Source organism: Hyperoodon ampullatus (genome assembly GCF_949752795.1).
Source record: "Hyperoodon ampullatus genome assembly, chromosome: 10".
NCBI lineage: Eukaryota > Metazoa > Chordata > Mammalia > Artiodactyla > Ziphiidae > Hyperoodon > Hyperoodon ampullatus.
In genome coordinates, this window is record NC_136923.1 from 72,555,717 (window position 1) to 72,626,341 (window position 70,625).

Here is a 70,625-nt window from a genome sequence, read left to right on the forward strand (position 1 = left end):
GGGCCCTTTTACACAAGCCTAACCTCCATGGCCACTTCTGAATCCCAGGCCAACTGTTTTGGGACCCAGCCTGCTGCTTCTTCTGCTGACAGCTGTTCCTCCTTCTTTGTTCCCTGTCATCTCCCTCCTTGAGAGCCTGACTAAAAAGTTCTCAGTCATCTTCCTTGGCCCATACTTCCAATCTTTTTGCTTTTATTCCTGAGGGCAGAGCTCATGAAATTGCTCCCTTCCATCACTTTGAGAGGAGACCCATGTGCCCTGCCCTCAGGAAGCACTCACTCTTGCAAGGTTGGCCCCCAGGCAATTGTCTTTAGGGTCCTCTGAATGTTTGAGACTCTCTAGCCTGAGTGACCCCCTGGTTCCCAGCTTCTGCCTTACGTGTTCCCCCATTTCCTACTACTATTTTTCCTTCCATTTTTGTACTAGTCTCTTTTAACCTAGACACTAAGAGATTCACCTAGTTCTTTAGCTAAAGTCCCCTTTTCCTCTTCAGCTGGATCATTGCTATTTTAAAACAACAATGCCAGGAAGAGAAAATGAGAATCTAATGAAAACAGTTATCTGCAGGAAGTGGGTAGAAATGTAGTGGGAGTGGTAAGGATGAGACTTCGCCACATTTACACTTCTTTATGTATTTTTGAGTTTTCAATTATTTAAATGTTTTACATGTTTCAAAAATAAAATTAAAAATCAACAACTAACTATATTAAGTCATATAGGAACAAAACATGATTCAAGTAATTTTGGACACAGTATTCTGACTATACATCCTTAGTGGGATATATTCTAAAGAGAAAAAGAACTACACAGGAGCCTCAAACCTAGGCTGATTTGGTAGGTTTGTTGTTAGTAGTATTTCTGTGGTAGTGATTCTAAAATGACTTTGTGTGTATTTTAGAATAGAGAAAATTAGTAAATAAATATATTGATATTGCTGAGAAGCAGGTTCTCACTGTGAGAGAAAGGAAACCTCAGTATGGAATGCAGGAAGGGGAGGAAGAGCCTGTGGTGTTGGATTTGATTGGAAATATCAAAGTTAATTCAAGATTTGTTTTAGAAAGAAAAGAGTATTTCCTAGCATGGAGAAGGCCTAGAGATAACAACACCCCGAACGATAATGAGCATACCAAGTCCCCAGATCTTGGTTTTTAAATACCATTCTCCATTAAAAGAAAGCAGGCAGGGCTCTTTGGAGAAATGACTAATTCAATTCTGCAGCAGAGTACAAGGTGAGCCTAGAACATCAGGTTATACTAAAAATCAAGAAAGTGCTTAAATTCTAATTTAAGACATGTCACAGGAACACAGGAACCAATCTGAAAGGGACTCCCATTGGCCAAATTTGGGACAATTTGAGCTTTAATATTTGTAATGAATTATGACACACTGAATTTTTTTTAAGTCCTTGAGTTCATGGTGATATTCAAAAGAGTGGAGAAACTCTACAGAAGAAATTCTGTTAATGAAGTAGAAGGAGTAATCAAATTAGGAAAATTACCATTTACCCTATCCCAGTGTACTAATCTACTCCACTAACAGTCATCAGTGTACTATCTTACAACTGGGTAAGAGGTTGGTAGGATATTCAGACAATCCAAGTACAAGCCCCTCAGATTAATTATTAATCAGAAAGGTACAATGGAGAAATATGATGGACACCACTTGACCAAAGGATCATCTAAGCATGACTAAGGGCAGGACCAACTGACATGAAGTGGCCCCCAATGTGCTACAGTGGGAAGCACACCCCATCCTTGTAGTGTTCTTACGCAAGTTTTCACCTGAATTCAATCAGAGGAAACATCAGAGAAACCCATACTGAGGGACGCTCCACAATAGAAATTACGTGGATTCTTCAAAAATGTCAATGTCAAGAAGGACCAGAGGGCTTCCAGGGCTTCCCTGGTGGCGCAGTGGTTGAGAGTCCTCCTGCCGATGCAGAGGACATGGGTTCGTGCCCCGGTCCAGGAGGATCCCACATGCCACGGAGCGGCTGGGCCCGTGAGCCATGGCCTCTGAGCCTGTGCGTCCGGAGCCTGTGCTCCGCAATGGGAGAGGCCACAGCAGTGAGAGGCCCACGTACCGCAAAAAAAAAAAAAAAAAAAGAAGGACCTGAAAGTTGGAGGAAACTATTCTCTATTCAAGAATAATTTAAAAAACCCATGATCCTTTCTTTGGCAGGAAAAGGCTATAGAGGACACTCTGGGGACAATAGGGGAAACATGAATATTGATGATATATTAAATAATGTTGTATCAATATTACATTTCTTGGGTGTAATATGGTATTGTGGTTTAGAGTATCTTTAGGAGACATGCTGAAGTATTTAAGAGGAAGTATTATGATGTCTACAACTTATACTCAAATGATTCAGATTTTTTTTCAGTACATATATAGGAAGTATATATGTAGATAAATGTATATAAAAATATATGTGCAGGGCTTCCCTGGTGGCGCAGTGGTTGAGAGTCCGCCTGCCAATGCAGGCGATACGGGTTCGTGCCCCGGTCTGGGAAGATCCCACATGCCGCGGAGAGGCTGGGCCCGTGAGCCATGGCCTCTGGGCCTGTGCGTCCGGAGCCTGTGCTCCGCAATGGGGGAGGCCACAACAGTGAGAGGCCCGCGTACAGCAAAAAAATATATATATATATATATATATGTGCATATAAGTGAAAGGTACTAAGTGTTCATTGTACTCGTCTTTCAACTTATCTACAGATTTGAAGTTTTTGAAAGTTACAAGTTGAAGTAGGGGTTGCCTGGGTCCCACCTCAAACCGTTTAAATCACAATCTGTAGTTCTGCAGAAGCTTTTACTGTGTGGCCATTGTTGAGGACCTGCTGACCTACATGATTCATGATGGCATCTTTACCTCCACCATCTGCCCTCAGCCTCCAAGGACTCTAGAAATAAGGTCACAGGGGCATCTTAAGGAACTTAAAGGTCACAGGGGCATCTCAGTCTCCAGCTGGCCTCTGCAGCTCTGACTCAGAAGCTCAGTCGGAGGAGGAGAGAGTGAAGAAGTAGAACTTCCTTCAATTTTGTTGAAGTTTCCACTTAACACAGGAACCCTGACCACTTTTAGGTCCTTCTGGTTCCCTCTAGCAGGACGGCCTCTCCCCTCTACGGCCCCCTCCCCAGCACCTCTGCCCTCTGAGGCACTGGCTCACGCTGCCCCTCAGCTCTGCCTTTGAGAACCCCTAGGCCAGAGGCCGTGTCTTCCTACGCTGTGCTCCCATGGCCTCCAGCAAGGGCTTTGCCTCCTGGTCACAGTTTCAGCCAACATCTGCCAGGTGGGCTCACTCACACTGCGTCCCCCACAGTCACCCTCAGTGGGAGAGATGAAAAAGCACATGATCTCAAAGAAAGGATTTCCCTTTGCCAAGAACAGCACAGAGGCAGAAGATCAAAGAAGAAAAGAGTGGAAGGGGGAAGGAAGACAGTCTTTCACAGAGAGCAGGGTCTCACTAGCTCACACTGGGCCTTTCTAGGTGCAGGCGCTGCAGTCGTGCTGCACCCACTGTATCTCATGAAATCCACCCAACAGCCCAGCCTCATGAGGCAGGTGCTACTGTTGTCCTCATTTTATGCCATGACATATGAGGCCCAGAAAGGTTGATTAACTTGTCCAGTATCACACAGCTTGAACCCTAGTAATCTGGGACCAAAGCCCACAGTCTTAACCACTATGCTGTACCTTACTGCCTACATGGGGGATGGAAGGAAAGGGAAGGGAAGCAAGAGCTGATATTTATCAAGCACCTACAGAGATATTATCTTGTTGAATTCTCTCTGCAGCCCCATGAAGTAGATCTTATCTTCTCCTCTAGAGGAAGCTCAGCAAATGGGCTCTGAGATAAAGTGATTCTGTTCCATCATGTTGTCCAAGGCTAAAAGGCACACCATCTGCATTGTGTTCTGTGTGAATGGCACCCAGAGTCTGTTGAGACCCAGACACACACCGCCCCCAGAGTTATGCAATATAGGACCCGGAGTGACGTGCCCAGGGTTATACTGTCAGGACTTGATGGTCCCAGGATTTGAAACTGGAGACTCTCAGACCAGAGCCCCTTTCCACTGCACTGCCTCCCCGGGAAAGCCCTACTGCCCCTCAGCCTCCAAGGAGGCCAGACAGCTCCTGGCAAGAAACAGAGCCTCCCTTTGTGCAAGGAGAACAGTACGCGCCCCCCAGGGTGGTGTCAGCTGCCCGAGCTCTTCTACACAGATCTCTGCTACAGAGGCAGAGGCTTCCTGAACTAACACCTGATTGTGTCAGTAGCCTCTCAGCCAAGCTTCTCACAGTGGCAGCTGCTCAGTGTGATTTAAGAGGACAGAAAACACACACACACACACACACACACACACACACACAATCACAAAAACGACCTCTCCCCACCCCACTGGCTCATCTCAGCACCTGAAATTCCCCAGGCTTAGGTCCAGTGGAGACCTACGTAGTTGTTATTATTTGTATCGATATAAACATGGCCCCTCTGGGAAACTGGGGGCTGGGACAAAGAAGAGATCAATTGTGCTGGGGAAGGGAGAGAGAGGTGGGAAGCTGAGTCTTGCCAGAGAAGAGGCAGCCTTGGGGAGGGTGGGGTGTCTCTTGAAAACATGGAAACTAAGCATGGAAGAGGGGAGGATTCAGAAAGGTCATCCTCTGCTCTCCTGAGCTGTGCTTTGGGGCAGTGATTGAGAGTGAAATCAAACAACCAGGGCTCAAACCCCAGCGGTGTCATCGCTCACTATGTGGTCTTGGGAAACGTACTCAATCCCATTATCTCCATTTAGTTATCCTTAAAACAGGGATAATGCCAGTACCATCTTGCAGTGTTATCTGGAGGCTTCAACGAGGTAGTCCATGTAAGGTGTTGAGCACAGTTCCCAGCCCTGAATTAAGGCACAGTAAATGTTTAATATTATTATTAATATTTAAATTAAGCCTGTAGCCTACCTCCACCACCAGCGTCTCTAGCCGTGAGCTTCCTTTGGAGTTGGCCAAGGGTCTTAGGGTTCACTGATGCTCTGGGTGTGAATCGCTTGTAAACTGCAACTGTAGAAAAATAAGAAGAAATTTCTATAAATTGATTGCAAAAAGGTCTCAAGATCGATTGTCAAGTGAAAAAAAAAAGCAGAGTATGGAAGAATATGGGAAAAGCGAGAAAAAGTAATATAATCCCATATCTAGTTAACATGCTTAGAATCACTCTGGAAGAAAACTCAAGAAATGGTAATATTTTCTCTGAGGAAGCAAACCAAGGGTCCAAAAGACAAGACAGTCACTGAGTTCCCTTTTATACATTTTGAATGTTAAACTGTTAAAAATATATAGACTTTTGCTTAAGAGCACTGGACTTGGAGTCAGACAGACCTGCGTTCAAAACCCAAATCCACTGGTTGTGTGATGTTGGGCAGGTCGCTTCAATCTCTGAGCCTTGGTTTCCCCGTATGTAAAGCAAGGGTGAGAATAACATCTATATGGCAGGGTTATTGTTAGCACTCATTTAGAATGTGTTAAAAAAAAAAAAAGCAGTGTGGAAGTGGCTACAACAAAGACGGCTTTCAATCATGTACGGTGAATCTGAATGTATTTCTTCCTATGTGCCTAGGAGAGCATTGCAGGTGAGGTTAGGGACAGGAGGCGGAATAAAAGGGATGTAAAAGTAGGAAGTGTCTCCCCTACAAGTAGTGGAGGATGGCAGGTCCCTTCATGCATGCATCCTGTTCACTGTGCCATGGTTTGCAGTGGGCCGTTCCCAACACCCGTCATTGGATCCTCACTAAGGGTCCCGTGACATAAACAAGACAGAGACGCATAGCACCATTTCACAGACGTCACTAACCAAAGAAGCTGCATAAGGAGTTTCACGTTATTAATCAAGCAGACATGGAGGAAGAGGCAGCTTGTCAAAGTGGAGAGTGCATCGGTTCTGGGGAGAAAACAGAACAAGCTCTGGCTGGTCATTGAATCATGCTGAGCCTCAGTTTCTGCGTCCACAGAATGGAGATCATCCCAATACCTACTTTGCAGGATGTTAAATGAATTAGAGCTTTAAGCACCATGACAAGGACGTGGTAGGGGTTCAATCAATGGAAGTGACCATTATTTGTGTGGGATTTTTATTTGGAAGGTTAGTGTTCATGGGTGCCCGATATGTGCCTGAACAACTCAAAGGATCTTTGCCTTCAAAGAGTTCACAGTCTAATGAGAGAGAGAGAGAGATATCCATATGGGTATCGTAATCTCTCTCCAACCAAATTCCCCTTAAATAAAATCCTGGTTTGCACATGTGTATTTCTATATGTGATGTCTCATAAGTGCAATGTAAGTTGCTCCCATTGGCCATGATTTAAAAATCAGGAGGTGAGGGTAAGGAGGGGGAAAAGGTGGTAAGGCAGATGCAATGCAGAGGAGGGGTTTTGCAAAGATACTTGGAAAGATAAAGGAAGATGGGGAAGAGTCAAACAGGGCTTCTGGGCTTCCCTGGTGGCGCAGTGGTTGAGAGTCTGCCTGCCGAGGCTAGGGGACACGGGTTCGTGCCCCGGTCCGGGAAGATCCCACATGTCGCGGAGAGGCTGGGCCCGTGAGCCATGGCCGCTGAGCCTGCGCGTCCGGAGACTGTGCTCAGCAATGAGAGAGGCCACAACAGTGAGAGGCCCGCGTACCGCAAAAAAAAAAAACAAAAACAAAAACACAGGGCTTCTGAGGAGCTTCCCTTATGGGGCATCTGTGAGGAGGGGGTAGAGTGGGATGTGTGACAGTGAGGCTGGTGCCAGGGACCCTGGCATAGGGTTGTCACAGGCAAGAGTCTTAAGGATGGGATTTGAGAAGAGTAGCCCCAGTGGGCTGAGTATGTCACATGCAGCTTCTATTTTTTTTTTTTTTTGTCTTATGAACTAAATTATTCTAGAAGCTGAGTCAACAACCCTGAGTCGTAAAGTCAAAAGACATTGACACCAGGATACTGATAATAGAAGAACATATACATGTGCTCTGCTGGGAATGATCTCATTTCACCTTTAAGACGATCCAGAGAGCAGGTACTATTTTTATCATCCCCATTCTACAGATGGGGAAACAGGCTCAGGAAGATTGAGTTACCACCCCTGCCCAAGGTCCCACAGCTGCCCAGTGGAGAAGCCAGGATTCGAAATCACGTCTGTCTGTTGACAAAACTCCTGCTATTCCTCACTGCATGGTAGGTTTTTAACACACTTGTTGCTGCTATGAAGCAAAAGGTATTTAGATGTGGCAGTGGTGCTCTAGGAATCTATACATGTGATAAACTAGGATAGAATTATGCCCAAAGACATACCCAAAAAATGCGTACTTGCAAAAACTGGTGAAATCTGGGTAAGGTCTGTTATCTAATACATCTGTGGATTGTACTGTGCCAATGTTAATTTTCTAATTTTAATGATGCCTGATAATTAGTAACATGCCACCATTGGGGGGAGTGGGTGATGACTTTATTGGAGTTTTCTGGACTCTTTATGCAACTTCTGATAAGTCTATAATTTGTTAAAAGTGAAAATCTAAAAAAATATGTATACATATGTAGAAACATCCTCCTGAAGATATAGGGCCAGGGGTGGGGGTAGGGAAATTCTAAATAGCTCCTAGCAAGTAAAAACCAGCCCAAGAATATTAAGAGTGCAGTACTGGCCCTCATTGTAAACACAAGTATAAAACATGATAGCTTCCCCTTTACTTAGCAGACTCTTTTATTTTAGGATAATTTTATTTTAGGGTAACCCAAGTTTTCCAGTCTTACCTGTCTACCCAGGGACTCACAATTACATATGTTGCCCATGTTTCACCAGTTTTTGCCCCTACTTACTATTACAGAGTTTCTACCCCAAGCCAAATCTCACCCGGTTATTGCTGGGAACCTCTGGAGGTTCCCACACGAGCCCACCAGTCTTCCACTGTCTTCTGCTGCTCACTCCCATCCCATCTGCAGCTGTGCCTCATTGGGGCCCCTCTAGCAGGCATGGAGGTCACCAGGGCCTGGGTTCAAGAAGCTACCTCCTGATATCAGCAAACCCAACTAAGTTCACTGCACTCCCCTTGCCTGAAGCCTCTCAATGTTCCATGTGGTATGAGGGCAGATGCCACTCCAGGCCACACTTGGTCACCTGGGCACTAGCGCAGGGCAGCCCAGGTCCAACAGAGCCCTTGTGAAAACCGCTCCTGAAGTCTCCACTCAGAGACTCAGAGATGAATGCAAAGTTCTGAAACCCAAATAGCATCATAGGCAGAGCTAACATTTACTATGTTCCAGGCCCCATGCCAAGTATTTCTTGTGGGTAAACACATCTAATTCTGACAGATAGGTAGGCTGCTGTAACAAAGAGATCCAACAATAACCCAGTGGCTTTAAAAAGTTAGAAGTTTATTTCTCTTTCACGTAATATCTGAGGGAGTCTTCCTGGTCAGTGGGATGTTCTACTTCAGGCAGAGTCAGGGACCCTGGTTCTTTCTGTCTTATTTCTCTGCCATCCCTCAAGACATGGTCCTCATCCTCCCAGTGGAGGTTGGCTCATTGCCAGGTCTGTCTGCAGCCAGTGGGGAGGAGAAAGGGGGCATGGAGGAGGCATGCTGATTGCCCTAAGGCACCGGGCCTGGGAGTCTCATGCCCCACCCCACTCACATTCTGCTGGTGAGAACTTTGTCACCCGGCCTCACCTAACTGCAGGGAGGCTGGGAAATGTGTGCCCAGTGCAATTCTTTTACAGTGAAGAAGAGGGAAACGTGTTCTGAGAGACAGCTGTCAGCCTCCACTCAGTTATGCTCAGAGATGCTCATATGCATAAATGTTCACTCTAGGTAACAGCTATCCAATCTGACAAACTAATTTTAGCCATCGAGGTAGAGCTGGGTCCCCTGCAGATAAAATGTGTGTTTTGCATGTTTCACTAACAGGGATCTAATGCAGATGCAAAACTTAACCCAGAAGTATAGCTCTAACGGGGGTGGGGATTTGGGCAGATCTTTTTGAGCAGCATTATAATCCAGATTTTAGAATGAGGAGGCTTGGGTTTGAGTCCAGGGCCTTCACTTAGGAAAAATCACTAAACCTCTCAGCCTTCAGTCCTCTGTAGAAGACAATCCAGGAAGACAATGGATGTCACATGGCCTATTAAGCTGAGAGTTGCTGTCACATGTCTGGGGTTATTTTTGGTCTGAGGGGACCTGTGCATTCTACCACCAAAGCTGCCTTTGGAAACCCTGTCCAAGGTCTGGGCTTCAGATGAGTAGATTTCCAAAGGTGAGCCTGGAGGAGCATGGCAGGAACACCTCTGCCTCTATGTGGGTGTGTGGGTGTGTGGGTGTGTGGGTGTGTTTGTGCAGGCAAGTGTGTGCAGGCGAGCGTGTGTGCTGCTTCAGCCAGCTGGACAACTAGTCATTTATCCACATGGATGACTTGATTTTTGATTGAGTTAACAAGTACTTATTGAACACAGTTTCCTGAAAGCCTGCAGTAAATTGGATGCTATACAGGAACCCTATAAATTTTTACAACCCTGCATTCTTCAAATATTGGAACAGTACAAAAGATAGCTGAGGAGGAAGGGGAAGAAAAAGCAAACACTGGAGAAGGGAGAGCCTTCTTGTTTCCAAGCGCCAATGGGTGTGCTCACAGTGAGACGAACCAATCCATTGTGCAAGTTACTAAAATATAGAATCTGTCTAGATGAAGCTGATACTCATTACAACAGCTCACGTTTGGTGAGGGTTTATTGAGTGCCAGGCACAAAGCTAAGTGTTTTCTATATGCTATCTCATTTAACCCTGAAAACCCTGTAGACTGGCACTATTACTGTGGCACTGCTGTTAGTCCCATTTCACAGATGAGGAAATGGAATCAGATAGATGTTAATCCACTCACTCAAGGTCACACAGCTAGTAAACAGCAGAGTCAGGCCATATTTCCAGTCTTCCAAGATTTGGCCTCAAGGGAATGGAACCACATTATGCTTTGATAAAAATCTAATAACACTAAAAGTTCATTAAGGGAGAGAAACGAAGGCTGAAGTAAAAAGGTCACCTGATCTTCTCCCCAGGATGGAATGTACCTTAGTCATATCTGACCAGCTTGGCCCAGAAAGAAGAGGGTAGTCATCCGCAGAAAGGACAGCACAGACACACAAAGAAGACTTTCCAGAAATTGAAACTTCCCAAGGGCTCAGGTTGTGTGCACTGAAAGTGGTCCGCTTCTGCCACAGATGGCCCCTTCAGCCAGAGCTCAAGAGCCCCAACTTTGGGGAAGCCCCGTGGATGGGCACAAACAAGATGTGAAGGTTTTCCTAGTAGATCTCCAAGATGACCAATGCCACTGGGTCCCCTTATGTGTCACACACTCTCCTTATGTTTTTCTGGGATTCCCAGGGACAGGATGGCCAGCTCCTCCCTGAATCAAGTGTTAGACTCTTCCCTATTCCCATCTCTACTCTCTACCCAACTAAGGAATTTTCTACAATCCCATCTTCACCCACTTCAGCATTTCATAAATATTATTCTCATTTTTGGAGTGCATCTTTCCTAGTTTATTTGGAAAACAAATCTATTCCCACCTGAGGGTTGATAGCTAGTATAAAGCATATTCCTGTCCTCAGGCTAATGTCTATATGACATGATACTAACCAGCTAGTATTGATGATAGCTTTTTGCTGGCCAGGAGCCATAACATCTCTACCAATAAGAAACTAGCATAGATTAGAACAAAGCCAGTGTGAGAAAGATTACCTGAAGATAAGGAAATAAATGAGGGATTCTAAGCACATAATAAATGGTCAAAAATGTGCTGAGTAGGTGAACAAACATACCTGTGTAAGGCTCTAAAAAGGATGAATAAGGATGACAGTTCTCATAAAAGAATATTCCCAGGCTTTTGAATTTCAAAGACCAATAAATTTATTTGTTTTGTTTTTTAACTTGGGAAGAGCAAAATAAACACAGGATCACTACCTTCTTATTTTGACAAGTAAGGGCATTTTAATAAAACTATCATCTCCATTACTATTCTTTCATAAGCTAATAGGCCCTTTTACACCAGCAAAGAAGAAAGGATATGATCACAGAACAAAGGACAGTCTTTCCAGAGAAAGACTCATGGGCACATTGGATAGGGGTCTTAGCTGTACATGATAGATCCTCCCTCGAGCTAGTTTAAGCAGAAAGCAATATATTATGGAGTCTAGATAGTTCACAGAATCATTGGAAGGGCTAAAGGAATAGACTCTAAGTAGGACTTCCAGTATTGAGTCCCCAAACCACACCACGGAACCACGCCACTGAGAAAGCTGCCACGTCAGGAAGGTGTAGCCACAGCTGCTGGTTCCTGGACCGCTTCCATCCACTCCTCAAAACAGGCACCAGCCTCTTGCCCTGTTCAACTCCCCCCATTATTCAATGCCAAGTCAGAGTCCGACCTGAGTTCAGCTGACTGGCAGAACCTAAACACATCTAGATCCCCATCTGCCAGGGAGTCTGGGAAATGTAGGTTTAGTTTTCAGCCTCTGCAGTACAGGAAGGCAAGTGGGGCTGGAGAAGGCATTGAGTAAATCAGTTCACTACTGCTGGTGAGCTTTTGCTGTGTGCTCATGAAACGTGTCCAAGTCTGATCCTGGATTGTGCAGGGATCAGAGGGATGTGTGCAGTTGTGCTTTATTGAGAAGATTCTGCAAGTCAGGGAATAAGGCTGACACCTGCTGAGAGCATGACTATTTTCGTGAAGAGAGTTTGCTCCCTGGAACCACAGCATTAACCACACCTTGGCTATGGTGGACATCTATCATATTCACAGCTGTCTGTCACCTTTTGAGTAGTTTTTTCCATATTTGGGGATATCTGCAGGTAATGAGTCCCATCTTCCCAGTTTTAAAGTCAGAATTCAAATTTCCAGACTCCTTTGCAGCTAGGATTCACCATGTGATCTGGGCTCTGACTCTCTGATGTTCTCCCCCTCCACTTGAGGTTTGATTCAGAAATGGGTAGTATGAAAATGTGGGCAGTGCCTGGAGCTTCCATTTCGGCCGACATGGATGACAGCAGAGGCCTCAGCTTTCAGAGGTGGTGGTGAGGTCTGGTTCCCAACTCAGAAGTGGCAGAGGTGGTGGTAGGAGGGGCTGCAGTAAAGCTGAGGTCCTGCTCTCCAGATCCTGGTAGCAGCAGCCACAGTAATACCAGTTTCCCCCCTTGGGCTGATGCTACCACACAGTTTAGGGCATCATTCTGGAAACTTTACCTCATTCCTGTTTCTCAGCCCTCCAAGTGATTCTTTATGCTTCAGGGTAAGATCTCCTGTCTGTAATCCCCAGCAAGAGTGGATTCTGTTGTCAGCAACTGAGAACCCACCTGATGTGCTGGGTGAGGCAGGAACACCTGACTCTAAATCCATGCCTCAGTACCACGCTGCCGTCTGAGACATTCCTGCAGCACAGAGGGTCTGCCTGGGCCTCATCCCCTATCTCCTTCTTAAGTCAGGTGCAGGGAGGGATGGAAGGCAAGTGCTCTTCTCTGACTCCCACCATCCCAGGAGCTTCTAACAGAACAAGAATGTTCTTCTTCATTGAAGTTTTATAACCAACACGTTGTGCAGGGCAGGCGTTCAGCAAATGTTTGATGAATGAATAGGCGAGTACACTATAGTTATACCCAACTGGGTCCATAATCCTGACTTGCACTGTCCATCACGGTACCCACTAGCCAGACATGCCTACTGACCACTTAAAATGTGGCTAGTGCCACTGAGGAACTGAATTTTTATTTTATTTCAATTGATTTAAATTTTTAAATTCATACCTCATTTCATTTTTGGAAAACTTTCAGCTTGCTTAACTTGTGTATGTAAATGTACTTTTTCAGCTATAAATTTTATGAAAGCTAAGTACAGATCAAATATTTCCAATGAAAATTTAGCACATTTTTGATATAAATCGAGATGTGTTGTGATTGTAAAACACACACCAGATTCCAAATACTTTATGAAAAAAGAATGTAAAATATGCTATTAATAAGTTTTACATTGATTACATGTGGAAATTATAATATTCTGGATATATTAGGTTAAGTAAAATATATTATTATAACCTGACTTCACCTGTTTCTTTTTACCTTTTTTGATGTGACTACTAGAAACTGTAGGCTTCACTATGTGGCTTTCACTGTATTCTGATGGACAGCTTGGATCTTACATTGGCTTGAATGTCACTCGCAGGCAGATGACGTCCCAAGGACATGTGTTACCTCTGGGCACTGGAGCCTCTAACCTTGCAGACCTGGACACAACCTTTACTGTTCATTCTCCTCCCGGCTCTAAACACAACAGGTGGAAGTTTAGGTATGGGCTTCTGCAACATGCATAAGAGGAGTCACAAATTTGGTGTCTTTAGGGACCAGGGAGGTAACCTACTGGGGAAAGAGCTGGAGGTAAGGCCACAAGCAGTGACCAATTGCTCTATTTAAAGGCAATACACAAAGAAAAATCCCCAAGTGGATGTTCCCTGGATCATCTGTGTGCCATCTCTGCACAGGCCCACAAGATCAAAAGAGGCCCTTGAGCTTCCCTGGTGGCGCAGTTGTTAAGAGTCCACTTGCCGATGCAGGGGACATGGGTTCGTGCCCCGGTCCGGGAACGGTCCCACACGCTGCGGAGCGGCTGGGCCCGTGAGCTATGGCCGCTGAGCCTGCGCGTCCGGAGCCTGTGCTCCGCAATGGGAGAGGCCACAACAGTGAGAGGCCCGCATACTGAAAAAACAAAACAAAACAAAACAAAAAAACAAAAAAAAGAGGCCCTTGGAGAGCCTTGAACATGGTCCCTTCATCCCAAAGTAGAGACTGAAGCCAGAAGGGAAGAGCCAGGCTAATTAGCACTAGAGTCAGGGCTGACCACTAAGTGTCCCAATGCCCCTGGAACACGCCATCTCTTGGCTTTAGGTGCTGGCAAATGTGTGCCAATCAGGTTTGATTTGAGAAAGGAAAGATCCACCTTACAGGCATCAGGGAGCTTGCCACCTACCTCAAGATATCCAGGACTTCCTTTCCCTGCACTGTGAGCCCATTCTCACGGATTATGTTGGGGGCCAGAAGGTAGTCCCTCCCATCCTAGAAACCCCCTTCCTCCATGGCTTTTTTTGGCTGCGTTGGGTCTTCGCTGCTGCTTGCGGGCTTTCTCTAGTTGCAGCGAGCAGGGGCTACTCTTCATTGCAGTGCGCAGGTTTCTCACTGCAGTGGCTTCTCTTGTTGCAGAGCACGGGCTCTAGGCACACGGGCTTCAGAAGTTGTGGCACGCGGGCTCAGTAGTTGTGGCGCACAGGCTAGTTGCTCCGCGGCATGTGGGATCTTCCCAGACTGGGGATCGAACCCACGTCCCCTACGTGGGCAGGCAGATTCTTAACCACTGCCCCACCAGGGAAGTCCCTCCTTCGTGGCTTTTATTTACAATTCCAAAAGACTTGAAACTCTTAAAGTGATTTGTTCCAGGGTAGGGAGTAACACAAAATAAAGATGACTCTCGCTGGCATGGAAAGCAAAGAAGAGACAATAGGAGAAAAGGGGAAAACTGTACCAGACTCCAGGGGAGAAAGATGCTCTTAGTAGTTCAATCCTGAGCCAAATGAAGAGGGAGGCCAAGGTACCAGCCTGGAGTGACTGGCAACCCCCGATGCGGTGGGAGGACTAACAGAGAATGGATGGGGTTAGGGGAAGAGGGGGAGGGTGAGAGGGCCCCACCCTGAAGGCTTGCTTCTAACAGAAAGGGAAGAGACCCTCCCTGACTTACCACGCTGGAAGCACAATCTACAAAATGCTTCTCTCCAGCCGGCCCCCATCGGTACAATTTTACCACATAAAACCATTCATACCCACACTCAAATTTATCAGTCTGAGCAAAACACAGCTAGTAACAAAGAAAGGCAGTTTTCATATTTTATTATACAATGTTGTTCATCATAGAAAAAGCTTTAATATTTTTTAATTAAATACAGAAGAAATTGTTAGTGTTGCCAGAGGGATCATTTGTCTGCCCTTGAAAAAACTAACAACACCTGTTTGCAAACAAAAGCATTGCTTAAATTGAGTCAAATCCTTTGTTCTCTTTTCAGGACCCAGCCTACTGATTTATTTTCTATACAGTGTCTAACACGCAGTAGGTGCTGAATAAAGAGTTGACTGAATGGGATGTTCTTTAATCCCTATCCTCTATTTCCTGACCCTAAAGTGGATCTTGACTCATGGGGTAAAATCCCCACCCATCCATTCCTGGGGCAGACCGGTGTCTTTCAATAGCCTTTGATACTTAACCGTGGTTTAGAGACACTTACCTGAGGGAAATGACTGAGGATTTCAGAGAAAGAAAGAAACACACAAGGGCAGGTACAGTAAGTAGGTAGAGACAAAAAGATGCTAAGACCAGTAGTAAAAGAGAGACAGATTCGGGGATGGAGCCACTGCAGGGGCCAGCGACAGCAAAATGAAGTCAGAGAGACTTAAAACTCACACAGTTCAAGACAAAGAGATTAAAAGCTTGGACAACAATAATAATCTTGAAGTTTCTTTTCAGCTTCGACGTTTTATGACAGAGATAATGGCACAGAGAGAGGAAGACAAGGCAAGGATGGGAGGATAAAGAGACAAAGGAAGTCAAAGGAGACAGGTGGACAGCCAGCTATGACTGTCCATCTTTAGATCTGGCCTTGAACCCCTGTCCTGCTCTCACCTCACACCCAGCATGCTGGGCTCCTTGATGACTCAGCACCCCATGCTCACCGGGCTCCTACCGTAAGTCCAGTCACATCCCCGCCTTCCCCCACCTTAAGATCTCACTCTTTGTAAATCATCTCTCCTACATCCTCCATGATGCTTTCTCACTGCTCCAGCCCATACTCAGCTCCTTCCCTTCCCAACTTCTAATGCAGGTACAATTCATACCACATCCACATCCCCTAACCACAGGGCATGTGCTGCTGGTTCAGCGTTTGCCCTCAGCTCCTACGAGGGCATCTTGGTTCCCACAAGAGAACTGTGGTTTCCACAAGGCTCCAAACCCGACCTCATATATTCCAGGAGTCCCCATGATACCCAGTCCAGTGCCGGGTATCACTAAGTGCTCAGTGAATACTTGTGGACTAACCAGTCCCCAAGGAGTGCCAATAGGGCAGCCTAACAGTCCATTGGTCTATTAAATAGCTTCCCGGAGGCTGGCCACGCTGGGGCCATCTCCTGGGCTCCTGCGCCCCCTGCCGGCCAAGAAGGGATCTGCACGCAGGACAACGTGGGTCGAAAGGGTGGTCCTGACCCGAGGAGGCGTCTGGACTTGCGGTGCCCCAGGCACCGTCCAAGGGTCCTGATGAGGTCGGTGGGCACAGCAAGGAACTGCAGCTGTTTTCTTCCTAGGTGTAGGGGTACATCCCGGTGGACAGAGCTCCACCCTGCCCTATAGCAGGGCTCTCAGAGCTTCTCATCCAGCTCCAGGCTCTGGTTCTCCTGGGCGACCCAGCAGACCCGGGCTGGGCTGCCGCTTTGCGTCCCCTTCAGGTAGTTCTGGATGACGGAGGCGCAGTCCAGCCGTTCCATGATGGTCATGAGGTAGTGCAACTCCTGCAGGCTGCCGTTCTGCTCCTCAAACAGCTCCAGGATGGCTGCCGCGGGGCTGCGCTGGCAGGACAGGAACCTGGCCGGGAGGGTGCGGGGAGGAGGTGAGGGGCGGGGAGAGGGGCACTGCAGGGACATCCACCCCCTCCCCCAGCTCTGGTCCTCATCCTGCTCTTAACTGCCTTCCAGGGCACTCGGGATGGTGGGAGGGCCCAGGACTTGAAATCGGAGAGAGCCCTGGCTCAAAGCCTACTCCCCTCTAGGCCTCAGTTTCCTCTTCTTACACGAGGGCTTGGGCGAGAGGACCTCTAAGGTCACTTCCAGCTCTGATGTTCTGTATTTGCCTTCTCAACCCCTCACCCCCAGCCCAAACACACTCTCCCCTACCCCCCATCCCAGGCCCCATCCTGCCCACCGCTAAGGAAACAGTTGCTCCCAGGCATGACCCTCCCCTGCTCAAAAACCTTCCAGAGACTCTTTCACCAACTAACCAAGCCCCCTCCCCTGACTTTCTGGCTTACCCACCACTTGGCCTTGCCCTGTTTTTTCTGACCTTTTCTCCCTGCTCCCATCGTGAAGCTTCCTTCTCACCTGAAACACACCAGACCCACCACCTCCTCTGCTCCTCCCCCAAAACAGGAAGGTGGATCCCCTACTTCCCCAACACCTGTTTCTGAAGCCCTCATTGCCACCTCCCAGGTGGAGGAGACCATTCTGCATCCCTCAGTTCAGACTTCTGGTCATAGCTCCCACCAATTCTTTATTATTCTTCTTTATTTAATTGAGATATATAGTTAACCCTTGAACACCACCACTTTGAACTGTGTGGGTCCACTTATATGCAGATTTTTTCAACAGTAAATACTACAGTGCTACATGGTCCCTGGTTGGTTGAATCTGTGGAGGCCCAACCGTGGATATGGAGGGCCGACTATAAGTTATACTACGATTTTCGACTGCATGGAGGGTCACACCTCTAACTCCCACATTGTTCAGGGGTCAACTGTAATTGACATAAGTCTTCATTATTCTTGCTTCAGCCATTTTGTGTCTCTGTTTTCAACTTGCTATGCAATATGGGATACATACCGTAAGGTCAAAGGAGCACTTGCCTTGATTTTTTTTTAAGCTCTCTGTATCCCTTACTAGAGGGTGACCTCCTTGGTTCTGGGACCACGTCTCATTCATCCTGTATCCCAATGCTTAGCATAGTTTTTCCAGGACTTAGAAGGTACTTGATAAAGGTTTAATAAACGGGTGATTTTAAAATCTACCCTATTTTCCAGATCCAATTCTAGTCCCATCTCCTGGGCAAAGTCTTCCCTGACCACCCGTCATCATCTTCCAGGTGCTGGGGCTTAGCTCAGAATTGGCTTACTGATCTCTCTTGAGACCATGGCTGCGCTGTCCCCACTAGTGCCAGGCACTCAGCTACATGCTTTATACACATTATCCTATAGTCTGCCGTTCTGCCCCTCAGGGCACAGCATGTCAAGCACTTAGTATGTACCAATGACTTACATGTCAACCGATCCATTTTTGAATATTTATTGAACCAATATTTATGTATTGAACACCAGCCATGAGCCAGGCATCATTCTAGGTACCAAGAACACAGTGATAAAATAGAAAGATGTCCAAAGCCTTCCTGTGGAGCCCCTTTCACTTCCCCTGCTCCTCTCCCCTGGCCTTTTCCTCTCTCACCTGCCGTGTCCTCTCCTCTTTGTAGCCATGAGAACGAGGGCTGCTTGGCCCAAACCAATGAGATCATTGTCAATGAAATCAACCCTGTTCTGAGAAATAGGGTGGGGACTAGCCGTTCCCCGACTTTTAAGTCACTCTTTTGTGAATGGTCCAGTCTCCAAGGGGTCCTGAGAACACCCCACCCACCCCCCCCACCCCGTGCACACCTCATCCCTCTTACCGGATTTTCATACCACAGAGCCCCAGGTGGGAGGCCAGTCGTCGCCAGTCATTGCCAGTGATGCTGTTTGGCTCCAACAACATCTGCAGCCGCTCGAAGAGCTCTGGGGGCAGCCTGAGGCAGGGGGAAAGGGTGTCCTTGGAGGGGAGGATCAAGAGACCCAGCCTGGTTCCACAGACACCTCAATGCCATGCTCGCCCTGCAAGCCCAGGGGCAGGAATCCCAAACATCCCCCAGGCAGCAGCTCAAGCAATCACCACCTCACCTGTTGCATGGGGGTGGCTGGGTCACAGGGGGTGGCGCTGTCCAGGATTCTTCCTCCGAAGCCTGGAATCTGAGGATTTCCATGTACTTGGTCTCCAAGCCCTGAGCCAACAGAGGGGCAGGGAACATTCTTAGGGATCATGAGACACCCCTCTGAACAAGAAGCTGGGGCACCCATCTCCATGCCTCATGTCTCTCCTTCAGCCCGTCACCGGAGACACTTAACCAGGAGACACAGCCCCACCCCAATCAACACCCTCTACCCTCTGCTTCCCCAACCCCACAGCCTTCAGCCTTAAGTTTGCTCAGAGCTCTTTGGGACCTGGGACATGAAGACCAAACAAGGTACATCCTAAGACACCAGGAGAAGTCCTGGGTGGGGTCAAGGGCAGGGGAGGTCATCTAACAATAGAGACACTGAACTTGGGCATACGTGCCCCCTTCCTCCATTCCTCCTCTCCTTGGTTCCTCCTCCCCAAGTGATACCCTGAGGGGTATCTGCCTACTCTCCAGTAAGATGCCACATGGTTCCCCAAAGACTCTCCAATCCTGATTTCTTCATGTCTTCCCTCGGGAGAGTGGGATCTCTAACTCCCATCCCACCTACTCAAGACCGCCTTCCTGGGTCACTCTCCACCTGAAGATACACAGCACCCTCTCTCAGATGTAGACAATCTGTCCAGAAAGAAACCACTTCTCTTTGATGCCCAAGTTCCTCCAGGTTGGAAGAAAGGGTTCATGTAGGGTTTGGTTCTTTTACCCCCCTGCTAGATTCATCCAGGGATAGACAGGAGAGTCAAAGATGGAGGGTAACTTGGAGGCCAGGCAGTCCCTGCCCCTGGAAGAATGCCCTCTTCACCTGCCTGATTATGTGATTAGAGCCATACTTCCTAGGCACCAGACCCTCACCCACTTTGCCCAGGACTCCCCCAGGCCCTGCCCTTCCTCCGCCCCTCAGCTCCAACTCACATCCTGGAAGGTGTGCATGGTGACAATGATCTCATTGGTCAGTGCTGAGCAGTCCTCGTTCTCACTGGCTACAAAGAGGAGACGTAGCAGGTGAGAGAGGAAAAGGCCCAGGAGAAGACAGCAGGAAAGCAAAAGGGACTCCAATGTAAGGCTTTGGAAATCTGAAGCAGCTGCGTAGCCCCCCATCTTTCTCTCTGTAGAGATCTGCTGCGGCCCCTAACCTTTAAGAGAGGGTCTGCAGGCATGGCCGAATGAGGAGCTGTAGGGCTCCAGGGTGACCAGGAGGGGAGAGGAGAGGGCAGGAGGTAGACACAGGGCTCCTGGGCTACCTGCTTTTCTCCGGAAGCAGAAGGAGCGGAAGGGGCACTTTCCATGCCAGATGTGCAGATGGGGAACCAGCTGGCAACTGCTGTCGTCCACGTTCTCCCAACCTGGGGAGGGGGCAGAGAGACAGAGGGCCTCAAGAAGGGAGACTTCCACAAGGGTTTAAGGAGGTCACCCTGTGGCAGGCACTGTGCAGGGCGCTGAGGGGAGGGATGGGGAGGGAGCAAAGGCGGGAGGGTGACTCAAGTGGATGGGAGGCCTCAGAGCCTGGGTGGGGACCCCGGGAGCGGTCTTACTTCTACCGGCCCACAGACTCCTCCCCCCACCTCTCCTCCGTCCCCTTCAACCCCCTCCCTCCCATCCACCAGCCCAGATGCAGCCACGCATGCGCGCCCTGTCCACGACCCCACAAACACCCTTAGCCCCACTGTCAACTCCCGCAGCTGACCCACATAAGGACGAGGGAAGAGAAGACTGGGCCTCCCCCTCCGACACCGGCTCCATCCAGGTGGGACCAGAGAAGCCTCCCGCTCCCTCCCTGCCCCTGCGGGTGCAACACCTCTCCTCTCACCACCCACCTGACTCGGCTGGCCTCCCACGGAAGGACCGGGGCTCCGTGGGCAGCAGAGGGAGGAAGTGGGAAAGCCGGGGTCTCCAAAAGGCAGCAGCAAGAGCCAGAAGGCCCCCTTGAAGCTGCTGCCTGCCCAGGAATCTCAAAAAGAAACTCAAGGCCCCAGGTTTCCACCACAGGGAAGGCGCAGACCCTTCCCTCCAACGGGCTCCCCGACGCGCCGTCGCCTGGCCCTGTCCCCCTCACCCTCGGAGATGTATTTGAGTTTCAGGCACTGGTCCCCTCGGGCCCCGGTGAAGTCGAAGAGCTGGCAGGGCCCACGCAAGCGCCCACCGTGCGGCTGCTCATTGGTCACAGCCCACCGCAGGGCACAGGGTGTGTTGTTGAGGAAGTAGACGCGCAGCTGCAGGTGAGACTGCCCGGGGGCCAGCGGCGAGCAGAACACGGCCAGCTGCAGCCACTTCCGGGCTTCCCTGCGCACAGCTGCCTCCAGCACACACGTGTAGAGGCTGCGGGGAGAGACGGTGGCAGGGACCGTGCACAGTGGGGCAAGGGAGGCTGGGAGAACAGCCCACCTTCCCCCGGGCTCCCACCCCACCAGGGGCCTCTGTGCGGGCTCCCAAGGAGGCGAGGAGAACATTCCAGGGCATGTAGGGAAGAACTGGGGTGGAGGAGTCAGCTAGGGGGAAGGAACGTGAGTCATGGCACAGTGACTGTCACTGGGTCTGGAGAAGAGCCAGCATGGGAAATAAAGACGCTGGGCTCAGGGCCACCATGCATGGCCCTGCCCTGGTCAGTGGGTGGCAAGGAGACTGGGAGGCAGAGGGACCTAAGACCCTAGAGAGACATAGCTAAGGACAGGCGTGCCATGGGCTAGAGTCTCAGAGAACTGGAGGGGCAAAGTGCCCTAGACAGCTTGGGGACAGTCCTGAACTGGGACACAGGGAAGAGATACACAATTTTAGACACAGAGGTGGAGATGGGACAGGCCCCATCTAGACACAGGACCAGGGTTGGGCCAGACCCTTCTAGACAGGCAGAGGGACCACGGTGGGACACACGGTCCTGGATGGGGTTGGAGCAAGATAAGCTGCCATAGGCACCAGGACAGAGGGACTGGGGAAGGACAGGGGGATACGGGGTTTGCAGGCCATCTTGGACAGATAAAGGGGCAGTCCCCTACAGAGAGGTGAGGATCAGGCAGACAGAGAAAGGGGGCAGGAAGTACAGGCTGACGGGCTGGTGCCTACCTGAAGTGCGAGAGGTGGATGCGACATTCATCCCGGGAGGTGTGGTCTCCCGGCAGCCCCAGCGGCTTCCAGACCTTGGCGTCCAGCAGGGTCGTGTTGCTGCTGTAGGTACGGGCTTGGCTGGGCTGCTGGGCACAGTGCTTGAAGGTGAGGGTGCAGGGCTTCAGGAAGGAGGCCCCATGGGGGCTACACGCCACCACGGGGCTCACCAGCCCCTGGGCTCGGGACAGCGACGGGGCGTCTGACAGATCCCACACCAGGATCAGTGCCACCCGCTCCTGGCGGCCCACAGACACAGCACCTGGGGAGAGGGAGAGCTGAGATGGGCCCAGCAGGCAGGCACAGCCCTGCGGCAGAGGAGGCCAGGCCAGAGTGGGAGAGGAGGCGGGGCGGGAGGCCAGGAGCAGGCGTGCAGCAGGGCATGTGGAGAGGCAGTGTAGATGGAGAACAAGGTGACCGTGACTGACTTGGGATGTGACCCTGAGCAAGTCGCCCCCTCCTCCAAGGGCTGCTGCCAGCTCACTCAGGGCCTTGTGTGAATTTGCAAAAAGTGCTCTTCCTCCAGACATTTTACTTCCCTTTATGGGAGAATCGTCATAACACACTGTTCACTAAAGCAAGGCCCTTTGCCTCCACCTGCCACAAAACTGTCATAAAAAATATGTCATATATCCATCTTTGGAGTCAAAAATGTCATACTAAACATATAAGCAATTTTCAAAATTATGAAGATGTCTCTGAATGGTGCTCCCTTGGAGTTGGTGCCCTTGTCCAATGTGCAATGTGAACAACTGTACGCTGAGAAGGAAGCTGGGTGCTGTTACCTGGCGGGATGAGCAGGGAAATGCCCGTATCCTGGAGCATCAGGCATCCACCACGGTGGTCCACCTCTCGAGCTGAAAACACCAACAGCTTGTGCATCAGCTGTCGGATGACGGTCTGGCCTTGGGTGGGCGTGTGCAGTTCCTGGTAGAAGGCAGCCATCTCCTGCAGCGAGGCTGGAGGGCCCTCCCCGGAGGACTCACTTTCAGGTAGGGGAGTGGGATGGGACGCTGGCTCCTCTTGGCTCTCCAGCTTCCAGCAGGTGCCCAGCAGCCGGCGAGGACAGCGCCATTGAAGGCACTGGGCCAGAAGGACAGCACTTGCCACTGGAACCCCCACCAGCAGTAGGAACTGGGCGGGTTGGAAGGAACTCTCATAGGAGCACATCCGCCTGGTCACTTGATGCTGCCAGTTCCCCTGCACCCCTGTGCCAGCCGAGGCCAAGGGCCTGGGGGGAAAAGAGGTCAGTGTCAGGTAAGCCTGTTCAAGGTCGTGGAGGCTAAGACTTGACTTCTAAGCGGCTGCAATGAGGGATCAAATTGTCTTCATCCCAGTGCACCCATGCACCCCGGTCAGATCAATTTCTTTAACAGAAATTAAAGAAATTAATTTCTTTATTAATTTCTCTCCCTCTCTCCCTCTCTCTCTTCCTTAAGAGACTGCCATGGCTCCCCATGACCTAGTACATCAAATTTCTCTCTCATGAGACAGAAAGAGCTTGGGTTTGGAATTAGAGAATGTGAGTTCAAATGCCACCTTGGTCACTGCCTGAGTGAGCTTGTCCTATTGTTTAATGTGCCTCAGTTTCCTCATCTGTCAAAATAGCTCCCTTGATCTACATGGGCTGACATAGGAAAATCTTAAAGTAGAAAAGCAAGTCACAAAGAGCTAGATATCCTCTGATCTCATTAGTGTAAACAACAAAACTATATACAACTGTAGATACATATTTATGGGTGTATAGATGTAAACGATAGAGAAAGGTCTGGAGCAGTGCTCGGTAATAAAAATATAACGTGAGCCACAGATGCGGCTTTCTTTTTAAACTTTCTAGGGGCCACATTAAAAAAGTAAAAAGAAACAGGAAAAATTAATTTTGATAATATATTTTATGTTACCCAGTATATTCAAAATCTTATCATGTCAACAGGTAATCAATATAAAATTACTGGGATATTTCACATTCTTTTTTCATACTAAGTCTTCGAAATCCATGTGTATTTTACACTCACAGCACATCGCAATTGGGATTCTCTCTACTTCAAGGACTCAGTAGCCGCATGTGCTAGTGATTCCTGCCTTGGACGTGCAGGTCTGGGAGGACACACCCCAAACTAATCCCATTGGTCATTACTGAAAGATGAAAAATTGGGGGGCTGGAAGGTGTGAAAGAGGACATTCTATTTTCTTAAACTCTTTGAATCCCCCCACCAAGCATGTCTGTATATTAACTTTGTAATTCTTTTTAAAAACGAAAAAAGGTGAAAAAAAAAAAAACAGCCTCTCAGAGTGATGGTGAAGATGGCATGAGATCTTGTGGAAATCATTCTGTCGATGATAAACCCTGTCCAAATATGTTTGTTTATTTATGCCCCTCCTTCTGCCAGAAAGGTTGGAGCGTAGTTCACAGGGATATGTAAAATACAAGAGTAACAAAAGTTAAAAGTGGAAGCAAAAAGAGAAAGAAAACCAAAGGTGGGGGTCTCCGGTGAGGCTCACCCGGTTCCCAGCATCAGACTGGGGCCTTCCAGCAACTTTCCCGTGAAGACGTCAGCTCTTCCCCAGGCCCTCCGGAATCCACTGCCTCCCCCTCCTACTTTCCCTCTTCCTCCCTTAATTTCCAACATCCCCACCCTCGGGCAAGACCAGGCTCCTCACAGCTCATTAATTCTAGCCTCTGGCCTTTGGTCCTGCTGTTCTCTGTTTCATGCTCTCCTCACCTGCCTCATCTACCTGCCTGGACCCCTCCTGCTCAGGAGTAACTGCCACCCACCAGCCCTTGACAGTCTCGCCCTCTGAAATCTCTCACCGCTGCCTCCCACCACACTAAGTAACTTTTTTTTGCGGTACACGGGCCTCTCACTGTTGTGGCCTCTCCCATTGCGGAGCACAGGCTCCGGACGCGCAGGCTCAGCAGCCACGGCTCACGGGCCCAGCCGCTCCGCGGCATGTGGGATCCTCCCGGACCAGGGCACGAACCTGTGTCCCCCGCGTCGGCAGGCGGACTCTCAACCACTGAGCCACCAGGGAAGCCCCTAAGTAACTCTTGACCATATGCTGTCTCGTGTGGCTTTCCCACTCAAATGAACAATTTCTGAGCACCAGCTGTGGACCAGGAACTGTGGGAAGTTCAGTCCTGCCAACAATGATGTCTTATGAGGCTCTCACGGAGCTTCTGAGGGCATGGGGTTCATTTACTCCGAGGCTGAGTTCTGTGAGACACCATATCCTCCTTCAAAGTCCCCAGGGTACCCATGGTTGATTCACTAGGATCTGCACTAGTGAATCATCCCTTCACTTATGCCACCCACCCGGAGCTGAGGCTTTGCCCCAAGCCCCCTGCTCCTTCCTTGCCCAATTTCTTCCTTCCTTCTCAGGACCCATGAAACCTAAGCCCCCTTCTCATCTCCCCCGCCAATCCCCAATAGGGGTCACAGCTCCTCTGTATCGTCAGGATGGAGCACTGGGGCGGGATCTGTTTCCCCCGTGCCCTCACTGAAAATGTAGACAAGAAGGGAAGGCGTGGCATTCCTCCCTTGGCCTTAACATGCAACCCTGCAGACCGTGCCCCTGGCTGGGGACACAAGTGAAGTAAGTGAGCTGGCGACGCCTGAATCTGGTGGGGATGGGTGTCGGAGCCGCACACTTCCCTTCATGTCCCATCCAATCCTTTCGGTCCTTCCATAGTAAAGATAATTGGAATTATAACTGTAATAATAATAGCTAACATTCACGGAGATTTGCTGAGCCAGTGTGTTAAAGCGCTCTACGTGGCCTAGCTCATTTGATTCTCACAACAGCTTTATGAGCTAGCTTTTATTTTTATCTCCATTTCGCAGATAAGGAAACCAAGTTTTCTCCCCCTGGGAGGACAGAGGGTAGATTATTAAGCTACAACTGAAAGCAGAAGGGAAGGATGAGCAAAGATGACAAGAGCTTCCAGAAACACTCCCTTTCTCTCCCTGCCCCTTCTTTTTCCCCAGGGTCTCTTCATTTCCACTTCTAGAGGAAATGAAGTTAGAAGAGAAAGAAACAAAAATAAATACAAGGAAAAATAAACATAAGGAACTAAAAGCAGATCCTTGGTGTTACAACGAGTGATGCTGCCCCCCACCCCTGCCCACCAAGGCACCAGCAGCAGGGGATGGGCCAGCTATTGGGAAAGAAAGGAGGGGCTTGCCCTATTTCTATAGCAACAACCTTTCCAGGGCTTCCAAAGACCGGAGTCCAAACCCCTTCATGCCATTGGGTGGCGCAGAAGAGGAGTCCCCTTGCCCAACATTCCAACCTGGAGGGCCTCTCACAGGGGCCCATTTATTACCTGGCCGGAAGCAGGTTAACTCCTCCCCCAGCTCAGCCCCGCTTCTCCCAGGCTGACAGCTCTCCATTCTCCCCTTTGCCCCAGGAAGGGGAAGGGTCCCAAATCTATTAGCACAGCAACCAGGTAAATGCATACTGAAGCCTCCCAACCCCATGGCTGACCCTTTATTACCCAGGCCTCTGGTTTGTCTTGCCCCAGACCCTTGATCATGCTGGGTAGCACTTCCCCAAGATGAGGGTCCTTTAGGATGCTGCCATCACTTGTCCCTAGGGAGTTGCCTCCTCCAGCACAAGGATCCAGGCTCCTGCTGCAAAGCTCTGCTCATATCCTTTAAGGAAACTCTCAACCTTTCTCCCACGTCACTGGTTCTTATTGTGTCTACTCCCTGAAAGATCTCCAGTTACTGAAGTACATAAAAGGTATCAGGATGGATTAGTCCAAACCTAAGTCACGGGCAGCATTCATGAGCATAGTTTATATTTCCATAGTGCCTCCCCTTGGTCCTCACACCCACTGGGCAGTGGCCCTCTCCCGAGTCCCTTCCGCCTCTCCTCCTCCAGCACAGGGTCTCCACACTCCGCCAGGCCCAGCCGAGCTGGCCTGGCTCCTCCCCTGAGCCCCAGGTGGCCCCATCACAACGCTCACCCCACCCCCAGCTGCCCCAGGCGGTGTTCACATTACCGTGTAGGTGCTCCCAGAGGCTGCCGGCTTGTCCAGGAACAGTAGTTCCTTCTCTGAGAAACAGAGAGGTCAGCCAGACCCCGTCGCCAAGCCAGCGGACAAGTGGAGGTGGGCGGGGAATCCAGGCAGGAGTGGCCTGGCACTTCCCGCTTCCCGGCAAAGTCCTGCCTCTCAGCTGCCCTAAGGAGGGGTGGGGAGTCTGTCCGTCTATTGGCAAAGTCCAGCCAAGGTGAGGGAGGATCGCAGGAGTCAGTGGACTAGGTCTAGGACTAGTAGTCTAGGTCTGGAAGGGAGGGGACAGAGGGGGACACCCTGGGTACAGGTGAGACCTCTCTAGAGTGCCCTCTGCTGGTCAGTGGCTGTCCCCACCAGAGATTATTAAAATGGAACAAGGCGGGCTTCCCTGGGGGCACAGTGGTTGAGAGTCTGCCTGCCGATGCGGGGGACACGGTTTCGTGCCCCGGTCCGGGAAGATCCCACATGCCGCGGAGCAGCTGGGCCCGTGAGCCATGGCCGCTGAGCCTGCGTGTCCGGAGCCTGTGCTCCGCGACGGGAGAGGCCACAACAGTGAGAGGCCCGCATACCGCAAAAAAAAAAAAAAAAAAAAAAAAAAAAAAACGGAACAAGGTAAGAGGAACCCTAACCAGGGCTCCTCAAACTATAATGCGCACGAACCGCCTGAGCGACCTTGTTAGAATGCAGGTTCTGATTCCGTTGGTCTGGGGTGGGGCCTAAGGTTCTACATCTTAGAAGCCCCCAGGTGATGCCATTGCAGCCTGTCCAGAGGGCTTAGACAATACCTAGTTCTACACCCTTCCTGCACAGATAGGATGGTGGAGGCACCGAGTCAATGACCCACAGCTGCTGGCGGCATTGGGGCACAGCCATGTCTGCTCCCTACCCAGTGCTCTTTGCACTGCCCACAGGGATGCTGCCACTTGGGGGAGAGTTGAGCTTCAGGCCGTTTGCCAGCCTGGTCCTTCCTTTGACACTCTGCCACTGGAATGCAAGCTCCCTGTGCAGAGGGATGTTTTTCCAGCCATTTGCTCTGTATCCTCAGCTCTCAGTACAGCCCGATCCAAAGTAGGTGTTCAATAAAGACTTGAATGAATGAATGGGCCAGCTGAGAGAAAAGGGGAGGCATTTTGAATCCAGACTGCCAACACTGAACCCAGTGACCCACCTGCTGGCTGTGTAATCGTAGGCTAGTTGCTCAACCCCTCTGAGCCTCACTTCCCTGGCCTGTCAAGTGCACATAATAATATTTACTTTGCAAGGGATAATGATGGTCATTACTGAGCTAATAAATATAAAGTGCAGGCCACGAAATGGTTACTCAGTAAGTGGTAACTTGTCACTGTGGTCTGGCCTCCTGCAGCGGAGGTCACTCCCCCAGCCCCGAAGTGATCGTCTCCCATGGAAAATAAGTAACTGCTGCTGATTTCGTCTTAGTTAATGATTCTCTAGCCTCTTGTCCCGGACTGCACCCCCCTCCCCTGGGCTGCCTTCCCCAGGAGGAGGGGATCAACACCTCCCAGGGGTGCCCAGGTCCCCAAAGTGGAGAGACGGGGCAAAGGAATGGTGGTGAGCAGCCAGCCTGGGGAGAGGACCTCATGTCTAAAGGACAAGCAAGGAAGAGGTACTCAGAACTTTGATAGGAATGAAAGGCAGACGTGTTGGACTTCGCTGGACAAAGCTCTGTCTGAGTCACACAGGAGCCTGGCTGCCTTTTCCTATGAGTCATGAGGTTCTAGGGGTTTGTGAAACAACTGTCAAGCTCAACTCCAAGCCAACTAGCAGGCAATAACCAGGGGCTGTGTCCATGTCTCATGAGATCATTTCCGAAGCTGGTGCTTACCCCACTGGGGACAGCCCCAGTTACAGCCCCAGTTCCAGGGAAATCTGAGGGTCCCCACCACCACCGCGCACACAAAGCTGGTTCATGGGATGCAGTGACTACAGGCATGAGTAGCCTGGCAGCCTGGGGCTCAGCTGTCGCAAGAGGTCTGGGTCTCACAGCACCAACGCTTCAACAGTTCCATCAAGGGGACTGCTCCAGAGGCCGGGTCTAGCAGACCATCCCCTGCTGAGAGGAAGGCTTCCGGGCCATGCAGGCAGCAGCCTGGACTCCCCAGTCAGTGTCACCACCCTTGTCACTGGAGAAGGGCAGGCCAGCTAGGAGCCCCCCTCCACCCTCCTCCCATCCCCAGCCCTCCTCTGCCCTCCACACATCTTACATCCCCGGCACTCAGTATGCGAGGTATGCTGCCTGAGGTAAGGAGAACACGGGCCTGGGAGTAAATAAAGGGTCGCCAGGAGTGGGGAGGACAGGAAAAAGGGAAGGGGGGTCAGGGGAGACCTCCAACACTGGATAGAAAAGTAGAAAACACAGACAGAGAGACACAGGAAGGCAGAAGGTGAAGCAATGGACGGTGAGAAGCAGAGAAAGATAAATAGAAAGATGCACAGGCAGACAGGGTGGTTCTCCCTGTCTCCAGAACCTCCAGGACATGTTCATGGACCCTTGACAGGAAAGGATGGAGCAGGCAGTCACTCCGGACACTAAGAATAACCACATTTTTTTTCCTTCTAATCCTGTCAATCATGGGGAGGAGGCTGAAATATCGCGGGCGAATGAGAAGTATGGTATTGGGTGGGGGCCTTGGTTGGAGGAGGGTCTGTGCATCATCCCACATGCGAAGGACATGCAAAGCAACATGCAAATGAGTATGGCAGTGTTTTAATCAAAGACCAAGCGTGGTTTCCTTGAGAAGTCAGGCCACAAAAAAATCTGGGTGGTTGTGTTTGTGGCCCCGACCCTCTGGAAGCAGAGGGATGGAGGGGGAACCTCCCCCAGCTCCTGAGGGGAAGATGAGAACTTTGGAGAAAGGAATCTACAGTGTCACTCGGCTGAGTTTGCATTTGGGCGGGAGCTCGGGCAGGGTGGGCCCCTGGGGTTTGCTGGTCTGGTATAGCAAGATAAGCCCGGGGCAGTTGGGCAGGCCAGTTCTGGACTAGAAAAGACCCCCAAGGATCTCTGGCTCCTGCCTTCCAAATGTGGTTCTTCCAGGTTGGTTATGTCAGCTTGGTTGAGTTCAGTCTGAGACACTGTCCCCATCGAGGGCCTGCTATGTACCTGGCCAAGTGCCACCCACTGAGAGAGGCAGAAAAGACGGGCCTACCTGGACCTGAGATCCAGGAGCCAGACACACGCTAGGGGAGAGGAGTCCTTCACTAAGAAGCAGTTGTCGATACTAGACAGTACACTTCCAGTGCCAAATAAGCAGTGTGGAGACAGGAAGTCCATGGAGGGTGGAAAAGGGGGAAGGCAGTGTGGGCTCAGAGAAGGAGGATGTTTGCTCACCCAGTGGGGCTTCTGTGAAAGATAAATAGAAAGATGCACAGGCAGATGGGCTGGTCAGCCCTGTCTCCAGCGCCTCCAGGACATGTTCATGGACACTTGACAGGAAAGGATGGAGTAGGCAGTCACTCCGGACTCTGAGAATAACCACATTTTTTTTTCCTTCTAATCCTGTCAATCATGGGGAGGAGGCCCAGGCCAGGCCTATGAGGGGCCCAGGCCTGGGAAGAGTGGCAGGTAGGAGGAGACAGATGGGCAGACACGGGGGAAGGACTAGGAGAAGGCTACCATCAGTGTGTTCTCTTCCTCCCCAGACTCTACCTCCTCAAGGAGAATGTGGCCTCAAGGGGCCGCCTTTGTGGCCCTGCCCCTCCTGGGGCCCACCCTGGTCTGGCTGCTCACCCATCATTGGATGTCTGGTTGGTGTGACAGCCTGAGAAAGCTGCCCTGGTGCCCATCCCACAGAGTCTTGTTGCTGGTGTGGACAGCCATCTACTCTGTCACGGGGTGAGTGTCTGTTTCTCATGCTCTGGGGTGGGAACAAGTCTCCTATCCCTGAATTGCTGCCGTACACTGATCTCTAAAGGGATGGTACGTCATCCTGCCTCTTCTGGGGTGTCCCCTCTGTGCCTGCCTCGGATTCCAACCCCTCCCTTTTCCTCTACCCTCTCCCAGTATCCCCATCCCTTCCCCCACCTCCCCCCCGGCCCTCAAATGATGCCTAGACTCACTTACCCCGATTTCAGCCCACAAGGATTCCCTCTTGGTAACCAAAAGGCCCTAAGCCAGAGGGCTTTCTCCTTTTACCATAGAACACCTTCCTCTGAGAGTTTTTGCCACCATCTCTCCACAGATATGCCTCCTACCTTGTGTGGAAGGACCTGGGAGGGGGCTTTGGGCGGCCCCTGGCCCTGCCCCTCGGCCTCTATGCTGTGCAGCTCGCCATCAGCTGGACTGTCCTGATTCTCTTGTTCACAGCCCACACCCCCGGTCTGGTAAGGCGCCAGTGCTCAGCAGTGGAATAGGGTAGGGGAAGATGAGGCCACCAGGCCCCAGAAGCTGATAGCAGAGCAGGTCAATCAGGTGTGGGCAGGTAACGGTTGGGCAGACTTCTCTGAGCTTCCGTGGCATGCACAGAGCGCTGGGAACTTGGCTCGCTAGGTCCAGGGTGCTGCAGAAAGGTCGAGGGCCGGTTCCCAGGGCAGCCTGCCTGACCGCCCTGCCCCTGCCCAGGCCCTGCTGCACCTGCTGCTGCTCTTCGGGCTGGTGGTGAGCACGGCGCTGATCTGGCACCCCATCAACAAGCTGGCTGCCCTGCTCCTGCTGCCCTACCTGGCCTGGCTCACCGTGGTTTCTTCCATCACCTATCGCCTGTGGAGGGACAGCCTTTGTCCAGAGCACCAGCCCCAGCCCACGTGGGAGAAGAGTGACTGAGGCAGGGGGCAGGGGAGAGGAGGGAGGGCCAGGGTGGGGATAGAGGAGACCTCAGGCAGGGCTGTGGAGCTAGGGTGGGGACGGGGTGGGGGGGAGGTGGCAGGGCTTGATGAGTCCCTGAAGGTGACTCGCTCCAATGTGGCCACTGTCCTAGGTCCCCTGGTGCCACTTTCCATTAGGATTCAGAGACATGGGAAAGGAAGGAAACTTATTTCACACTTAATATAAAATAATAAATTCTGTATTAATAAGAATTAATTGAGTAGTATCAATAAATAAAATCCTAACTATCTGTGAGGGTATGATGTGAAATGTATACTTGAGTGTATGAGGTCCAGGGCTGCAGGGTGGGAATAGACGTGTCTGTACATCTGTGTGCATGTGCACACGTGAATGAAGGTGTGAGCGCACGTGTGGGAAGAGTGGGCACACCATTTCCGCTCACATGCCCTCACAAACCTGACCCCAAAATTTAGGACTCGGATTTTTTTAACAGATTTTTTGGGGGGGGTCACACTGCAAGGCTTGTGGGATCTTCGATCCCCAACCAGGGATCGAAACCTAGGCCCCTGGCACAGAAAGTGGCAAGTCCTAACCACTAGACCGCCAGGGATTTCCCAGGACTTAAATTTTTAATTACCTGAAAAGTAAAGTGTTTTTGAAAAGTTACAGAAAATCAAAACCAAAAAGTAGATAAAGTAAAAAAGGATACCAATTATACTTGTCAAGCATATATTATATTGATTATATATTTTGTATTATGTATCATATATAAATATATATATTATGTATCACATATAAAATATAGTCTACATTATATTAATTTTATTTAATTAATTTATTTTAATTACTATATTATATTAATTTCACTAATAACAATATCATAGTATATATTATGGTTCTATGATATATTATACATTATATTTGTCGTATTAAGACCTTCTGTCATTATCTCTGATAAGATTATAGATATTTTTTATTTTTGTTTTCATATACTCTTATACTATTAGTTTTTTACATCAATTAATTGTTATTGTAATAAGAAAAAATGTTGAAAAAGAAGAGATGTAAGCCTCGGTGCTGGCTAGTGAATTCAGAAGGAGCTTCTTGTCCAGCCTTCTCTCTTACTTCTCTTTCTTATTGGTTTTTTTATTTTCCTCTCTTCCCTCCTCTTGTTTTCCTCTCCTCTTGTCTCAAAGCCCTGATGGTGGCAAGAAGTGACTGCCCCGGGGCTGGTTCCCCAAATCTTAAACAAGGCCAGTAGGAAGACCCAGGCGCCTTGCAGAAGGAGCTTTTAAAAATACCAACCACACTCTCTAGGGAGGGGCTTGGGCATCAGTGTTTTTAAAACGGCCAGGACCCCCTCATGTGCAGCCCACCTGAGAAACACTGCTGAGGGTGCCCCAGAGCCATCTGGGACCTTATTAAAAATACGTATTCCACAGACCCCACCAAGACCTAGGAACCAGAACTTTGGGGGTGGGCTCCAGGCATCTTTAGATTTAACAAGCTCCCAGCACTTCAGTCAGCTGCTCACTGAAATTTGAGAGCTCCAGGCATGGATGGTCTTTCAGGGCCATTTTTGCTTTGACAACCTTTGGTTCTGTGAGCTGAGTTCTGGGTCTGGAACCAAGGACCACACAGGGGGAATAGACAGAGGACATCATCATTTGAGAAGGAGATTGGCTGTTCCTGGAGCTCACCAAGTGAGGACAAGCGAGAAGGAATCTGCAATCTCCCCGCCTCCACTAAGGGCGTGTTCTGCCCAGCTGGGCACATCGGTCACCGGCGTTCCTGGAGGGCAGGCACAGTGTCCCACCCACCTCTGTGTCCCCAGCCCCAGAGCAGCACAGAGCACAGAGAGGGTGTTCATACACCTTTGTTGATTGGTTGATTGAATAAAAGAACACATGATCCCATTAAAAGACAATGCTGACCAGCACCCCACCAACACCTACACCCCACTCTGGACCAATTGAAAAAGCTTCTCCCTTGGGGGAGGGAAAGGCATTAATAGTTGTTGGAATTTCTCAGGTGGTTCTAATGTGCGGGCAGACTGAGAACAGCTGCCGTGGGGCGTTGCTTCTCAAAGTGCGGCCCAGTGACCTCCTGGGACCCTTGTTGATGGCCTGGACTCCAGCCTGGCTCCAGACTCACAGAATCAGATCAACTTGAGGAATGCGGGCCATAAGGTACGGTGGTTTGCAGTTCCAGCCTTGGAGACAGACCAACTTGGGCTTGGATATTGACCCTGTCATTAACTGGTAACCGGGTACAATTTACTTCACTGTGCTTCATTTTCCTCATCTGTAAAATCGGGACCTCAGAGAATTTGGGGTAAGAGTAAATGTGTCTGGCACAGAGGAGGTGCTCAATAAATGTTAGCTGTCCTAGGAGGGGACCCCGGGAGGCCACCTGTTTAATGAGCACCCATGGTTCTGATTCACACTGCAATGGGGACCCACCCTGCTCTGAGACCCCAGAAGTACTTCTCAGACTTCCTAAGGGCCAGGAGAGCGAGTGACCTTCCCCGCACGTCTGTGGGCCAGCCTGACCAGTGTTACACACACAAAATGATGGGCTCTTTTTCTTATACATTCATATGGATTTTGACTTCCCCTCAATCAGATTTTTTAAAGCTTTCAGTTAAATTGGTAACTCCATTGATCCAGGTAACTGTTTTAAATTTATAAATGTAATCTATAAATACTGATCGAGGACAGGCTCAGGAGCCACACTGCATGGATTCTTAACCTAGTTCCACTTAAACAAGTCTACACCCCAGAAGTATTTGTCATTGTCATTACCATCACCATCTCATGTAGGCATTGCAGATACTTGCTACCACATTTTATTCATGTTGCCAACTAATTCTAGAAATTAAACTGGCCCTCCGAGAGGATGCACCATGCCTGTCACGTGACTGTGACCTCTGCAGGGCAAGCCGATACCACAAGTCCAGGGGTCCAGATGCCTCTAGTTTTGGATATTGGCCCTAGAAGGAAGCTTGATTTGGGAAGTGTCCCAAGCCCTGACTGCCTGGCACAGCTTCCTGGCTTTGTGCAAAAACAGCTAGAAAGGGCAGGATCTCCAACCCCAAACTCGTATCCTCTGACCCCAAAGTCATCCTTAAAATCCCCCTCAGCACCAGCTCCTTGGTTCCTGAGTGGGAGCCTCTAATCCTCCAGCCTCCCCACCTGCCTGCCCTCTTGCCCTTCCTCTACCCCGCCTCCCAGTTCTGAGCCCGGTCTGGAGCACACACTGCCCTCGGCCCCTCCTCTCTTGTTACCTAGAGTTGTCCCCAAATCGAATCGGAGCTGCCTTCTCTCTTTGCCAGATGTGTCCTGGGATTCCACCATCCAAGTCACGTGTGTGTGCTTCTGTGTCCTTGGGCAGTGTTTTTCCATTTGCCTCTGAGTGGGCACCTGGTGTCTGAATATGATTCACTCGGTGGGTAGGGGACAGACAAGGCCTTCACCAGTGTCTGGAGAGGTGGGGAGCAGCTCCCGGTGAAACAGCAACCCCAGGAGGCAGTGTGATGTCTCATTCTACTGTATCCTAGTTTCCTCTTTTCTCCCCTGATCCCTTCATTCTTCTTCCTTTTGCCAATGTCTGCAGAATGGGGATACATAGGGGCAGGTGAGGTGGGCAGAACGGTAGGTGTATGTCCAGTGGATAAACATTGGTCGGCTGGGCTGGGAGGCGGGCAGAGTGCAGGAAGTGTTTTCTCTGTGCATCTCTGGTCCCTCCTACCTACGGGCAGGTAGAGGTGATGCCCTAGTGGAGGCGTAAGGCCCCCGAGTACTGTCAGGCCCGGGCCAGGGCCTCAAAGTCTTGCTTCCCTTGTGGTGGCCACCATCCATTCTATCTCCTGGGGTTTCCCTGCACTCCAAACCCAGTTTCAGAGTCTTCCCAGAGATCCCTTTTCCTGTTGTTCCAGAAAACAAGCACAAGACCCTTTTGTTTTAAAGACTTATTGCTGATCCTCATCAGTGACGAACTAGTTACCCATCCAAACAAAGCCTGACTTTGGGGGGATCCACTCAGATCTGGACCACCCCTGCCACTTCCATCCTCAAGCAGAGTCCACCGAGGCCCCTTCCCCCTACCTAGGTTTCAAGGACCCTTCATAACAGAGGTCCCCTCTTCTGGCGTGGGAGTTAAGAGAAGCCCTCTCTGTCACGCCAGGAGCCTCAGTGGTATCTAATCAACCCCGTTTGTCCCTCTAGTGTCTATATCTCTGAGGTCCCCCAGCCTGCCCAGAAATGATCTGCTCAGAGGAGCACCCGAAAAAGCCCCTCCCCCCTCCACCTTCACCTATTCCAACATACTTCTAAGGGCTGAAAGTCTCCTCTCAAAAGGTGATTGTTAAGTTTATCGCTTTCTCCCAGTAGGTTCTTAGGCCCTGCAAACACCCTTTCAAAGGGGAACACTATTAGTCACCTTAATGGGCATGATTCTTATCAGATCGCTCGCCTCAAAAACTCAAGGCACCAGGAGCCAGGCGGTGCCAGGAGTGGCCACTGGAATGGAAGACCGCGGTGACCAGGAATAAAGTCCCAGGTGTCACCATTTTCCCCAGGGCGTTGTGTCCTGCATGGCCAGCCAACCGTGATGTCCTGCACAGGAGGAGATTGGAAACTCCCGCCTGCCCTGTGACTCTAGAGCTTCCTCCCTTCCTGGCCTCAGACTCTGGAGACCCTTGGCCCCCATCCCACACCCTGCCAAGGCTCTTGGACACCCCTGTGTTTATGTCAACAGAGCGGTTGCTAGCGGGGGCAGGCTCCTGCCCGCCAGGGTGGTGCCTGGTGCCCGTGGCCCGTTGTTTGTGTACCTCGTCTTGGTAGTGACCGAGGGGCGGGCACGCCAGGGCTGGGTCTCTGGGGCAACGCATTGTTGCGGTCCCAGCTGTCCCTGCACATAAAGCACCCACTCTGTCAACGGGCTCCCAAGGTATCTTCCTTCGCAGAGTGAGAATGTAAACCTTCCCCTGGTGAGGCTGCTCTTTTCCTCCAGCCCACCACCCCACCCCGGCCTCTCTACTCCCTTCCCAGTGACGGCAGCTCGGCAGCCCGCCGAGACCCAAGGAATAGCCGTGCCTGACCCTGTCTCCTCCTCTCAGCCACCTCCTAGAACCTTGGAATATTTTCTGAAATGACCATGGGAAATGGGGCAGTCCGCAGCCTACCCTGGGCCTAACCCAGCTCCTCCCAGACACAGAGAGGGGCTGGGGCCTACAGAGACAGATTGGGAGAATTCCCTTTTGGGTTTCCATCCCCACTCACCCGCTGTCTGGTGTCTCTATACCTATACCCCCTACACACACACACACACACGCACACACACCTCATATGCTAACTCCTTCCAGAGCCCAATCTCCCTGCAAGAACTCCTTCTGCCCCTGTCCCCTTCTTGCCCCTCCTCCCTCAGAGCCTGGCCTCAGGGGTCCTGGTAGCATTAGGGACTCAATGGTAAAGGAATTAAGACTCTGGAAGCACAAAGCTCTGCTCTCACTAGCTGTGTGACTTTGGGGGCAAGTCACTTAACCTCTCTGATCTCAATTTCTCCACCAATAAAATGAGGATAATAATAGTACCTACCCCGACATCCTTATGAGGAGTAAGTGAGTTCATTTACGTGACCTGCTTAGAGCCACGTCAAGCCCCAGGGAGGGATGGGCCCGTGTCAGCTCTCATGTTACTGAATTCCAGGCAGCATAACCCAGTGGGAAAAGCATGGAACTCGGAGGCTGACAGACTTGGGTTCAAATCCCAGCACTCCACTGACCCCACTGAAATAAATAGATACCTTATTTCCCAGTTTCCTCTTCTACAAAAGGGGTGTATTGATAGAAACGTACACAGCAGTGTTAACACGGGGGGTTGGGGAATGCCTGCACTAAAAAGAGTATAGTGGCAGCTGCAGGAGCAGGAATCCGGCTCCTGGCACCTGATCCCCCAGATTAGCTACTGCGCTCTGGGCCCAGCAGGGGAGACTGGACTGACTTGGAAAGGAGAGCCATGGACCAGGCAGGAATGTGTGCCCCCAGGAGGTGCCATAAATAGCCAGAGTGAGTCAGAGGGCCTCCAGGGAAGGAGGGCTGGAAAGGAGCAGTGGAAAAGGAAACTGTCCGTCTTCAGTCCAGGGAGCATCCAGGGCACTCTCCCAAATGTCAAAGGTAAAAGTGTAGGGATGTGGTAGGAGTGAGGGGTCACACCTTCAGCGAGGACCAGCTTGGGGACCATCTCCCAACATCACTCAGAGTCAGAAAATTTCCACACTGTTCATCTCCACCCTGCAGGTCTTCAGGAGCCAGCCCTGCTTCCTCATTTTCATCCCTTTACCATCCTGGAATAGAGAACAATCACTCAGCCTGCATCGCAGGTGGGAACACTGAGGCCCACCCAGAGAGGCTAAGTGATTTGGCCAAGATCACACAGTGAATCAAGGATTGAGATGTGGATATGAACACGGATTTTTTTTTTTTTTTTTTTTTTTTTTTTTTACTCCCAATCCAGGGTATACACTACAGCCAAAATATAAGAACCTATCCTCAGGGAGGAAGTCTTCCCCACAAGGGAACAGTGAGCTGAAAGGATCCCTTCTCCCCACTTTCCTCCCTGCAAGACATTTTACTCTTCCTTAATCAATCCAAGCACATCACTGTAGCTGCGACCGGAATGCTTTAAAGATGTATTCATCAGAACTAGCTGGGTGCAGCCCTAGAAATAAGAATGTAGGCTCAGAAGACCTGAACTTAAATCTTTGTGTGATCTCACACAAATCACCTTTCTGAGCTGCAGGGCCCTGACCTGCAAAATGAACACAATAATACACACCCACGTGAGACTGGCATGAGGACCAAAGGCGATAATGAGAGCCTGAGTGCCTGAATGACCCCAAATGCTATAAAAACTGGGAGCTGCTCCTGGTGAGGCAGCGCCTTATTCCTCTCTGGATTCTTGGTATTTACTACAGTAGTGCCTGGCATGTAGGAGCCCTAGATAAATGTTGATAAAATAAAAGAACGAAGTAAATTCTTTGCATTTAAATGTTGTATGTTTGTGTGATGATAATAATAATGTGTGTGTTTGCTATTTATCACTTAATCACTGCCTTCCTTTGTGGACACAGGCACTACTACCGCTACCCTGTGCTTTACATCCCTGGAAAAATGACTGAATAAAAAAAAATAACTTCTGGGGCTTCCCTGGTGGCGCAGTGGTTGAGAGTCCACATGCCGATGAAGGGGACACGGGTTTGTGCCCTGGTCTGGGAGGATCCCACATGCCACGGAGCAGCTGGGCCCGTGAGCCATGGCCGCTGAGCCTGCGCGTCCGGAGCCTGTGCTCCACAACGGGAGAGGCCACAACAGTGAGAGGCCTGCGTACCGCAAAAAAATAATAATAATGATAATAACTTCTGGATAAGAATGCTTTTAGTAATAAGCCTAATAGGTAGGGTGACCATATAGTTCGTCTATACTAGGGCACTTTGAGAGTGAAAGGGAAGGCAGTAGCAATTATGCCTGGACAACAGATATAAACTATGATTATCCTGGGCAAATCAAAATGCTTGGACATCTTACTCATAGGATGCAATGCTGCTCAGAACTCTCTGGAGGGGAGAGCCCCAAATCCTCCAAATCATCCTAACTCCTATCCTGTACCCCGACCATGGAAGGGGTCCCCTACCTTCTCATTCCCACCACTCACCTGCACTGGGAGCTGTGTTCAGATCAGGTCCCCAGCGTTCTTAGGTTCCTCACTTTCAACATCTAGGTGACTCTGACCCACACTTCTGTTGCCCTGAGAATGTCCTAGAATGTTTGCACTGCCCCAGACATGAAAACCCATGGCCCTGGCTAAGCACCCACCATGTCAACTGCAAAAATCATCCAGCCCCTCCCGATGCTGTCCCAGCTCAGGGATTATTCCAGGGGCCCCACTCATCTCTCATTAGTTTTAATAGTCTTAAAACCAGTCCTTCTGCTTCTGCTCTTTCTCACCTTTGCTCTGTTCTCAACAAAGCAGCCTGGGTGATCCTACAAAAATATGTCGGACCATGTGTCCCATCTTTTCAAAGATAATGGCTTCCTATCTCACTCAGAGAAAAAGCCAAGGCCCTTATAACAGCCCCTAAGGCCCCAGATAAAGGCCTACTTAGCCTTTATCTCTCTGACCTCATCTCCTAGGACTCTCCAGCCATGTGTATGTCCTTACTTGTTCCTCAAACACACCAGGAAAGCTCCCACCTCAGGACCTTTGCACCTGCTTTTCCCCTCCTTGGAACATTTTCCCCTTAGATGACCCTATGACTATTTCCTTCACCTTCTTCAGATCTTTTCTCAATTATTTCCTTTTTCAAAGTTCTTCTCTGGCCACCCTATAAAAACATGTCACTCTGACCCCTTCCCTGCCTTTTCTCCTTAGCACCACCAAATAGACCATATATATTACTTATCCTGTATATTATTCAACCCCCTCAAGCTCCGTGAGGGCAAGGATTTTCATTTGTTTTGTTCTTTGCCATACCCCAGTACCTGAAACAGCCCCTGGCATATAGTAGATGCTCAATAAATATTTGTTAAATGAATAAAGGACCAACTGAGAGGGAACATACATGGCAGTTGGACATTTGGCCTCAGGAGTGAAACGGCCTGGTTTTAATCCTGGCCCTGCCATTTTGGGGCTTATGGCCGTAAAAAAGGCCCTTAACCCTTCTGTGCATCTTAGTTTCCTCATGTGTAACGTGGGATAATCCACAATGCCTCCCAGGACTATTGAGAGCATTAAGTCCAATTTCACATAAAAAACACTAAACTCACTGCCTGGCCTATTTCCAAAACTAAGCTTAGTAAATGGCAATAGTGTTACTTCTGGAGGCTCCCCGTCGATGTGACATTGCTTATGCATCATAACAGGTAAATCAGCATCCACTCCCTTTGAGTAACAACTCACAGTTTCTTTCCCAATTTGCACTACTCATCGCCCCCTGTCTCAGGACCCTCTTTCCCTGAACCCAAGTGTCCCCAACCAAGCTGGCCTGGGTCTCTTTGCAAATGCCCCGTTCAACACAAGCCTTGTCCTGCTTAAACCTCTGAGAGAGCTTCCCTCCGAAAACACACCCACCCTAGGTCCCTTCCACAATCTCCCCAGGCGAGCTGGGTGGGAAAGAAAGGTGAGGGATACATGGTGAGGGAGGGGGAGAAGAAAGAGAATAGGAATACATGTGTGACCTGGTGTGGGGAGGGAGAGCAGGCCAAGCCATCCCCACCTGCCAGCTTCCTGTCTGTTTCTGATAAATAGGGGATACCGATGGCCAGATTTTCCATTCCCCCCATCCCGGCACCCGCCGCCACTCAATTAAAAAAAGACAGAGCGAGAGAGCCTGGGGGAGGGGCCTCTGGTTATAAAGCCTGTGGGCCAGCGGGTGAGCACACTCCTGGACTGCCAGATCCTTTTCCTGTCACCCCCAGGCAGATTTAGCTGCTGACAGCTGCTTGGGACTCTGCCGCCAGGCTTTGGCCCAGACCCTCCGGCTCTCCTCTCTCTCAGAGACTCCCAAGCCTCAGCCCCTCCATGGCCCAGAAAGAAGAGACCGCTGCGGCCGCGGCGCCTACCTCGCAGGATGGCGAGGATCTGGAGAACCTGGAGGACCCCAAGAAGCTGACGGAACTGGTGGAGCTGCCACCCTTTGAGATCGTCACAGGGTGAGAGCTGGGTGTGGACTGGGCTCCTCCTCCCTAGAAGAGCACCGGCTGGGGACAGGCTGGGGGGACTTAGGATGGTAACAGTAGGAATTGGGGTCACCATGCTGCAGCCATGAGAGTGCACAGGTGTGCACAGCAGGGGCTGCAGGGGACGCAGCAGCAAATCTCTCTTGGCTTCTCAGACACCTCCAGTCAGGGAAGGTGGGGGAACTCCGTGGAGGCCAGGGCCCAGAGGAGGAAACTACCCCTGAGGCATCACTTGCCTCTCTGGGTAGAGGTTGTTTAGTCCCAGGGAATTTGGTAAAAACATGGGATGCCACCGGTACATTTCAATATGGTCCCAAAGTAGCCCCTCCCTCAGCGTCTGTCTCTGCTTCTGAGTGGGCCTCTCCTCTACCTGTATGTCTCTCACTTTCTTTAGAAGATCCTAAGACAGGAAAGACAGATCCATCCTTTCCCAAGCTAGACTGAGAAGCGATTTTTTTTTTTTTTTTTCTTGCTGAATCATTTCTGAGTCTCCCCAGGGGCTGCCTACATCCGCGCCCCCAGGGAAACAGAGCAGTTACAGGCCAGGCCCAGAGCTTCTGGGCAGAGGAGGGGTTCCAACACCGTCAGCCACAGGCTGGAGGAAGCAGGATCTAGAGCAAAGAGTGTTGAGGCTCCAAAGAGGGGGCTGCACACAGGGTCCCCCTGTCTTCTCCAGATTATGCCACTTCCAGGAATGAAACCAAGCTGTCTTCCTCCTCTTCCCTCTCTGTCCCTTTGGCAGAAGATTCTGCTAAGTTCCTAATCAAAGAATAAGAAGGGAGTACGTGGGGCCACTAGGATTCCTTCACGGGAGTCTCCAACAATGCCCACAGCAGACGAAGGGCCACAGGAAGAGAAACTTCAGGAAGAACGGAGGCCTGATGCCTTCAAGGGGCAGGAGGGGCCCTGGGAGGCAATTTGGACTTGCTGTTTGGAGCTGAGCAAGTGCTTTTCCAGTCCTGGCTGCAGTGTTTTCATTTGTAACATGAGGAAGTTATGCTAGTTGATTCCCAAGGTCCCTTCCAACTCAGATGTTTTCCGATTTCTAAGAGAACCTGAGGGAAATGCATCCTAGTTCCTGAGGCAAGGCTTCAGGAAAGAGCCCCGGAACTTGCACTCGCCCATGGCCAACCAAGTAATGTCACCTTCAACCCAGGATTAAAGGAGCAATGGGGCACAGATTAATACATTCACAGGGAGAGCCTAGGGCCACCAGCACAGGAGAATCCTTGATTCCAGTGGCTCTCTGTGGAAGGAGATCCTTTTTCTAACACTTAAACATGCTGGTCCATGCTGGCCTTGGTCACATACACACACACACGGGCACGTGCACACCCACTCTGGGCAGTGTTGTGATCTTGTGATCTCCCCAGCACAGGGGCAGGGTTGCTTCAGAACAGAATTAGAGTATGTTTGTTGAATTGAACATGCTTTGAGGTCTCAGGGTGGTTGGTTTTGAAAGCTTAAATCCTCTGATGTCACTTTCATGTGTCTGGAGCTTTATAATCTCAGCACACTGTCAAAGGCCTGAGTGCATTCAAGCCTTGGCACAAGGCCAGGAGAGGAGCTATATCATTGCCGCTCTGCAGATGGGGAAGCTGAGCGTAGGGGAGATCCAGTCACTGCTCCAAGACCACAGAACCAATAAGTGGCAAGTTTTCTGACTCCACCCAGCATCCTTTCCACTGGTCTCCCAAACAGAGCTCCACCTCCCTCCATCCTCGAGATGGTGAGGCTCAGAGGCTTCCCTGACCCCAGGCTCAGAAAAAAAGGCACAGTAGGGCAGCTTTCTGGGCGCTCTGAGAGCAGTTCAGGAGGGAGGTGGAGGCCTTCGTGTTTCCCAGCCACAAGGAACAGCTGTGGAGATCTGTCTCCTAGGCCCCTCCAAGTAAACAGACAGCTTAAAATAGCCTAGAGGTGTGGCTGTGTCTGTGCGGGGACAGGAAGAGGGAACAGCTTTCCTCTCTTTCGCTCTCCAGGCGACCTGGAGTCAAAGGACCAGCAGAGCCTAGACTCCCACGGAGGAGAGGTCTAGCCACACTGACCCTTAGAACAGGGCCCTAGACTAGAACCGCAGATGGCTTTTCAGGAAACAGTCTGAGGGGAGGAGGGAGTACCGGGTAGGAATAAGGAGAGACATGCCCACTTATCGTGATTCTGGCTTGAATAGGGCACTCAGGATAGAAAGCAGATCTAAGGGAATTCCCTGGCGGTCTAATGGTTAGGACTTGGAGCTTTCACTGCCGAGGGCCCAGGTTCAAACCCTAGTCGGGGAACTAAGATCCCACAAGCCTCGTGGCATGGCCAAAAAAAAAAAAAAAAATAGAAAGCAGACCTAAGAACATTAAAAATAATGGGGTAGAAAGTGCTAGAGAAAGGTCTATAACTGTGGCAGTGTGCCCACGCCCGCTCACGCCTCTCGGCTGAGAGTCAATCGGGTGCAACTCCTACCAAATCTGTGTTCACTAAATCCTGTTGGTTTCCTGAAATCTCCATAATGGGTGTGTTTACAGGAATCAGCAAATGTTAGAAATCAGTGCCTTTAAAAAAAATTTCTTTCAGAGAGCTGGGTGTTAAACCAGCACAGCACTGAAAGAGAGAACCCTCTGAACAGGAGAAGGAGAGCAGAGGAGGGATGTGCTTAAGGGGTAAGATCTGAGGCCTGGAGAAGGTACCATCCATCGGTACCAGGTTTAATTTCTCGAGTGTCGACTGCTGTCCAAAATCTGAGAGGTTGGATTACTCAACCTATCTTTCAGATGAGGAAACCAATCCTCAGAGGGAGAAATAATTTGTCCAAAGCTAGTGGATGGAGTAGGGTGTGAACCCCAAGACTGTCTGATAGTGACGCAAGTGCATCTAAAAAGGCCATAGGGCTTCCCTGGTGGCGCAGTGGTTGAGAGTCCGCCTGCTGATGCGGGGGACGCAGGTTCGTGCCCCAGTCCGGGAAGATCCCACATGCCACGGAGCGGCTAGGCCCGTGAGCCATGGCCACTGAGCCTGCACATCCGGAGCCTGTGCTCCGCAACGGGAGAGGCCACAACAGTGAGAGGCCCACGTACCGCAAAAAAAGAAAATAAATAAATAAATAAATAAATAAAAAGGCCATAAAGAAGAGTCTTTTATATTCAACAAATATTTTCTGAATAGGAGTCATTTGTTTACTGCCTGTTTCCCCCAGAAGTACTTAACCTCCATGAGGAGGGGGACTCTGCCTTTTAGGTGCTTTCTCCCTAGCACCAAGAATGGTACCCAGCTCCTAACTGGTACTCAATAAGCATTTGCTGAATAAGTGAGTGAACTCATGATTGAGCACCTATTGTGTGGTAGGCTCTCTGCCAGACATTCGGGTAGGGAATTAATTGGGGGGAGGTCTTCTTGAGGAGAGAAGTTCAGGATATATATACGAAGGTCCAGCAGCGCTAGGCTCACAAGAGAATTCCACTGGATCATGCCTGCCTCTGAACTCAGCATGCTTGAGGGAAGCTCTGGGGCACCGGAATGGGTTGGCTCCCCATGTCTCCACCCCAGCTGCAGCTCTGCCTGGCAGCTCCCCTTGCTGTGTGTTTGTCTTCATCTCTAGTTATGTTGTGTATGATTTTACATAAGCTGAACCTGCTATCAAAGGGATTATTCTAGAATAGAGATAAATGGCACAGGCGATGAGTCTCCTTCCAACCACTTCTCTAGCCCCCAGTAGTTTACTCCACCCATGTGAGGAATAGAGAGAAGAAGCAGGGTTCAGAGAAGGGCCAGGCAAAGAGTGAGGGGCCTTCGACACCACTGTTAATGCCATGGCCCCTCGCCCCTCACCTGGAGTCTGGAGCAGCCTGGGAAAGTTTGTTCTATAAAGAACAGAAGACGGCCACTGACTCTGGCCACCCTGGCCTCCACGGAGGGTTGGGGGAAGGCAGGATCTCATGTGCAGAGATGGTGTTTCCCCGGGAAACAGGGCGGGCCCAGGGCTTTGGGAATCCCGTCCAGAACTGCCAGTCAGGAGCCAGCAGTTCCTCAAACCCCTTCTTAGCTCTAGGAAGTCCGGCTGTTAGAACTCTCTGCTTCCTACACCCCTCCTTCTGAGGATGCCCACTCCTAGCATCTTCTTTGAAAAGTGGTCTGAAAAAGGGAAAAGGAAACTGAAACTGGCAATTCTGCCTCTTTCAAGTAGGTCACGAAAGGTCTCGTGAGCAAAGCGGAAACGGGTCAACACTCAATTACCTGTGAGTAGATTTTCCACTCCATGGATTATTTGGAGGCAAATGTTTAAACTTGGACTAGGTTCCACTGCCCTCCAGGTTGCTTCCTTTCACTCTCTAGATTTATGCTTAGGAAATGCAAATGTTTTTTAATGTGAAAGTGAGAGTGTATATATATATATATATATATATATATATATATATATATATATATATATATATATAAATAACATTGACTCACATCTCTTCTCCCTCCATCAAGCAGACCTTCGTCCCACTTTTTTCTAGATATAAGGATTCTCCACTTCCTGCCTAGAGAATTGCAATGCCCAGAAACCAGGGTCTAAGCAGATGAAGTATGAATGGCCTTGTCTGCAGAAAGTATGAAGAAGTGGTGCCTAAAGAGGTGCTGAAGTTGGCAGGAGGGGGTAGGAATCATGCTGTTGGTTTCTGTGCTTGAAGAAGGGACTGAGTCCAGGTGAAGGAATCTACCATCAGCATCTCTCTCCTGACCACCACTCCAACACACACACACACACACACACACACACACACACACACACACTTTAGCCATAAAATATCTGCTAGAGTTGACAGCAATGGGCTATAATATAAGTAAGTGTGGTACTTGGGCATATCATGCTACTAGAAAATAAAAGATGTTTGTGATTATCTACGAAATCACTGTCACTATTTCCTTCCTTCCACTAGTGGGCATAATAGTGTTATGTGATTCTATAATATAACCCAAGATGGCCATGTTGGCTAGCTCTCTGGAGAAATTTCAGACCTCTACTGCCTCTGTTCTCCTGGTAGCCCTCCAGGGCCGAGCTGTTTCAGTCTGTGGGAAGCCCAAAGAACCTCATTCAACCTTTATGCTCCTTCTAGAAGACCAAGAATCCCACTGGGAAGCCAAGCAAACTCAGTCTCTGAGCAAGCCCAAGGAAAGACTGGGAGCCAAGACCTTCCGTGACTTTCCCTTGCCCCTTGAATGCACTTCCGTTCCTGAGGTCCCTAGTCCAGAAGGCCCTGCTGAGGGACAGGGTAGACCATGGGGCTCTTGGCCCATGGGGTTGGAAACTGATATTTATAGAGAAGTGAACATTCTTCCTCTCCCTTGGGTTTCCGGTTTCTCTGGGTCCTCTCCTCTTGCCTAAAGAAGAGGAGGATGGGCTGAGAGAAGCATCAGTTGTAGACCATCCAGCCAACCTGCAACTGCACACTGGGCCACACATGTCCTCTCAGCTGGGCTGTACTTGGCAAAGTTGGAGCAATACTTCGGGGTTTCCAGAAGGAAACCTGAGGGACCAACAAGCAGCTATTGCTGAAGCCCCCAAGCCAACCAAGCAGCCATGAATCCTTCAAAAATTTTACCTGAGAATCCATCCTACAGGTAGCTCTGGATTGGACTTGGGGAAGTGGTCTGGCAAAAGGCCTTGAAGAAAGGAAATCCAAAAAAGAGGGGATATATGTATACATATAGCTAATTCACTTCGCTGTACAGCAGAAACTAACACAACATTGTAAAGCAACTATACTCCAATTAAAAAACAAACAAACAAAAACAGTTTCAGCAAGAAAGGTAAGCTCTATGCTTCTCGGGAGAAAAAAAAAAGCCACTCTAGGAAGTGAAGGGATCATTTAGCAACTGGCTGAGTTCAGGAGTGGTCTGGTGGGGTGAGTTTAATGGGGGAAAGCCCAGTGTAAGTGAATTCCCAGCAGGGATTGAAAGCCGACAGGGGAATCATCAGGCCGTCCATCCTCCCCAAATGTTAAGTAAATATAAACACATTCACCAGGGACAGAGGGACTTAGGGAGCTAAAGATAGTACCCGAAGGAATCCCAGGGCTGGGTCCCCAAACACATCCATCTCCACAGTGGAAACTTAACCTCACAGCAAGGGACATGGAAAGCTGGCTGGAGAAAATTTGGTGATGGGGGACGGAAGGACTGCAGGAAAATAGCTCAAGTTTCCTCAGCTCTTTGGCACCTGCTACTTACCCCTAAGAAGCCAAGACCCTGGGATACCAGGGATCCCCCTGCAGCCCAGGGAGTTGGGTGACCTCTCTGGATGAAGGGAAGGGGTGTAGAGAAGCAAGAGCAGAGTTAATCATTGCCATAGGGTATGTTCTGGGGCAACCACAGAGATTACATTTTTTAAAAGAAACATTCAGCCTCTCCAGCTGGTACTCATCCACTCCTCTCCTTCTGACCTTTTCAATCTCTCCTGTTGCAGCCTCTTCATTCTCCTTGGACTTCAAACCTGCACAAATCTTCCCTATTTTAGAAAAACATGCACATACACGTAAAGATGAAAACAATCTTCACCTCTGATGCTTTCTTTAGGCCCTCTCCTTTTTTCTCCCCTTATTACTACTAAACTTTTCAAAACACCTGGCCTTTTTATGCTGCATTCATTTCTTAATCATCCATCTCCCCTTGGTCATATTCATTACCAAGTGTGGTGCTCTAAGACACCAAATGGGCTTTCTAAATTTCAGGCTTTTCCCCAGCTTCACTCTCTCTGCCTAAAGCCACCCCGGTACTCCTCCATGGACCTCACTTTCATTATACCTTTCTTTCCTCAGGAACCTGTAACAATTCTCTATTGGCTCCTGAGTCAAGGCTAAACTCTCAAGAACCTTCATCACATGTCCTCCACTCTACCTCTTCATTTTTAGTGGTCCTCTACTGTTCTCAGCTGTCTTATTTACATCTTTTCTTTCCAGCTATAACTTAGCTGCTAGATTACAAGCATCTGGAAGGCAGAGGCCAAGTCTTTTATGGTTTTGAAATGTGTCAATACTATACAAGTTAGTTCATATCAAGGTACGCTTAGGTAGTCTGGCCTCAAAGATAAACATTCTTGGACACTTACATGACAACCCTTCTTTCACCTGAGGGAAAAGACAGACTTGAGAAAAACAGTCCTTGGGAGAGCCTGGGGCTGCAAGTTTTCGGCCATCCCATACCTAAGATGCAATATCCGTGACTGACAAGGAGACATATGAAAGCATGAAATGTTCTTGCTCTGTCATGAGATATTTTACAGGCTTGCTACTTTGTAAAATTACTATTTGAACACCGCTTTTCAAACCTGGCCACATAGAATCATCTGGAGCACTTTTTGTTTTTTGTTTTTTTGCAGTATGCGGGCCTCTCACTGTTGTGGCCTCTCCCGTTGCGGAGCACAGGCTCCGGACGCGCAGGCTCAGCGGCCATGGCTCACGGGCCCAGCCGCTCCGCGGCATGTGGGATCTTCCCAGACCAGGGCACAAACCCGCGTCCCCTGCATCGGCAGGCGGACTCTCAACCACTGCGCCACCAGGGAAGCCCTGGAGTACTTTTTTTAAAATGCTGATGCCTGGGCCTCCTCCAAATGTTCTCATTTAATTGGCTTGGCTTGGGGCCTGGGTATGGACATTTGTAGCTCCTCGAGCAGATTCTAATGTACAGCCAGGTTAAAGAGTCACTGATTTAGAAATGTGAGCGTGTGCTGTGTGCTGGGAGTGAAGGTGGAGTGTTTGGAGACCTGTGCTAATGAGGTGTCCAGGATGCACACCTCACTCCAAATTCTCTCCTCTCCTTTAGATAAACATTTGAATTCCTTCGTGTCTTTTTGTCACTGCTGTCAGCGTAGGCAAGTCCTGTTTCGGTAGTGAGAGTGGATGTGTCTCAGAGGTACTTATCTTGGAGAGCCATCCACTCCATGCTAGTCCTAGAACAAGAACTCATCATTCTCTCTCCTTCCCTTGGGCCTTTGCCTCCTTGACCCACAGGGAGCGGCTGCCTGCCAACTTCTTTAAGTTTCAGTTCCGGAATGTGGAGTACAGCTCCGGGAGGAACAAGACCTTCCTCTGCTATGTGGTTGAAGCGCAGAGCAAGGGAGGCCAACTGCAGGCCTCGCGGGGATACCTAGAGGACGAGCACGCCGCCGCCCACGCGGAGGAAGCCTTCTTCAACACCATCATGCCAGCCTTCGACCCAGCCCTGCGCTACCTGGTCACCTGGTACGTGTCCTCCAGCCCCTGCGCAGCTTGCGCTGACCGCATCGTCAGGACCCTCAACAAGACCAAGAACCTGCGCCTGCTCCTCCTGGTAGGGCGGCTCTTCATGTGGGAGGAGCCTGAGATCCAGGCAGCTCTCAGGAAGCTGAAGGAGGCTGGCTGCAAACTGCGCATCATGAAGCCCCAAGACTTCGAGTACGTCTGGCAGAATTTCGTGGAGCAAGAAGAGGGTGAATCCAAGGCCTTTGAGCCCTGGGAGGACATTCAGGAGAACTTCCTGTACTATGAAGAGAAGTTGGCTGACATCCTGAAGTAGGCGAGTGGGCTCAGCCTCACGTGAGTCTTTTCACTGTTAACTTGGGTAGAAGGTCAGGTGGAATGAGTGGTCCCTTTGATTTTCCTTTGATAGGATTTCATCTCTGTTTTTGGTTGGTTGTAAAAACATTCTTAGAAGATCCCTCCTTTTCTCTTTCTTCTAAATCCCTCTCCCTAAATCCTTTTCTCTCCTACCCTTTTATATCAAACTGATTTTCCCCATAACTTGGAGTGCTCAAGGGTGACAGGAATCCAGAAGCTTTGATGAGACAGAATGACTTTCATAGTAAGATTTAGATGGTGCAAGGACCTGTTACTGAACAGCAAAGATATTTCAGTCCCCTAAGCATGTCCCTATGTCCACCTGTTCAGACTTACTAACTCTGGACACCTTCTAGACGCCCTGCCCCCACCCCATTTGCAATCTTACCATTCCATTTTTCTCTAATGCAGGTTCTTCATTCCTACAGGGGCTTTTTTTTTTCATTTTTGGTACTTTTGAAAGTCCCCGAATGGATCTGTATTCAACTTTTTGGGGGCCAAAGAAGCTTTCATGTTTTCAGACAAATGGTTCTGCTTTGAGGGAGACCAATAATTGCTGTTTGAATGTACAATGCAAGAACATTTCCCTAATGTTGAGAAGACCTCATTAGAACTCACAGAAAAATGATGAATGTGGGAAAGAGGATAATATAGCAACAAGTTCTGCTATACAGCAATGTTTAAAGGGTTAAAAAGATGTTTGTAAATTAGGCAGCAGCTCAGAAGTAGCCTCCTACAAATAATCAAGATGTGATAGAACTGGAAGTAAAGATTAGCTATTTAAGCAAATAATTAGGACACGATTAAGGACAATTTGGCCTCTTGCTGAGGGTAAACCAGACTCTTAGAGAACAGTACGATTGCCCTCAGGAAAGAGGGTAAAGGATCCTTTACTACCTCCTTTTGAATTTCATCTGATCTAGTTTGCTCCCATAGAAGTGCAATGACTAAGTCTCTTTACAAGACCTGAGTTACCCATCAGTTTTCCCATAACAGAGAAAGGGTCTTCACCACCCTCTTATCCAACTTTAATTCTGGAACACCTCACATATTAATAAAACATGAAAGCATGCTTCCATGAAGATATTAAACTTATTTTTGGTGTCTCTCACTCGTAATAGTCTAAAGAGAAGATGTTGCTTCATGGACACGTTTTGGAAACGTTAAGTGTTCCGGGGCTTGATGTTGGCAGGTGTTTGCTATTAGACATGCACACAGGGTGCCTGATCATTCTCCAGCTGAGCGTTCACCAATCCATGAAGACACAGTTTTTGGCCATTTCTTACAAAAAGCAGGACCCATTCACTGAATTCAGTGAGACTATGGTCAGGTAATGCCACATGGTACTTAGCTCACACAAAATAAGACCACTCTGAGTGGTGGTGAGTAGTGATACAAACAGATTTCTATGGATGACCTCTGAAAATACAAAATTAACTTAAATTCCTCAAAGATTTTATTAGTATAGGGACTGTCACTCGTAATTATAAACGCTACATAGATTCTGTAGAATGATGACTGGTAGCCTAATTTTAACTCTAGTGTATTTTCTTCTTAAACATCTTTGAGTCACAGGCCACTTCTTCCAGCTGCCAAACTAACAAGACCTCAGAGATGGATGATGTGTGTGTGTGTGCATGTGTGTGCGTGTTGTCCATTAAGTCAAATAATTAAATAGCTAAACCTATAAAAACTAAGCATTTCAAGGATTAAAAAGAGCCTTTAATTTTGGATAACTGAGAGTTATATCTTTTGCTAATCTAAATAAACAGGTAAAATAGATAAATCAGTTTGAGGGAAAAGTCCATTTCTAAGTCAAATTATTTTTAAATAAAATATTGGACATGTTCCACATTATAAGCCTCCTTCCATTAGTGTACATAACCGTATTATCTGGACCCATTAACATGCTTCCCTGTACTCTATTTTAGTTGCTCATATTCCTGAAGGGAAAGGTTAAAATGTACCAAGTTAAAAAAAAAAATTGGTATGAAATCAAGTTGTCATCTAAAAGCCCCAAAGAACTCTGCTTAATTAAAATACTCTCAAGAAATGAGCATTTGTTAAAGAAAATTTGTCTCATATTTCTTATTCCGTCTTTTTGAAAAATGACAGAATAGGATTTAACCATATACTTAACTCAAGATAACATTTAAAGCAGATCTCTTCTGGGGCTTTCTCTGTGCAAACCACACCAAAACATGAATGAAACAAATCCAGTCCTGAGTAAACCGGAAATCACAGGAGACTGTGGAGAAATTCAGGCACTTGCTGGGGAGGGCACAAAGAAACCCTAACTCAAAAAGAAAACCCTTCACTGTTTAGGGCCAGCAGGGCTCTCAGTAACATGCTTTCTGTTTTCTCACTAAGGTCTGTCTGCTGCCACCAAGAGACAGCAATGACACGTGTGGCCATCTGGGACATGCCTGACTTCCCAATACCACTTGGAGCTGGACAACATTTGACACGAACCAATCCTACTGCACAACGCCCTCCGAGGACTCAAAATACACTTATGCTGTAAATCACTTAAGCTGTGCCTCTCTCTCTAAGGCTGCTCTTGGGAAAGAGGAAAGTGAGCTGCGAAGAGAGAAACGGCAACCATACGTGGGCACCAGGCATCCGTGGGGCTGAAGGTCCGCATTATTCCCTCAGTTGGGCTGCTTAGGTCGAAAAGCCTCAGACCCAAAGTCTGCACAGATCTTTGAAGTATGTCCAGAAATGCATCTTAAGTTGGGATCTTTTTTTAAGAAAAACAGCAACATTAATAAAAGAGGTGGTGTGGTCTTTCTGTGACCAAGTTTTTTAAGGAACTTGGACATTTAGAAGTTATTATGGACAGTGAGCAAGTCCCAGGAATAGGGATGTCCCAGGCTATGAACCAGGCCATGACAATATATAAAGTGGGAGGAAGGCTTAAACCAGAACTTGCCTAAGCAACACGGGATGTACTAACTCTCCCATGCAGACTTCACACCTTGGTCTTGACCTTCATGAAATATTCTGAGATTAGTTGTAAATGAGTATCTTTTCCCTCCTCTGAAGACAAGTAGTAAGGCAGAGGATGAAACAAAAGGCACAAGAAATCTGTTTCTAAGGGATATAAACATCCCAAGTGCCAATTCATAGGCAATTAGCACCTTGATTAAAGAGGAAAGGGCAAGCAGGGTTTCAATGTTCAGATACACATAATGTAAGAACAGTCAGTATGTGGTGCTTGGTGGCAGCGGTAGGATGGTGTCCAAAGTCTCATTTCTTAAAAGGCTTGTTTGAGTCCTATGTAGAAGCAAAATTTCACACGTGAATTTCTGGGTGTTTCCCAGACTCTAACTAGGTTTCCAGGAATAATGTGTCCATTCTGATAATCAGGCCATGCCTCCTTTCCCCAGGCTTCAAGTGTGGTAAGCCATTGGAATTTGACCCCAAGACTATCTGCAAATGACAAAGCACTTTATCACATCCCTGCTGAATTCCACTCACAGCCAGACCTCCACAAAACTAGGTTTTGTTAAAGAAAGATGAACGAGGCTCATACTCCATGAAAAAAATTAACCCTAATCCCTTAAAATGTAGAAGCAGCCTAGAAAATCAATGTTTTGACCCAGTGTTAAGATTTATTTGCATAGTTAGGCAAAATACTTTAATTCTAAGTTTCCCCTTACCACTCCACTCTCATTTTGTTTTGTATAGACATTCTCTCCCTTTTTTTCCCCTTCAGTTTTACTGTGTGTATGTGGACAGAAACAAAGCTCCAAGAAAAGTCTTAGTCTAAAAGTTTGACAATGAACTTGCCCCTGGCACTGCCCCTACCCCCAACAACATGGAGAGCTTGTCTGTTACACGTAGAGATACAAAAGAAGTGAAATACTTTTTGAAACTGCTGCCTCGTTCAGGCTGAGATGCGATAAAAACACAAGTTTAAGGTACAAAGATTATATTTAACCAGTGCTTTCCTGGTGTTTTAACAAGCCCCTTCTAAAATCCAGTTCTTTTACACTTGGGAAAGCAGCAAGTCCTATGACAGACCCAGAATTCACTCTAGGGAGAAAATCAATAGTAGGTCTGTCTCTTTGAACTCAACACCACAGTAAGGGGGCGGAGGGTTGAAATACTCTACTAGTTTTCCCCACACCTCTGATACTGAACCACTGGCTAAATCCATGAACCTTATTCTTCCACCATGGAAATCAAGAGTGGACAAAGCACTGCTCTCTTAGCTTAGAAGAAAAGGGGACTAATATTTACTGTTTTCGATCCCAGGTGGCTACACATCAGAATCCTACGGAGCTTAAAAACACAAAGAAACCTGGCCACTCTCCCCCGCGCCCCCCACTACCAAATCAGAATTCTTTTTGGAGGAAGTGGACCTTTATTTTTTTTTTAAGGAGATTCATACGGGTTTTGTTGAGAACTATTGATTTATTGAGTCATTACTCCACACTAAGAACTTTGCCACATATTTCACATAGTATTTTATTTGTTTCATGATTGAATTCAAACAGGTTCAATCACAGAACCTATGTGGTGGACAAAAGAGAGCAGGAGTTCACCACGGGGAGATTCTAAAAGCCTGCCTTTCCAGTGTGCTGACCCACAGTTCTTGCCCATTCTGATGTCTTATTTCTCACCTTGCTGCTCTTCGTACTGGACCCTCTGACTCCTCCGGATTAAGTTACAGGTGAATCCTACATTACCCAAGTCCAGAGCAACACAGACATGTGCACAGAACCTCACTGCCTGCCCCCCCCCGCAAGAGCTTATTTTTCCATTCTTGTCACCACAAATTCCTTGTTAACAACATAAAACTTTCTCATAATTTAAACAAAACTGAACCCATAATTCTCTCCTAGGATGAATTTTATGACATAAGGATAATACCTGGTAAGTGCACAAATGACGCAAAATTAACTGAAATGTTCATCCTTCCTGAAATTTCTCTTAAACAGCAGAGAAGTAGAAGCAATGCTGACACCTAGTGGCAACCCAAACAAATCAAGTAGCATCCCTAGCAAAAGAGGGGTCATAGGCCCAACATTTGGCTTCCCCACCTAGTATCAGGCCATCTACGCCTTACCTTCCTGGAAAAAAAAAAAATTCCCAGCAACACTTCCCAAGCAATCCCTCCTCCAGAGTCCCAGTCCAATCATGAGAATACAGCAACCGAAGTCTGGCCTGTGACACAGACTAATTCACATGAAACTTTCCTCTGACCATTTTAAGGTCAGTTTGCTCAGTCCTAAGGCCCAGATGACACAGAAGGTAGACATATCCAAAATGCTCATCTGTTCAGAGTGTGTACACAGTAATTCTGATGTCTGTTGCCTCAAAGACCTCCTCAATCATCGCAGATACATTTTCCCATTGCAGACGATCAAGACCACATCCAATCCTGAAAAAGACAAAACATCCCCACTGGTTGTGATGAAGGTATCTAGGAAAACACTCCTTCCCTCTTCCTCTAGGCTGCATCCACCCAAAGCCTAAGATATCATCTGGTCTCACACCTATAGGCAGCCATGGTGGGAGTTGGGAAGTTAACTCCTATTGTGAGTCACCTAAGGCTGTTTCCTAGACAGCCCTAACATCCAACAGCTGTCACTTCTCTTTTGCCTGGGAAGTACCACTTCCCAGTTACTTCAGGCTACATTTAGAAATGTATGTATAACTGCCCTGAGATGGAAGAACTTATCCTTCTATTTCTACTGATGAAAACTAGCTGTGGGTGGATGGCAAAAGGTTGGTATTTTTAAAATACTTATGATAATGAAATGTTAAGGAAGATAAAAAGGAGAATGACAAAGGACAGGATCTCTGCACACAGGAAGTCAAGAGGGAATGTTGGGAAATGCCAAGCTGATTGTAATTCAGATCTTTGCAGCACTCTGGTGAGAAACCTCAATCGGCCCACAAAACTCTTACTACCTGGCACCTTTCTTCCAAGATGTTACTTAACTGATCCTCAATATCCCTAGGGAAAAAAGAGACGCTTAAAATTGCTAATTTTCTGTAAATGTGGTTAAGTACCTGAAAAAATTGTGATTAAAAAAAAGTTCCTGGTACATAAGCGATGAACATATTAAAGACCAGCGTAAGATAAGGGACCATGTAGCCACGCTCATAAGTAACTTGGACCTTGGAATAAACCTGCATGCATGCTCAGCACTGACAAAACTAGTCTGACAAGAAGAGAAGAAGGGACCCCAAGCCTATTTCCTGAAAAGGAAACAAAGGGGATATTGAACCCCTAACGTCAGTCCCTTAAGTTCCCAATATCTAGGGTCTAAGACATTACATAAGGGACCTATCCTCTGGCTATTGTCCACACTGAACACAAACAAGCATGCAGTTTCAAAAGCAGTGATAACTTACAACTTTCTTCACACAGAATTAACAGGTTTGGGACACCTGAAGTGGCCCAGAGAGAAATCACAATTACTCAGTCTTTGTTCTTTAGTTGTATTGCTTCAGAAATAGAGGCCAAGCTTCAGGTAGAGGATGCCCAGAATTCAACAAATGTCTGTGAACAACGGTTCCTCCCTACTAAGTAGGCTGAGGCAGGTCTGTGGTTTAATCATCCTGATTTTCAGCCCAGGCTAAAAGATGGGCACGCCTTAGGCTAAGATCTAACAACTTGTTTACTGATGATTTTTTAATGTTTTGAAATTTTTCCACCTTTAAGTCTGTATTTTAGGTTACATTAAGCTTTTAAGTCACTTGTCTTTGGGTAAGACAGTAAACCCCACTAATCAAGTCTTCATTTAGGGCCCTGGATTTCCTTGCCTTGGCATGGAGAGGTCGGTGACTCCATTCTTCAGACAATGGGACTTCATGGCCTCTAAACTCTTCTGTAAGTTTTCATAAGTTGGCTTGTGTGAAGCCCTTTTCTTTGTAATCTAAGTACAAAGAACGAATTCAAATTTCCATTAGTCCAAAATGAGAGCCAAAGAAAAGTCATCATATTCTCCCAACATCCTGATAATTAAAATATTAAGTATATTTTTATAGAATAGTCTAGATGACAAATGTCATACTGTCCCTTCCAGTTACGGGAGCTCCTCAGGAATCCACTACATAGAGCCTGAGAAACCCAGACACTGCCATATAATAATCTTTCCTTTTCCCAAGAAACCCAGATTAGCAGGTGTGCCTATTGTCTACTGTTTTTAAGCAAAGTAGGTGAAAGTTTCTGTGCCACTTCCAAGAAATAAGCTGCATATCTGTAACAAGGAAGAATCCATAACACCTAAAAATTTCCTGTTAGGTTTATTTATTTAAAAACTGTGCTTGCCTTTTATTTCCCTATAAAAGAACAAACTGGTGGCATTCCAGACAAGATTGGATGTCACAGTAGCATTGAGGACATTCAAAGAGGCTAGGACATGTCCCCACTCAGTGTGCTGTCCAAATCAGGCTTGTAGTGACTTGGCTATAAGTCATCCAGCACCATCGCCAAGAAGCTGCACTCTTTCTGAAGCCAAAGACCATTTGGATAGTGGAAGAATCCCACACTAAGGAAGCAGGCAGGAAAGGAGATGAGTATTACTTGGCACTGCATTTGATAGGGAAGACAGAGAAAAACTCCTTTGGGCAATCTATCTCTTGAGACTTTACTGTCTCTATCTTACTATGATTAGGAAGGAGTTAAACTATGGGAGGCATCCCTAACTTTTGCAAGTCTCGTAACACAGGTCTTTGGTCAATATCACTACTCTTTCCCATGGAGCTGGGATGCAGCCTTATGTTCCTTTCTAATCCAGTGCACCAAATAGCCACCACTTCTGGATCTGAGTTGGCATGAGGTCGGCTTTTTGACATCTCTGGTTGTCTGGAATGAAACATTGTGATCAACATAAATGCAGTACAGCCCACTGGTTTACCAATCCTTAGAACTTATTGAGAATTGGCCCCATCTTACCAGGTAATATATATATCGCCCATCTCTCTTCAGAACAGCCACTTCTCCAGACTTTTTTTCTAAGAAAAACAGTTATTTAATAGTAAAAAAGAAAACCAAAACACTGATTTCCATTCTTAGATTTTTTAAAAACCTTTATAAATTTGAGTCTACTTCAGAACTAGAATTAATTTTCAACCCTGAAGAACACTTTGATCCTTATCAGCCTTCCTAAATACTGTATTCCTTAACTTCCAGCTTTCTTATTAATGTTTTCTGAATCATGTTTTCCTCAAACCCCATCTTTGGTCCTGCTGCATTTTCAAATATACCCTTACTTGTTCACTTAAAAAACTTTAATGTCTATTGCCATGAAATGTTTTAGAATGTACAGCACTTTTTACTTGCCAAATGTGTGTTTAATAATAATCCTTTTACATACAAAAACAGCTAATGTGTTAAGCATTAAGGGGAACATAGATGTATTAAAAAGTTCTTAATTATTAAAGAGTTTTCAATCAGGAGAACATGTCATGTTTAGAAATAAATATAATACAAAGCAGTAAGAAGTTGCTTTTTTAAAGGCTGGGATTAGAATCACCAGTGGAAACTTTGATTCAGTAAGCCTGGACTGTGGTCTGAGCAACTGTTTCGGAAGCCCACGTGTGCTTCTGATACACATCTCTGGTTTAAAATCACTGGTAGAAAGTGATGGGAGGAGTCTGTAAGGAAAAGGTTCTAAACTCTTTGAAGCATAAGCACAATATGGGTAAACAGAGGATCTTGAATGCCAAGCTAAAATCTGTGGACTTTGCTAAGCACTTCAGAGTTATTAAAGGTTTCAGAGAAACGGAGTAATATTATCAAGAAAGATTTATAAAAGAGGGGGAAGAAATTTAAAACTTTTACAAGAATTCAGGTTTCGTGTGATAAGGACCCAAACTAGAGGCCATTTTTGTAGAGGAAACACTTAATCTGCAGAGTTAAAAGGACTCAGTAGTTAGGAACCCCATCTGTGCATGTATATCTTGTTTAATAATTAAGTATAACGAGAGCATTAAAAGATGCTCTAGCCAGGGCAGATAAGTTCAGCTGTTTTCAAAACTCACGTTGATTTAACAGTTCCTGCACCCCTCCAAATTTCTTCTTGAAGTGGACAGCTATCCCAGCGCCCATTCGACAGTCCTCACTGATACAGTGGGCTAAGGAGTCTGTTTGGGGGCATGCAAAAAGGTCTCCTTTCATATAAGTAATCTAAAATGTGCAAAGGGAAAGAAAAGTTTTATTAGTGACAGAAAAATAAGCTATTTCTTTTCCTTTACTGTGCCCACCACCACTTCTCCTCCGTCCCTCCTTCATTTAAAGACAAATCCTCAGAATTTAAGGTGTTATGTAAAGCGAATTAAAGCATGCGCAAAAGAAAGTGATGGGTGGTCTCTGCCTAGGACTGTATCAGCCTTTCTAAAGTAAATCAGCAGGAGAGAGAGAGAAAGACAATTCAATTATTAATTATTTAATTATTAATTAAAAAGTGTTTATGCTTTTGACCTCAATTATTCTGAATTTCAGTTCACCAACAAATTAATAGTTACGCACTCTGCTTCCTTCTGAATCTTCATTAGGGCTGCCAGCCATGATACTGAGTCGCTATTTCCAGAATTTAAGTGTTTCTTCGGCTATAAAAAGGGGAAAAGAAGTAAAAATGCTTAGGCAACCTGAATATATTACGTTCAGACTGCCCTGACCACCCACGTACGAACATTTTCCCCCCACCGTTTATCGCTGAAAGTAAGTTCGCCTCTAGGAAGTAATGCAAAACTCTTCGGGGGCAAGAAAAATAAAGAATGCCTGGTTTCGGAGGCGGACGGGCCCCGCTCGCATTTCGCGCTTTCCTGGAGCGGAAGAAAGGCGGTCCTAGGACCCGCCTCCTCCTTTCCCCGCGCCCGCGCCGAGTAAGGCTGATTCAAGACAGTCTCCTTTTCCCTGCAAGATGCAAAAGTATTTCCCCATTGGATTTGGCCCAGAAGCAAAAAGGTGGGACTTGGCCACAGTCCCGTTAAGCCGCAACTAGGGAGTATACAGGCCTGGGGGAGTGTACTGCCGAGGCGGGGGCAGGTGGAGAGGGAAGGCGGCCTCTCAAGGAAGGCTCACCCCCATCTTTTGGGGGGAGCTGGGGGAAGAAGTTTAGAGAGGCCTCCCATTCTCTGTTTCCTACCCTAGGGCGGATCAGCGAGGGCGTGGGGCCTGTCCCGGGGTCCCGTGGTAGGGAGCGGGGAGGCTCGTTCAAAGCCCCAACGTACCGGGGTTACCCTTCACCTGGAAAGGAGTCGGCCGTTAGGAGGTCCCGCCCCGCGGGGAAGGGCTCTGGTAGGTGGGGAGCAGGAGAAGAGCCCAGATGTGGAGCCAATCCCGCCAAAGCTCTTAATTGCACGCACCTAAGATGGCCGCCCACCACCTGGGAGCGGGGCGGAAACGAGCCCCTCTAGCTAGCTAGCCGAACCTGCACTCTTTGGTGATGGCCGCCGAACTTCCGGTGGTAAATTCCATAGAGTACCCCGCCGCCGCCCGGGCGTGCGTAACGATACAGCAAGTTGGGTAGAACGGCGCTTGCGCATTAGCCCCAGGAGCGTGTTTCCAGGGGCCCCATAGACGGGGGAGGGCAGTTGGCAAAGGAGTTAGTTAGCGCCTGCGTGGTACTATGCTCAGGGCGGTGTTTGAAGGTTGAAGGGTTGAAGGGTCTGGCGTGTCTAGAAGGCGCCTGCGTATTCCTTCGGCCGGGGGTGTGATCCAATCAGGGAAGTGGGCGTGGCTTCAGGGGACGCCTGAGCAGTGCTCCTTCAACTGGGGGTGGGGCGAGCCCGAGCTCGGGTTAGGGGGCGTGGTCTCAGAGGCGCCTGCGCGGAGGCTGTTGGAGGGAGGCCCGATTCCCCTTTGTTCGGCTTCGCCATTTTGCTAGGCAGCGGCAGTGGCGGCGGCAGCGGCGGCTGGAGCCTCTGATTGGGTTTCGGGGTCCGGTACTGGAGCCAATCAGCGCGGGCAGCGAACCGGGGGAGCGAGGCACGGTGAGTGTGAGGAGCCAATATCCAGCGGCCCAGAGCCGGCCCCAGCGCCCCGATTGGCGGGTCTCGCTGACCACTCAGGAGAGGCCCAGGCGCCCGTCGAGCCCGGGGAGTCGAGCTGAGCCTAGCCGAGCTGGGCTCCCGACGGCCCAGGCTGGAGCCTGCGATGGCCCCGGGGCACTCCCGGCCGAGGCCTGCAGGGGGCCGCCCCGCGCGGGGATGGCGCCCTCGGGAGCAGGCATCTCGGGGTCCAGAGCCTCGCAGGGCGCCAGAGCCAGTTGGGGATGCGATGCGTCCCCGTCCCCCCGACCCTTAGGCACAGCTTCTCAGGCCCCAGGCCGGGGGGGTGTTGGGTTTGCCTGCCACCAAGGTCCCTACGCTAAGGTATACACACACGCGGGCCCGGGGCCTTGGCGGTTTCCTCCTGGTCCTTCCGGCCTCACACTTAAGCCCGCCCTTGCACTCAACACGCTCTGGCCCTCGGGACGGGAAGTCTCCCCCCGCGGGTCCCGCGCACCCCACCCCTCCGTGAGCGGGACTGTCTGCAGCCCTTGTGGGTCGGGAGGCAGGCCCGGGGAAGACGCGCGCCGCAGCCATCGGGCCCCGCGTGCAGCGCGGAGAGGGGTGGCCCCGCCCGCCCCGCCGTCCCCGCTGTCCCCCTGATCGGTGGAGGGGATCCATTAGTGCACCCACTCCCGGGCCCCGCTGAGCCCCTCCTCCCAGCACGCTCGGCCCGGGTCTCCGGCCCGGCGCCGTTACCACCCCCTTTTGGCTCGTCATTTCCTCTCTTCCCCGCCCCGATCGCCGGGCAGAACTGCACACCTCCGTCTTGGAGCGCAACCAGGCGGTCACCCGTCCTTGCCCGGGCTGTAAGGCCTGTCCATTTGGTGCCTGGGACCTCACTATAGAAGGTGGCGAGCCCTGTGCATTCCTTTTACCGGAGGCTGCACAATTTGCTTTCATTAGTCTTATCTGTTGTTGCTCATCTTGTGAATTCTCGCTCCCTTGGGAATGCACAATTATTTTCTTTTAACCTTTCTGTGTCACTTTGAACGTGTCAGGTTTCACTCATTAGCTCAGTCCACAGCCATCTTTTGGTTTGTTTTTTTCCAGTATGTTGATGTTTTCTCAGCAGGTATTTATAGAAACGTAACAGTCTTGTGGGGTTTTGGTTAGGGTGAAAGGAAATCTCCGTTGACAACCAAGTATCACGAACAGTTAGTATGTACCAGGCGTCCATCTGTGTGCTGGGGAGGGAGTGGTTAGAGGTCGATAAGAACCTTCCCAGCCTGGTGGAGATTGACAGGTGAACAAGTAATTAACATCTCACGGTTAGTGCTGTAATGGGGCCAAGTTCAGTTCTGTGGTGCACTGATGTGTGAGCTACCAACAGCCCCGGTGGAAGGCCAGCATTGCCACACTTTTGATTGGCCTTGAAGGATAATGGGATTTCTTCGGACAAGAAAGAACGGAAGAGCATTGCTCACAAAGAGAAAAGCAAGTGCAGAGGCACCAAGCTTTGCTGTGCGTTCAAGGGGGAAGAAAGTATAGGGCAGTGGGCAGTTGCCGTGAGAGTTTAGGCTGGAAAGCCCAGTTGGTACAAACACTTGTATATCTTGCTAAGGAATTTTTCGGAAGCAGTTATTTTGTGGAAATTCGGATAGGAGAAATCTAGAAACACACTTTTTTCTAAGATTGGAAAAATAAGTTTCTGGCTTATGGGGTTCTGCTCCACAATAGCAGCTGACTTTGGGGGGAAAAGGAAGATTTTTCTCCTAGGACTTTAAAAGTTTTTACACATGTGAAGCACCGAGTGCAGCAGTCCTTGCCACATAGAGTAGGCCTTTAGTATAATCACAGTTACTAAGGTCATACAACTGGTAGGTTGCAGAAAACTACTCCTGAGGAGTAGTGCTCTTTCCACTACTAAAAATTTGGGGACAGTTTTTTTGTTTGTTTGTTTGTTTTTTGCGGTACACGGGCCTCTCACTGCCGTGGCCTCTCCCGTTGCGGAGCACAGGATCCAGACGTGCAGGCTCAGCGGCCATGGCCCACGGGCCCAGCCTCTCCGCGGCATATGGGATCTTCCCGGACCGGGCACGAACCCGTGTTCCCTACATCGGCAGGCGGACTCTCAACCACTGCGCCACCAGGGAAGCACTGGGGACAGTTTTTGTTTTCACTTTTTGTAATGAGTTTTTCATTGTTTAAGTCATTTTTAAAATTTATTTAATTCTTAAAATATCTAACAGATGGAGCACTGTGGTTTAGATATTTTTTAGAATGTTTACATTTGCCTTTGGACTGGATGAATACCTTGGTACTTAAAAATGGTTATATCTAGTCACTAAAAAACCAGCAAACATTTTTGCTAGACTTCTTTCTAAACGACAATTATAGTCTGGTCACTTTTTTGCTAAACCCTTCTAGAGACTCCACCTATCTGCAGAAAAATTTAGCCGGGAATGTTGAGATACAGTAATCTGGCCTTAGCTTTCTCTTGACACGTGGCCTTGTATATGCTGTTCCTATGTGGAAATTTTTCTGTCCTTGTTTTTATGCTCTATCCTCATTTGGAGCACTCCATTCCCTCCCACTTCATCACATATATAAATCCTGCTCATGCTTAAGACCAGGTCAGATGCCACATTTTTCTAAAGCCTTCTTATCGATCCCCAACTGGAAGAACTCTGTGTCCTCCATACTCCCATATTACTTTGTTTTTCTCTTAGGGGTTCAGTACAGATTTTTACTCCTTTACTAAATTTAAAGACCCTTTGAAGTTAAAACTTAGTCACAGTTTTACTTTTATTTCTAAAACCTTCAGGACGGTGTCTGACAGGTGGTACATCATTAGTGGAGATTAAGAAGCAAATTAGGAACTGCAATCCAGAACCTTTTGGATGATGGGGAAGCTGGGCAGCCCTTTGTTCTCTAGCCTTTTATCAAACACAGATCAGAACCTGTTTGTTGAGTTGTGAAGTCCATTTAGTGGGCCAATGCTGGTAATTTTTTACAATAGAATAGAAAATATCACAGTTCATCTTATGTTATGAAGGTAAGTATTCATGAAACTTTTAGTTACTTTTTTAAAATGTTGCATGTGCATTTGTGATGTGAAATGTTTTTCTTACTGTGAGTTATCAAAAAAGTTTGAAAGCTGCCGTTCTAGTTTTTACCTGGTAGTGATTGTCAAATATGATAATTCTATGGGGTTTTTCACTTGCTTATAGTTGAGTTTCTGGAAGCTTTAGGTTTAAAATTAAAATGTGTGTGGGTCCACAATGAATGGATTTCTAAGTAGTTAGCTGCATTTCAGGTTCTGCGGCTTGAAGTGAAGAGGAAGGGAAATTTTCTTGCTAACCGGAATAAACATACTCACTTTCTCTCTTTGAGGAAAAAACATTCAAACTTTGAGTTAGGAGTGAGAGCTAGACAGACTAAAGCTGGCTGGCTTAATTCTGTCAGAATGTGGCCGAAAGGCACTTGAGGAAAGACGACGATGTTTGCAGTTCTGCTAACTGAAGCTCACAGTAATGGGAACATGTGGCTTCATAGAAGCCAGTTGCGTCCAGCCTTCACCATTAGCAGTCTCAATATCATGCTCCACGCTGAATCGCTCCCTCGTTACTATGACATAGAATTGCTGGTAGACTTGAAGCTGCTTCCTTTTGACCCTTCAAAGTATAGTGGATTTAAGTGTTTTTAAATTGAAGCATTTGTATTACCAGAATAAACTAGTTAAGAAGAAAATCTGCATGACGTTTTATTAGTCATTTCCCTGCACTTCCAGTGCGATGTAAACTTCTGCAAATTAGTGGCCAAGGAAAAAATCTTATACAGGAAGGGGATTTGGGGTGGGGTGGGTTGTTAAAATATAGAGGACATTCCTTCCTGATCCTTATTTTTTTAATCAACTCTTTTGAGATATAGTTTAGACATAAAGGATAATCATTTTAAGTGGACATTTTGATGAATTTTGACAAATTTACACACCTATGCAACCACCAGCACAGTGAAAATATAAAACATTTTACACCCCAGAAAAGTTCCAAATGCTCTATCCCAATCAACTTCCCACTTTCCCCTCTTCCCCCTTTTCCATTTCCAGGAAACCACTGATCTGCTTTCTCTCTCTAGATTACTATTACCTATTCAGGGTTTCATATAAATGAAATCACACCACTGTTTTGTATCATGACCCTTAATTTTTAATTTTATTAGTTTAGAAACATAAATGTATTGTGTATATTGCAGTTAGAGACAAGATAGAGTTTAGGGAAGACCATTCACTTCCCCGGAAGAGCCACTTAGTCTGGCTGCAAATCTGATTTTCTGTACTGTTCCCAGAATCTCTCAGGAGCCAACTGAGTCACCCAATTCAGAAGAGACATAAAAATCAGAAAGCCAGTTTTTCAGTATGCAATGAGAAATAACTATCAAGTTTACTTGTGTTTCTGATCATATCTGCTCCCTGTTGGCTACTGTATATGTAAATCCAAATTATAGCTAGATGTGTGCTTGGTGAGCATTCCATTAGAGCAAGGGTAGTGAGTTGAAGAACCACATCACCACATACCATCATGCTGTGATGACATAGTCATCCTGTCACTTGTTTATAACTCTTACACTCTTATACTACATACCAATTTGGTTATGAGTAATAGGCTCAATCGATTTTTATTAGATTTTCCTCCCAACATTTTAGTATAAAAATTTTCAAACATACAGTGAAGTTGAAAGTGTTTTACAATAAACACCTGTATACCCTTCATCTAGAGTCTACTGTTAATGTACTATACTTGCCTTTTCAGAGAGATACCTATATATATCTATCTCTCCATCTATTCATCCATCAATATACTTCTTCCTAATATTTGGGCACGCACTTGAATATATTTTGATTTCTTCACATCATACTGAGACACCTTACAATCATGGTGGGTGATTCATATCATCCACCATGTGTGGATTTGTGGAGAGTGGTGCACTGCTTTGCTGCTGTGATGTGCAGATCATGTAACTCACATAACTTTGTCATTCAAATTTTAGAATTCATGAAGCCCTGGAGAAAAGTTTGGGGAAAGATTTACCTACATTTTGCTTATATACAACTGTACCTCCCCCATGTTTCCAAGGTGAATTACCCTTTGATAATTTATATAATTTAAAATTTTTGAATCAGGTCTTTATTCAAGGTTCTCAAATATCACTTCAGTTTATCTAATTGTGTGCTTATTTCAAAAAGGAGTTTTAAGGGCTTCCCTGGTGGCACAGTGGTTGAGAGTCCGCCTGCCAATGCAGGGGACACGGGTTCGTGCCCCGGTCTGGGAGGATCCCACGTGCCACGGTGCGGCTGGGCCCGTGGGCCGTGGCCGCTGGGCCTGCGCATCCGGAGCCTGTGCTCCACAATGGGAGGGGCCCTGGCAGTGAAAGGCCCACGTACCGCCAAAAAAAAAAAAAAAAAGGCGCTTTCAGCTGTTAAAGTGTATGAGAATAGTAAATTTGGGCATTGACTGCATACTTGATATTAAGAGCTTACAAATTTTTTAATGTTTTGAAGTAATTGTAGAGGTACAATGTCATTGTGATAAAACGATAAAGAAAAGAATCTACTCTTTGGAGATAGATGCTGACGTATTTTTGGAGTTTTGGAATAATAAAGTGTCTGGGATTTGCTTCAGAATAATGCAGGGGTGGGTGGAAAGTGGATAAGATATACGTGGAATAAGATTGACCATGGGTTGAAAATTGTTGAAGTTGGGTAATGGCCATAGGGGTTCATTATAATGTTCTCACTATTTTGGTACAATTTTGAAAATTATCATAGTAAAAGTTAAAATTATACAATAAAGGGTGGGGTATTATTAGGCATTCAGATTCATGACCGAGGAAAACTTAAATTCTTTTCAGAGAAAATCATAGCCTGCTGTTTCTGTAATTCCTTTTTATTCCTTGCTCTGGATTAAAACGCAAACTCCTAAACCTTTGCTGGGTCTTTCTTACTTAACACTACTTAATGGAGATCTTGATAAGCAACGTGTTTGACTTCAGGTCTGGGTAATTACTTACTAAATAATAAACCCTGAAATTTTAAATTGCTTACCATATGTAGTGCAAATGTGTTACAAATTAAAGAAACTATTCTCTAAAGTACATGTGCAGACCTGAAAATCAGTGTTAAATAGGCCTTGTAACAAAGTGATGTTGTAGCTTAATGAGAATTTCTTAAGTGTTGCTCTAGTAGTATTGAAAGGAAAGTTTGCTGATGAGAAATGACAAAGCATTTTTTATATATGTTAAATAGCGTTACAAGGTTAAGCATCCGGTGAAGCCTTTATTAACAATCTCACTTTACTTTTCCTACCTTTCTAATAGGAGTGCATCTTGAAGTCTTCTAGGATCTCCAGAGTGAAACTCATTGTGGTCAAGACTCTAACTTGGAGGGACCATGGAACAGTATACAGCAAACAGCAATAGTTCAACAGAGCAGATTGTTGTACAGGCTGGACAGATTCAGCAGCAGGTATGGAAGTAAAACTGCTTTAAACATCACAGCAAAAGAGCTGATAATAGCACTGCTCAGTAGCGGAATTGAGAGGTCTCAGATCTTATAAGAGTGGGTCTGGTGACTTGTGCTGAAGTGCTTTTCAAAGATTAGATTTGTTGCAGTTTCTCTCATTTTCTCTGTTCAGAAGTCTATATCCAGTCCATAACCACTTAGAATTTGATTTCATGGGAGCCTGGTTTAATAGTAAATTGCCCCCTTTCATCGTATTAGAAATCCAACACCTAGTCTGTTTTCAGATGGAATTATGGAGGGGTTTTTTTTTGTTCTTCCTGGATTCAGTTTGGTTGTTTCTCTTATTGATTAAGCTACCTTGTGGTCTAGTAAGGCTTTGGCCACAATAAACAAACCAAGGTAGCTTCTAAGAAATCCACTGTCCTTTGATTTGATCCATCACAGTGCTTATTTTGAAAAGCTCTAGTTTAACATGAGGATAATATTTAGATAGCCACACTTGTGGATAAGCACATATTAGAAAGGAATTCCCTGCTGCTGGTTTATCCTAATTAAGATAGGTTGCCTTCTTGAATTTATACACAGATTACATTTTCTGATGATTTATACCTGGCTTTATTTTAGGAAAACTTCACTTGTTTTTTCTCCCTGGAAGAAAAGAAATTTATTGTGCATTGATTTACCCTTAGGCCAAGATTGGGAATGTTTTATTTCTAAAATGGAACTTAAATAATATAGAAGAGTAGTTAGTAGGGAGGGCAGAGGATGTTTTGATGGTGAGTTGTTCCATCTAATGATCAAAGAAAGGAGCTACTCTTGATTAAAAGAGATTAATTATCGAAATTCCTTTGCTGGCTTTTCCTTCCACGTAACTGCAGCTTCCTTCAACTGCCTTGGTAGAAAAGGGGATTCCACAGAGGACCCTCCATTCATACCAATGCCCTGGTGGGGGAATTCTTGTTCTGTCAGAACTTATTATTAGGAGTAATAAAAATTAGGTTGAATCTGTGAACACATTGCTTCTAAGGCAGTCCAGCTGAGTAGGAGTGAGCCTGGTTTGGGGACATGAGAGCAGTGACCTCATGAAGGTGATTTTGGCTCACAGTGATTACCTTCATTCTTCCTTTCTGGGGATTGCATTTAAGTTCCAGAAATTCTTCATTGTAGCTTCAAAGCTGATAAAACCTGGGCTGCCCTGGTGGCGCAGTGGTTGAGAGTCCGCCTGTTGATGCAGGGGACACGGGTTCGTGCCCCGGTCCGGGAAGATCCCACATGCCACGGAGCGGCTGGGCCCCTGAGCCATGGCCGCTGAGCCTGCGCGTCTGGAGCCGGTGCTCCACAACGGGAGAGGCCACAACAGTGAGAGGCCCGCGTACCGCAAAAAAAGCTACTAAAACCTGATTAACTTTTTTGTTCTTGTGAATTCATTTGAGGAAATAAAAAGAGCTTTAAAATAACTTCACGAAGAAGGATCAAATACCTATTTTTGGAGGGAAGGACTGTTAAAAAAAAATTTTGTTAATGATGTTAGCTATATTGGTTTTTTTGAGTCATGGAAGTGTGTTTTGAGTTCCACTCTGGGGACAAAGGGCTAATATCTGTAATCTGTTACTTCAACAAAACAGCTTCAGTATAGGGAGTCTACAGTTTGAAAGTCCTGTGTAGGGTGGGGCTATTGAAAGAAGACCCTCCCTCTCCCACAAGAGGTAAGGTGACCTCATGTCTTGAACTATACATTTCCTTCCTGACACATTTCAAGCTCTTCCTGTTCCTGTTCTCAGCAGCAGGGTGGTGTTACTGCTGTCCAGTTGCAGACTGAGGCCCAGGTGGCATCCGCCTCAGGCCAGCAAGTCCAGACCCTCCAGGTAGTGGTGCCCTCTCTGATTCTCTGTAAGCACTGCATGAACTTCTCCTCTCCTCATGTTTGGTGCTGCTTGTGGTAGGATCTCATGGAGAAATGGCAAAGTCAGTTGCATGTCTTTGATGCTGCTAACTTGTCTTTGAGGCTTAGAAGATGCCAGTTTCCTAATGTTTCATGCTAAATCATGTAGTGACCCCAGTATCAATTTTCTGAAAAGTGCCTTTTGGCTAATGTTCCTTGGTAATGTCTGGGAAAGAATCAGTATAAGGGACAGGAAGAAATTCTTACAAGTGGCATTAGAACCTATTTAGAGATCAAACTGTAATAAGATTGCATGGTAACTTTTCTTGAGTTTGTATTATGATAGTGGAGAAGAAAATATATACATTTTACTAGGGTAGATTGTGCTTTATTTTTATTAAAAGGACAACTTGGCTGTCCTGTCCTGCAATAATGATTGCACTTGACAAGATTGATCTAATCCCTGAATCTTGTTAATCTCTTAACTGCTATCTTTTCATTACCTTTCTTAGGGAAATAATGACTTGTCTTATTGTTAGATCTGCAGAGATTGCCCCATAGCTCTTGGACAGAGGTGGGATATGCTTTCCGTAAGTCTTAAGTATTATAGCCACCATAAGAATTTCTACTTAAACAATGCAGTTTCCTAACATTATGTATGACCAAGTTAAATATGTAAATTGGGGTTATATTTTGGCCAGTTCCTATGTAAAGATAAGTGAAGAAGCATAAGTCTTTTCTGAGTTTATAGGTTACTTTAACTAAAATGACCATATTTTTGAGAAACTGACAAGATTTGAGTACCCTGCCTTTTTCCCTCCATTGAATGGAAATGATTCAGGGTAGGACCTAGAATGTAGAACTGGCATCTCACTTTATTACTAGTGCTGCTTAGCAAGTATCCTGCAGTGAACTACCCCTTATTGTAATCATTTCACTTTACCCTTTCAGCCCCACTCCCAAACCTGCCACTCATAGTGTTTGATGATGATGTACAGCCAATTCGGCACATAAATTAAGCTGAAATAAGCTGAGTTCATAGGTACTCCCAAACTATATTCAAATCTCAGTTCAGCAGTTTGTTTTTCATGTTTTTCATGCTTGCTTCATCTTATTGAAATATAAAACAGTATTGTCATTAACCACTTGTGGAATGGGAATGTAACATGCTCTTAACTGTATGGCTTCTTGTCTGATGCATGTATGCTTGTATTCATTCATATGTT

General features: G+C 47.8%; 5 protein-coding genes across 21 annotated transcripts in view; 3 read left to right on the forward strand and 2 right to left on the reverse strand.

Moving 5' to 3' along the window:
- Positions 1-16,456: 16,456 nt before the first annotated feature.
- Positions 16,457-27,079, reverse strand: UNC5CL (unc-5 family C-terminal like; the record flags this gene model as incomplete). The annotated part of the gene is made up of 9 exons (XM_079712558.1): positions 26,942-27,079; positions 22,727-23,172; positions 21,903-22,203; positions 20,899-21,161; positions 20,087-20,188; positions 19,758-19,825; positions 18,790-18,890; positions 18,525-18,638; positions 16,457-16,679 (listed from the first exon to the last, which is right to left on the reverse strand). Coding segments are annotated over exons 1-9 (1,620 nt in total). The 5' UTR covers positions 26,944-27,079.
- A 3,562-nt stretch (positions 27,080-30,641) lies between these two features.
- On the forward strand, positions 30,642-31,741 carry TSPO2 (translocator protein 2; the record flags this gene model as incomplete). Its single annotated transcript, XM_079712893.1, has 3 exons — positions 30,642-30,814; positions 31,161-31,302; positions 31,541-31,741. The coding sequence occupies 3 exons, from the start codon at positions 30,642-30,644 to the stop codon at positions 31,739-31,741; spliced, it is 516 nt and encodes a 171-aa protein (XP_079569019.1).
- Positions 31,742-41,322: 9,581 nt separating this feature from the next.
- On the forward strand, positions 41,323-50,000 carry APOBEC2 (apolipoprotein B mRNA editing enzyme catalytic subunit 2; the record flags this gene model as incomplete). The annotated part of the gene is made up of 2 exons (XM_079714026.1): positions 41,323-41,453; positions 49,457-50,000. 2 exons carry the CDS (start codon positions 41,323-41,325, stop codon positions 49,998-50,000), a joined length of 675 nt encoding a protein of 224 aa, XP_079570152.1.
- Positions 50,001-54,000: 4,000 nt separating this feature from the next.
- On the reverse strand, positions 54,001-59,570 carry OARD1 (O-acyl-ADP-ribose deacylase 1; the record flags this gene model as incomplete). 3 transcript variants are annotated; one of them, XM_079712365.1, is made up of 5 exons in its annotated part: positions 54,001-55,430; positions 56,822-56,934; positions 57,957-58,015; positions 59,045-59,189; positions 59,532-59,570. In XM_079712365.1, the coding sequence occupies 5 exons, from the start codon at positions 59,568-59,570 to the stop codon at positions 55,328-55,330; spliced, it is 459 nt and encodes a 152-aa protein (XP_079568491.1). In that variant the 3' UTR covers positions 54,001-55,327. The 3 variants fall into 3 exon arrangements, with proteins under 3 accessions (XP_079568491.1, XP_079568493.1, XP_079568492.1); XM_079712366.1 differs by lacking the exon at positions 56,822-56,934 and having other exon boundaries at positions 55,337-55,430; XM_079712367.1 differs by lacking the exons at positions 56,822-56,934; positions 57,957-58,015.
- A 7,875-nt stretch (positions 59,571-67,445) lies between these two features.
- NFYA (nuclear transcription factor Y subunit alpha) overlaps positions 67,446-70,625 on the forward strand; it is a gene marked incomplete at both ends in the record, with an annotated part of 16,497 nt that continues 13,317 nt past the window's right edge. For 4 of the 15 annotated variants that reach the window (XM_079713282.1, XM_079713287.1, XM_079713276.1 and 1 more), the window contains 2 exons: positions 67,446-67,520; positions 69,302-69,385. In XM_079713282.1, coding sequence (XP_079569408.1) covers positions 67,446-67,520; positions 69,302-69,385 — 159 coding nt within the window. Of the gene's footprint in view, positions 67,521-69,298; positions 69,386-70,625 lie in introns of all 15 variants that reach the window. The other 11 variants (XM_079713283.1, XM_079713286.1, XM_079713289.1 and 8 more) reach the window with 5 other exon arrangements.